General features: G+C 43.5%; 7 protein-coding genes across 41 annotated transcripts in view; 3 read left to right on the plus strand and 4 right to left on the minus strand.

The window, feature by feature from the left end:
* Window positions 1-9,574: 9,574 nt before the first annotated feature.
* On the minus strand, window positions 9,575-35,433 carry LOC131205740 (probable arginine--tRNA ligase, cytoplasmic). Of its 2 annotated transcripts, none has more exons than XM_058197970.1 (7): window positions 35,202-35,433; window positions 34,806-35,143; window positions 33,694-34,753; window positions 33,325-33,631; window positions 33,152-33,262; window positions 29,250-29,272; window positions 9,575-9,674 (listed from the first exon to the last, which is right to left on the minus strand). In XM_058197970.1, exons 1-5 carry the CDS (start codon window positions 35,379-35,381, stop codon window positions 33,153-33,155), a joined length of 1,995 nt encoding a protein of 664 aa, XP_058053953.1. In that variant the 5' UTR covers window positions 35,382-35,433; the 3' UTR covers window positions 9,575-9,674; window positions 29,250-29,272; window position 33,152. The 2 variants fall into 2 exon arrangements, with proteins under 2 accessions (XP_058053953.1, XP_058053954.1); XM_058197971.1 differs by lacking the exon at window positions 9,575-9,674 and adding an exon at window positions 26,180-26,196.
* On the plus strand, window positions 22,153-24,973 carry LOC131215401 (zinc finger protein 184-like). Its single transcript, XM_058209790.1, has 3 exons — window positions 22,153-22,244; window positions 23,396-23,594; window positions 23,692-24,973. The coding sequence occupies exons 1-3, from the start codon at window positions 22,153-22,155 to the stop codon at window positions 24,889-24,891; spliced, it is 1,491 nt and encodes a 496-aa protein (XP_058065773.1). The 3' UTR covers window positions 24,892-24,973.
* Window positions 35,434-35,790: 357 nt separating the features above from the next.
* Window positions 35,791-36,517, plus strand: LOC131214921 (large ribosomal subunit protein uL18m). The gene is made up of 2 exons (XM_058209265.1): window positions 35,791-36,019; window positions 36,099-36,517. Exons 1-2 carry the CDS (start codon window positions 35,850-35,852, stop codon window positions 36,445-36,447), a joined length of 519 nt encoding a protein of 172 aa, XP_058065248.1. The 5' UTR covers window positions 35,791-35,849; the 3' UTR covers window positions 36,448-36,517.
* Window positions 36,469-36,852, minus strand: LOC131214922 (cytochrome b-c1 complex subunit 9). The gene is made up of 2 exons (XM_058209266.1): window positions 36,639-36,852; window positions 36,469-36,572 (listed from the first exon to the last, which is right to left on the minus strand). Exons 1-2 carry the CDS (start codon window positions 36,768-36,770, stop codon window positions 36,534-36,536), a joined length of 171 nt encoding a protein of 56 aa, XP_058065249.1. The 5' UTR covers window positions 36,771-36,852; the 3' UTR covers window positions 36,469-36,533.
* Window positions 36,853-37,097: 245 nt separating this feature from the next.
* Window positions 37,098-37,862, plus strand: LOC131206682 (small ribosomal subunit protein uS8A). The gene is made up of 2 exons (XM_058199343.1): window positions 37,098-37,216; window positions 37,328-37,862. Exon 2 carries the CDS (start codon window positions 37,362-37,364, stop codon window positions 37,752-37,754), a length of 393 nt encoding a protein of 130 aa, XP_058055326.1. The 5' UTR covers window positions 37,098-37,216; window positions 37,328-37,361; the 3' UTR covers window positions 37,755-37,862.
* A 252-nt stretch (window positions 37,863-38,114) lies between these two features.
* Window positions 38,115-40,017, minus strand: LOC131214754 (ATP-dependent RNA helicase abstrakt). Its single transcript, XM_058209089.1, has one exon. The coding sequence runs from the start codon at window positions 39,979-39,981 to the stop codon at window positions 38,137-38,139; it is 1,845 nt and encodes a 614-aa protein (XP_058065072.1). The 5' UTR covers window positions 39,982-40,017; the 3' UTR covers window positions 38,115-38,136.
* Window positions 40,018-50,901: 10,884 nt separating this feature from the next.
* Window positions 50,902-61,196, minus strand: part of LOC131206638 (sodium channel protein para) — a 30,483-nt gene continuing 20,188 nt past the window's right edge. For 9 of the 34 annotated variants that reach the window (XM_058199290.1, XM_058199280.1, XM_058199275.1 and 6 more), the window contains 13 exons: window positions 59,950-60,137; window positions 59,664-59,871; window positions 58,041-58,252; window positions 57,752-57,893; window positions 57,407-57,672; window positions 57,150-57,323; window positions 55,112-55,234; window positions 53,927-54,049; window positions 53,667-53,861; window positions 52,738-52,983; window positions 52,386-52,656; window positions 52,006-52,310; window positions 50,902-51,936 (listed from right to left, as the gene is read on the minus strand). In XM_058199290.1, coding sequence (XP_058055273.1) covers window positions 50,902-51,936; window positions 52,006-52,310; window positions 52,386-52,656; window positions 52,738-52,983; window positions 53,667-53,861; window positions 53,927-54,049; window positions 55,112-55,234; window positions 57,150-57,323; window positions 57,407-57,672; window positions 57,752-57,893; window positions 58,041-58,252; window positions 59,664-59,871; window positions 59,950-60,137 — 3,488 coding nt within the window. Of the gene's footprint in view, window positions 51,937-52,005; window positions 52,311-52,385; window positions 52,657-52,737; window positions 52,984-53,666; window positions 53,862-53,926; window positions 54,050-55,111; window positions 55,235-56,630; window positions 56,754-57,149; window positions 57,324-57,406; window positions 57,673-57,751; window positions 57,894-58,040; window positions 58,253-59,624; window positions 59,872-59,949; window positions 60,138-61,196 lie in introns of those variants that run through there. The other 25 variants (XM_058199286.1, XM_058199273.1, XM_058199263.1 and 22 more) reach the window with 9 other exon arrangements.

The raw sequence follows: 61,196 nt of genomic DNA on the forward strand, positions 1-61,196 counted from the left end.
CATGGTTGAAATGGTTTCAAATCGGCAAAACGGTCAACCGACGGCCGCTCTGGGGCATTTACATACACGTTTGGGGGAGTTTGTGCCTCGGGGCAAATTTGCCACGGCAAAGCCAAGGAAGCAGCGGGAATTTCGGATCGTCGAATCCTTACACCGAACCCCACACCAGGGGTGTTAATTCTCGAACCCGCCTCGTTTTTTTCTCGTTCGTTGAAGTACATGTTTTTTAATGCCAGCGTGGTCGACCTAGAACACGGAACACGGAAGTGGCTCTGTACCGGGAAATCTCCGTGGCAAATCGGCAACGGAACGGTCTCCCTGATGTACATTTACGGAAAATATAGAATTGGCTGGGTCTTGAAGTCTCACTGCCAGCGCTGCGTCAATGCGGTAGGTAATTTTGTTTCGATATATTGTGTTTCAAATTTAAATTTACATACCAAAGTGGTGCGTTGATAAATTGTGCGTATATATTATTCCGTCAGAAAGCCAGGTTTTTTTTGTTGTGTGTTTCTTGTGTCCCTCTTTTTCAAAGCATTAGGCACAATCGAAACCTGGGACCTGTTCATAAAATAAGGCACATGAACGGCATCGTTTTAAAAATGACGTTTCGATGGTTGCTAAGATTTTAAAAAAATAACTTGAGTTAAGTTATGTTAGTTATGTTAGCAGTTAGCAATAAATGCTCTAAAATTATACCAAATTTTTATTTCATCCTTATTTTGATGGCAAAAATAAACAACGAATAACTAATAGCTAATGCAAAATAATAATTAATGTCTAAATAATTGATCACTATTATGTTAACATGATGCCATTGGTGTTTCTGCTGCTGCTGGTGAATAATTTGTCCTTGTCAATGTTAGCGTTCATTGCAAACCCTTCCTTAAAAGGACAAGGTATTGAGTTAAGCAACAGTTTGTTGTTCCCTTCTTGCTTCATTCTTATTGAATGCTTGCTGAATGAATTTCTGTAGACCCAAACACCAAGGGGTTACAGAACAATAATTTTTTGAGTCTTTTGTTGTGAAAAGAAGAGAATTGTTCCTCCATTATTCAACATTTCTCAACGTTGTTTTGAATGCGTCATGAACATGAATAAGTAAATTACTGGTTCATCATTCTCCCCTTTCTTTGTTTTGCGCATGGCACTAACACGGTAAATTGGCAATGAATTAAACTAAATGCTTCAGGCGTATGCATGTTTCGTGGAAGCTTTAAATTAAAAGAGTCTTTCGATAATTCCCACAGGTACTATTAAGCAACCTCAAGTAGTTTTGTATTTAAAGACCAGGCATCAGGCATTAAGTATCATAATTAGCTATTAATTGCGTATAACAAACACATATGGTCCGATTTGATCAGAAGAAACCTTCAAGCGGATTCTAAAAGTGTTTTTTACTCTGAACAGTGGATTGATGGCCGAGGGTATTTAATTAGTAATTTTTTATGAAATGACGAAATGGCCCAACAGGGTCAACATATTATTTTCTGTGCTGCAAACAATTCAGCTTAGCTTAGTTTTATCTGTTGAAAAATGGGAAGGTACTGCAAAAAATCGTCCTCCATAAAGGGATGTCACTTACTCCAAGTATTGCTGTTTTACGGATCTTAGATCTTGTGTTTTCGGGCGAGTTTAAACGTTCTGGTGTGCACGGTGCATGCATTATCCTTGTTTATGGCCACCGTAATGCTGTATCGAAACATTTGAAGCACCAGGGATAAGCATCTATTAGCGCGTGCCCATAATGGTTGTCTTTTGTGGCTAGCTTCAGTGCCATGCTCGGAATTGGCATTTCCGCTATTGGAAATCATCTTTCGACCACTCGATTCGATTATCTCTCCCAATCTATGCAACTGATATCCCTTTATTGTGAAAAAGGATCACGACGGAACGAAAGGCGCGTCCCGGAAAAGGGCCGTGAAGGGTTCAAAATGGCTGGTACTAGCTTTTTCCGAAAATCTTCAAGACGTCGTTTGTCGGGAAAAAATGAAAATGAGAGGAATCACCGTAATCCACACATCTTTCGAGCGAGCGCCTATACTGGGGCCGCCATGGTCGGCCATTGTTTCGTTCCACAAAACAACGACAGCTGGCCCAACGCGGGGCCCTTTCTCCGATAACGGCACAGAATCGAATTTGATCAGCAATCAACGGCAATGCGGAAGTGCTTATCTTACCGTCGGACTTTTCATCCCAACGTGGCTTGTGGAAAACCCTTGACCGATGTCATTTTTCCAAATGGTGCAGCATAACACCGAAATGCCCTTTCGGGTCACGTTGGGTCAGTGGCATTATGGCAACCTAATGAATTATTTATTTCACTTATATTGACACGGCCCGGGCGCGCTACTTGTCCAATTCGGAACAATTTTCGTCAAATCAATACAATTGAAATAACATTTGTATTCCGTGCAATTGTGTCCCATGCATTTCATCGCCCTCGACCCCCGCAAACCTACAACAATCGACGCGTTTCCGAGCGTCAAAATTAAGCTGTGGACCGTCCCACTGAAACCCGCCACGTCGCCAGAGGGGACTGCTTAAATATTAGCAACACGACCGGACTACCGGAGTGACCCCCGGGGGAATTACGCAGAAGCGAAGGAAAATTGTAGAATCTTTTGCGACCATTCTAGTGCTAATAAGGTTTCGGTACGATTTGAGCAACAAGCCTTTCGGATCCATTCCGTATGTTCGTTGGCCGATAGGCCGAGAAACATGTTCTCAGCAGTGTCGGAGTAGTCGGAGTTTACTTCTATAAATTGAATTGGAGCCCTACACACTTGAATTGAATTAAAGCCTACACACTTCAAACAAAGACAGTCTTCTTAAAAATGGTCTACAAATTAATGCTGTGAAAATATCAAAATCTTGGGTGACATAAGAATAGTTCAGCCGATACACACAGAAACACGGCCGACACTATCGTTGGCTTTCATCAAATAGAAAAGCCCTTTTTTTGCGCGAAACCATAAATCAGAATTACAACATAATAAAAAGCATTTTTCCATAATGGACAAAAGTCATTCGCACAATTGAACTGCGCAAAGAAAGCGCATTCCGGACGAGCATCGCCTTAATCCGCTTTCGGGCGCCACACTTGAAAGAATTTATGAGTTTAATCCGTGCTTTAATATGCTTAAAATAGCGCTCTTACCCTTCATGTAGAAAATTCTTTGGTTGCCCCTTTCTGTTTTGAGGGGCGGTTTCGAGACTTAGGCCAGAATTGCTCATAGGCATTCTTCCAACCGGACTGGACCGACAGCTTCCAGTACTCGCACGAAACGTGGTACCAATTTTTATGGCCATGCCGATGTGTGGATATTTCATTTCTCGAATTATATCATGTTTGTAAACGTTTCCATCTGCGTTAGTATTGAGCTGCACCGCCAAATTATAGTAATTTCGTGGCGAAGCATAAAGAAGCGCTTAGTAACCTTTCGAGAGCACTTTTTTCCGAAGTTGTAGTATCCGATTTTGACATTTGTCAGCTGTCAAAATGAAAATGTATTGCTAATCCAAACACCTCACCAACGTGAAAATCGATAACATTCCACATTCAGGACACGTCCTTCGCGAATCATCCCTGGCGAAAGCCACAACAGCTGCCCGGAATGTTAAAGGCAGTCGGAGTTTGAGCAAAACTGAATGGTAGCTGTTGTGTATATCATCATCATCGCTTATGAAACTTTTCGGCTATAGTGAGGAAATGAGTTGAAACCCTTAGTATTGTCTTGCTTGTATCAGCCTTGCTTTTACGGTTTTAAATGTCCGCTTGGCAGTTGTCGTTGAAATATGTTACCCGTTCGTGCAAAAAGATGTTCCCAGATCCTAGGCGTCATCGTCTACAACAAATCTTCCGCTGTGACTCACGTGACTCTCCAAACCAGTTAGAGAACCCAGCCGACTCAATAACGTCCGTCACTTTTGCGTGACAATATTCTGCAACACTCATAACGGCGCCACCAGGCTCCGAGGGTCTGGCACGTGAGTGAAGCCGGTCGTCTTCCTTTTTAGAACACGGAACGATACGACGGTCAGTCCACTAGCCACTAGCCAGTGAGAAGATCGAACAGATGAAGATTTGAGCAATTGGATGGGCCTCGATTCCAATGCATTTTCGGAATATTGTCAAGAAAAGATTGGCTTACCCATCGAACAACGTGTCACATTCGGAAGCAAAGTGGAGCGAAGGCACTCGGTGTCAGATAATCTGACGAGCAACACCGAAACACACTGCAGGCAGAGAAGAAAACGAAAAAGTGTCTTGGAAATTATTATTATTAGTTCTAGTCGTGTTGAGTGCGCTTCGGAACGCTGGGCGGAAAACGGTTTTTAATAAGATTATATAAATTCATGGAATATCCGCGACCCCCTCTCCGGGTCGCGTTCGTCATTATTGGCAGCGATTGACACCGTTCCGTGCAGATCAAGCTTGCTGGGCCTCTCTTCGCCCCAAAACACGCACCGGGCGCACTCCCAATGAATATGCAAATTAGTCGCTGGCTGTGCGCTCAAGGGCAGGTATGCTTTTACTCTAAAACATCATGCTCAAGATGGGCTTCCGAAAATGTTCAAGATTTATGAATACATTTACATCGATTTCCGTCCTTCGGAAGTCACTTCATTTCACAGTCGCTACTTATCGGCATGTAGCGATGTATGACGACGCGTGCCATGCTGCCAGGTTTGTCGGGCGCAATCTTAATGCTTTTATCGTGTCTTCAACCTTGCAACTTTGCGGATATTTTAAATTACACCTTACGCATCCAGTGAGGCCCTGCCGGGATTAGCATATTTGCCCTAAATTCGTACAATGTAATTGCATTGAAACCTACTTTCTAGCCCGAAACACAATACGGGAAACTCTGGTTGTAGCAAAATTGGCATAGATCAATATACGGCCTTGAACATAACGAGGTTCTGGGCGGTGTGTAATAACTCAAACGCAGCGCAATTAATAGTTTCAAAGATTTTATCACACTCTAATTTAGGACGCCTCCCGCCGATGCCGACTTTTATCCCCAAGGAGTGCGACTTCTTGGGCAATCACTTTTATATTCCACTTCGCCAGCCAGAAAACTCTTTCTTGGCCAGCCACTGTCCCGGGCGCACAGACTCTCAATGGCACCGGAAGGCTTCCGGAGCTCGTTCACCGGGTGTCTCCAACCCTCCGGGTCGGGCCGGGGTGTAATCCGAAGCAATGTATCAAACATCTTTCGGCATGAAAAATGACTCCGGCGAAGATAAATAAAAATTTACATATTTCTGTCCTCAATTTCGCCGGCCGCCAGGATGTTGATAAACGGAAGACGACCGAACGGAGTGTCTCCATTACCTGCGGCAGCGAGGTTTCGGAGGCAATGGGACAAAACAAATTCATACTAATCTCACCCAAGGCATCCCTTGCGTATCACGGGATAAAGTGGCTTCCGCTGAGTCTGAGTTAATAGACATATGCATAGGAACGGGATCGGCCGAAAGGGATGAGCGGATAACTGGAAGCAAACATCGTACCGCATCAAACACTACAACAAGTTACTTGAAAGAGCATTAAATTGAAGAGATTACAATCAATCACAGAGCAAATATTTACACCAAAAATCGCTATCAGCTGATTGATGGTGGTACCCATTTACGGTACCTTATCCTATCCGTTCGCATACCTTTTTACCAAATACTTGTTCGTGTTCAACGCAACCATCCGCGGCCCAGTGGTTGGAAAGGACACAGACGCTCACCCAATTGCCCGCGGCTCGAAATTTACTACTTCCCCACCGTTTAACTCGAAACAGAAGACACACGGTAGTTTTGGGCATAAAAAATCACACTCTCTAGTGTTCAATTTGCGTGCGGGGACCACGGTGTTTTCCCATGGCCAAAAACTCACTTCAAGGGTCACCTACCTCCGGGTGCCGGGGGACGGAAGTGAACAGCTCGCTGGACTCCTACTAAACGGCAAACGACAATAAAACGGTAGGAAGTCCTCGACGACGCCCGCAATAATTCCGGAAAAACCACCCCGGGGTTGACCGGGAAGCAAATACCCTAAATTGACCATACCATCCCTCAAATCGTGCGCCCGCCGTCCCGACGTTTGTCACAGGCCCGGCGCCCACAAGAGCAGGCTCGACGATGTTGATAGAACCGGTCCACCTCTCTGGGCTGGACGAACTAAATGTCCGTGACTCCGTGGCGCTCCCGGAAACCCACCGGGGAATTTGGTCAACGGTCAGCCGGCGATGGGTCGGCGCAAGGTAAGGGATTAATAAATGCTAAGCCAAACCCCCGAAGGTAAATAAAACAAACCATAAATGTTTATGTATGATCTATTGGAACGAAATCAATGATTGGTGCTCATGCGGAAAATGCTGCCAAATGGTCGGACGCACTAGCTGAACGTGGAACGCTAAGAAAATTCGGTCGAATCACCCGAAGATGCGGTGTCGTCGTAAATATTAATAAAGCCCTTAACGAAGTGTATTGTTCGTTGGCGTGTGTTGAAGAGAGCTGGTGCCGAACCGATTGGTTCACATTTTGGGCCAGCTACGATTCGTATAACTACGGGTTTTCCACTGCTAACCCGTAGTTGTAAGCTGGCGAATCGTATCACTGCCAAATACTTTTACTCGTACACAAATTAGTAGTACTCTACGGAACGCTCCCCGACAATTGGTTTGAATTTAGTTCAGTTTGGTGTCTGTTTTCTGATACTACCAAATACCAACCAAATAGCTTCAAGTCCTTCTATATGTTCAACTATTGAGACTAAATTTTAAAAATAAAGGGTTCAAAAAGGTGATTATTTACTAATTAAATGTATGTTTTAAGATGTTTCATTTTATGTATAGGTACAGAATTATCACATTAACATGACCTTGGGATTCCATAAATATTTGACAAAAGTGTGGCAGTAAACGACAAAATAATCAAAGTATACGCAAATGAAGGACATTTTAATCGACACAAAACTTCTGGCCACGAGAAATTGACTCCAACACGAAAAGATAAATTTGTGATAAACATCTGAATAACAATTCTTTGTCTCTTAGTGAAAAAAACAGACACCTGAAATAGAGCAATAACAGCCCCCTTGAGTGAATATCATTCGGCGGAGACAGCGTAATGTAGGCAAATCTGGCCATGTTTTCGAAATATGTCCGTCCCTGCTGGGGAAAGGAATACCTTTCTACCATCAGAATATTTTAGCACCTACTTCATTCTTCACACTAAGATTAAATTACACTCAAAAGGAAGTGAACCTTTGTCGTATGAGCCACAAGGTGTTGAGTGGAATGTGTTGAGTTGAAAGCCTACGTTTACTTGTTGAAAGATGTGATCATTCCTCAAGAAAAATGTAATATTAATCAAGATTTCACCCATACAACATGATGATACCCCAATCAGCAAGGAACATGTAGTAGTGCATGACAAAACAAGTGGATTTGAAGTTTTGCAGCAGGGTTTTTGAATGTCTAAAATTTTAAATTTTATTAAATTAAATTTTTGAGTGTCTAAATATTTGCAGCCGTAATATTGATTTTGTATTAATTATCACCAAACGTAAAAACAATCTAGCAAATGCTTAGCACTAACTTTTGAATAACAAAAAGTAAGTTTTCTTCTAGTATTGAATGATACGTTTGAATGATACGTGTGGCTCACAAAACTTTGTTTTGTGAGCCACAATTGGTTTATTTTTCAGAGCAAGCATAATGCTATTAAGGTGTTTATTTTTTTTAATGAATCGAAACTGTTGCAATAGAAATGAAAAGGAAAAGCTATCAATAAATTTCTTATAGAATATTGAAACGAGGCATTTTCGCCTCATGAAACACAAAAGGAACGAAACTTGTCATGGAACAATTCAACCAAAAAAAAAAATCAAAAAAATGTTGAGGGGATGAAAAAGGGAAAATTATAGATACTATAATCTACTTGCAACAGTAATTTGTATTGTAGTAAAAGTAATGAAGTAAGTGTAATTGCAGTGTTACAAAAACTATGGCAATTTTGTTTAAATAGGTAGTTGAATAGGAGCTTCATTTGGATGGGTGTTTCAACACTGGTTTTGAAATGCTTAACAACTGCAACATTGTCTGTGCGAAGTGAGTTTATTGTTATTTCAATCGACCATATTTGAATAATAAGCAATAAAGACAGCCCTGAACCCGTTCGAGGAGACCGAGCCTAGAATCCCTCGGCGAGTCCTGCGATTTCCTTCACCATCTCAGCTATAATAAATGTGATTCGATTAGACTAAAATTAGTAAGCCAGTCAACGGCAAACGGTCCCAGCCTATTAGCTAAACACAGACGTAATTGTCTTACCTGCTATATTTAATCAACTCAACCGTTGTTCTCTCGCCTTCTGCTCGCTCGACAGTGCTCAACCCCGGAAGGATCCGCCTTCTCTAATCAGATACTGATACGTTTATTTATGCAAAAACTCGGTTAATTAATCATCTGTAAATGTACGGCAATTATGGTGCGCGCTGTGCTCTGCCCGTGCCCCGTCCTACGACCCTTCAGTCTGCTGGTCGGATAGGGCTTTGCCTTCGCTTCCGCGCTAGCCAGGGATCCGTTAGCGGCACCCTCGGCAATCGGGTGGCCACCGGAGCGTTGTGTATTTAGCCGTCAGCGCGATCAGCGAAGTATGCCTTTCGCCCGAGCCGAGGGTGGTCTGGTGGTGACAAAACATGTCTTCAAAGGGCACGGCTCTAGATTAGGTTATCAGTGTGAAACGATACTTCGTGGTTTTCTTTCTCGATAATAATTAAATATGTCTATTGTCTCACATCAAACCCAACTAATCACCGTACAAATACAAGCTGGTATGCATATGCATAATATTTTATCACAAATTTTGCATATTTTTTGTAACTTCCGATTGTTAGACACTTTCAATTAGTATAAGAGTACATTTGTGGATCCTTTATGCTGCACATTCTAAAAATGAAAGTAATGTCGCCACATGAGCACAATTTTAGTTTCAGCATCCGAGTCATATCGCCAACATTGAAAAACACAGACCTTTGCGTCTCAATAGTTATCGCATGGTACAAAATAAAACAACTCTATTCATCGCTTCAACTTTTGTCCAAAAACTGCCCAATGCTTCTTTTCTAAGTACATCCTTCTGAGAAAAGTCCAGGAAAAGGTGGCTCGCCGTTAATCAACTACGAGAGCTCTATACGCGAAGCGGCTTATCGAAAGAAGGCAAGCCACAAAAACAGAAGGTGTGGAGTGTAAAAAAAACGATACACAAATCAAGACCGTGAAATATGAACAACGTAGTTCGCAGTCAACAACCACCGGTCCGGTCCCATCTGATCCGACGACTGCGTGTTTACCTTTTCCCTCATATTTGTGACATTTTTATGATTTTGTCGGAAAAAAGATGCTGATCTGAGAGCAGTCGGCGGCGGCCATTCTTCAGGGGCCGGTTTGGAGGTAATTTATGTGCCGCACGATAAGGCGCAGGAAGCGAACGCGAAGACGCTGGCCGGGACGGGCAAAGGCAGGGCTACCTTACTACCGGATGATCGGGCGACCGCTGATAACGTCTGCTGTGGCGCTGCACTTTTATGATTAAATTATACGATGTATTCATTTACCTTTGGAAGGCTACCGCATAATCCGGGTTCTCAGGTCTTCATTTTTAAAACGTACCTGCGGAAAGGCGTAAATTTGATTACAACATACTCCGGGATCAGCGGGGCTACATTCACTTTCAGAACGTTATGTTGTGTTTTCATGAGACGGTTTAGTTGGCACGAGTCATATTTAAAATCATAAAAACGGAAGAAAAGTAAAAGTCCACGCAAAATGTGTTCCGATTTTGCGTAACGAGTGGTTCTGGCGGAAAAGTAATTAATGGCGAATCGTTTAAACGGATTAATTGCCTGCAGGAATGAATAACAATCATTGTTTTTAAATGTAATGCAATTGGCAATGCTGAGTTAAATGTTATTCTTTTGAGTACTACGGATTGTAATATTTTGATGATCAAACAATCCATCCAAAAACTAAAAAAGCAAATGGATATTTTTAAAATACTGTCCACCGGTAGCTACTTTTGTATTTCTTCATCTTCACTTTTAATGGATGTCCTTCTTTGTTAGGCAATTGGTCATCGATGTGGAAAGATAGTCGCTAGAAACAGCTAGTTTTGGGTAAAAACACGCGTAGTGCAAGAAATTACAAGGTAATATAATTTATTACACTACGCGTTTTGTTTTACAAAATGTAACGGCACACTGTATCTGCATGCCAAGCCATTGTTTCGTTAGTTTAGAACAGTTTACAGTCGGCCACTCCAAACTAATCCCACCAAATGCACGGTCATTGTCTATCGGGATGAACATACGGTTTTACCGTCGAATTTGAGATATAGAGGCGTTCTTACTTTGAACTTTAAGTTTGTCGCATTAGACTGCTGAGTTTGTCGCAATTTGCTAAGTCCCCTTCCAATATGGGAGTTTTAAAAACCCAACATAAATACAATTGAATCTTACTATTCAAGAATATTCAAAGTGTCCTTCGGGTGGTTTAAATTGTCCGGCATGATCGCCATGTCCTTTAGCTAGCAGTCGGAATGTATCATATCTGACAAATATCAGCACAGTGGCAATTTTTGGCTCCAAAGGTGACATCCTGAGATGAAAAAGGCATCTTGTGCGCACTTCAGCGACACGATTCACACGTTTGAATGATTCAGTTCATAGTCCGTTCGTAGTTCAAATTCCCGTAGAATATCAGCATTTTACTGATTGAGGCTCGGCACGTCATCTTGGCACGATCTTAATAGTTGAAAATTTAAAATTTAAACTTCCTATCACTTTCATCACAGAGCTGTAGAATTTGCTTCCTTACACATTCTGCCCAACTGGAGAGCCATCTTGACACACCGTATTGGCTTCCGCAGAAAGGCTAATTATTAAGGGAAAAGGATGATTATCAATTTTAAATTCAGATCAATAAGAAGAATAAGAAAATATCAATATTTTAACTAGTTTTCAATGGGTTAAAATTTCACGTATAAACTTATGAAAATCGCAGTGAAGAAAGTTTTGTTGGAACCAAACTCTTCGGGTATTTGTTCAAGTTTTGTTGGAACCACACTCATCGGGTATTTGTTCAATCAAGATTAAAGTTTCGAGCAATAAACGAAAACAGTTAAATGAAAAGTTCAAATAAAATGATTTTTAAAGGGCGGAGTCTCTAAACTTCTTATTGCAGGTTTTACTTAAAACGAGGATAATTATTGAATACTATTAGACTGATTTTGTTTCTATTACAAGAAAGGACTGTACTTCTCAAATATACGTAGAAGCATTTACTATTTGCGCATAGAACGATAAACTTTTTTTTTAATTTAGTAAAGATTCAGAAAACAATACATTATTCAATTAATTGTTCTACAGTCTCATATTGTGCACAAAACAACAACAAACTGTCTTTGATGAAAGAAAATTATTTGAAACGTCTGGCAGCAACCAGCAGATATAAGTGACCTCAGCGCGAGACTGTCATTTGTTTGATTGGAAGTAACTTAATTTAACTTTGTAAGTTATTATAAAACAACGAAAATATATATTGGCCCCTTTGTAGTGTTTTCCAGATCAACGACTATTCGCTGAGATCGTAAGTCGATTGGTAGCTTGAAATGAATGACTAAAGCTTCCACCTAAAGAAGAGTGTTCCTGTATGCACTCCACATTGAAACCGCACTAAATATACATTACACAGAAATTGTAAAACAACTGAAAAGCCCATTCGAAAATACGGCTCTGTATTGGCCCTGAAGTGTTTTTAAAAACGACTGTTCATTTAATCCTACTTATTGTTTTTTAACTTCCGATTGTTAGATAATCCCTGTGAAGAAGACGGTCCAGTGTAACACAATTTAAACTAAAATCTAACGCCAGCGAATGTGCAGTGGAATAAACAAATTGTGGCTCGTCGGTATGTAAAGTAAATCTGATGTCAATGCGAACCGGTTCCGCCAGTCGCAGTGCTGCTCGCTGATTGGCTGCCGCCCGACGGTTCGTCCTGCCGCCCGGTTCATCCTGCTGCGCTCCCATTGGCTGTCCGGGCCGCGAGTGCAACGGCAGACTCTAAGTACCGGTAATGCACCACCACGTGATGTTCAGGGTTCCCTCAGGGGATAATTGGGGGCCCAAATTCCGGCACTTGCAATACACTTGTACCTGGGAAACCGGCCTGGGTGTAGGGGCCGAGAACTGTAAGTTGTATATATTTCAGCCTTTGACCGGTTTGGCTGCCGGTACCGTATTTGCTGTGAAGTGGATGCACCAAACAATCAAAAAGAAAGCGCCGCACATGCGCCTTCTTCGGCGAACGCTGACGTGCCTCCCATGACGAGTCTGTCCTGCTTCAACCAAAGGATGGTCAAAGCAAGCGCTCCTTATCTCTCACTCGCTCTCGCTCCATTCTCTCTCTCTGTTTCTCTTCCGCGAGTTTGTATCTCTCTATCCCGCCCGCTCGCGGTCTGTGCGTGAATCTGGGCTTGTGTCTGTCCGTCTCCATCGCTCCTTAGCTGCTTCCGGCCGCAGGATACGTGCGAGATCCACGAGAAATGTGGTGCTGTACCGGGACACCGGTGGCATGTGCTGCATAACCAATGAAGATCAGTTTTGCGTTGGTCGTCGGTTCATGTGGACGTGTCTGTTTCTCGCGCGCTCCCGGTCTCCGATGAAGACTGCTGTGGAGAGCTACTCTGATCACTAAGAAAGGATTCAGGTGAAATTTTAATGCAAGTGGCGAACTACGAGTGCGTCTTTAGTGGATGGGTCGCTTGATAGGAAGTGACACTAGTGGTTTTTGCTTGGGAAGGATCGACACGTTAAAAAAACAGTGTAAAGGCTAATAGTGATCACTGGCAACTATCAACACACTGTGAAGTGAAATATCCAATACCCAAGAGTGAAGTAAAATACCCAGACTCGGAGCTGTGGAGTTGGATAGTTCGGATTGCGAATTTTTCGATCTTCAGTGTCCTACAATGGAATCGTGAGTATTTTAGTGTTCGGTTTCAGTGATCTGCCACCTTTCCCATTATGCGTTCGGGAGCCGAAGAAGAAATTATGCTTAATAAGTTGTAATTGTGATTGAATATCATAAATATTTGTTATCATGGTGGATAAAATTAAGGAACATTTACAGTAAACATAAACAAACTGCGAGATCAGTGCTGAAAAACGGTCGCCTGCGTCCTAATTATGCAAAAAATGCAGACTCCGCGCAGCATCGTCATCGCAGATCGTTTACCGTATCGAGTTGCGCATCGCCGGCTCCCGAGGCCGGGTTTGCTCTATGCTGTGCACATAATTGATTTCACAAAATCAATCAAATGATATCAAATGTTGATGATCACACCGCTTCCCGGGTGGAAGAATCCGCCGCGATCGGCGACGGCGACGATACGATGACAAGAAAATCGCCAGCCGGAAACCCAGTTTGGTTGCTGCGTTTTTGCTCGCCGCTCGCCAGGTCCACAGGTCCAGGGCTTCAAAATCGTCCTCCCCGTGGCGACGACGTACTGTTCAGATTGCAACGAGCGTTTAACAACAAATAAAAAAAAAAGACAAAAACACATGTCACCGCTGCAGAGGACGGTGCTGCAGTTTTCCACATTCCGCAACACGGGCCGCAGCTATTAAGCCAGCCAGACGCGGATGCCGGACAAAAAGCCGGAATTTAAAATCGAGTACTACACACATAAGGAAATAAATTAACGTTTTCGTTCGATAGCAGCGCGGCCTATCGGCCAGCGATAGGCTTTTTGTGCGAAATTCCGTCCCGATCGTCGCGCGATGCGCTTGCCACAAGATGCACCGATGCAATACCGGGACATGAAGTAATTTCTCATCATCGACGAATTTACTTTTAATGATTCGTGCCGCTTGGGGGCTGACCTGGGGCCGATGCAGGCTGAGCTGATGTCCTCGATCAGTTTTTGTTCTGACATGCTCTTTCTTTCGCGTCCTCTACCACATGAAAGTTAAGATATAAAACTTTATCACATTGCACGTGACGATTTTTTTAACTCACTATGATTGAATATTGATTATTAAGTTATTGAATCATTCGTTAATATTTGATAAATGAGACCCTAATTCAAACACTAGATATGATTTAATCGAAATTAAGTCATACATAATGAAAACAAATGAGCATAATATAATTTACCATCATGATGAAACTAATTATGATAAATGTTTAGGACTCTACAAAACGCAATACGAATTTTTTGAACCGATAGAATTCATTTTGCTAAATTAACAAATTACGTTCCTTTTTTGTGTAGAATAGAACGGCAGATTGTTGTACACAACTTCGAAAAAGTCCTCATTCTCTCTACTTTCAACAGGGTTTAAAATTTTGACTAGCTGTGCCATAGTTCTATAAATTTATAAATAGATTCATCATCCTACTATTGCCCATCAGTAACTAAATATCCATTGTGTTTTTGAAATTTATCAAATAATTGATTGGGAATAACTTTTAATAAAGCTCAAAGTTACATTACACAAAAAAAACTTAATTTTACCTCGTTTGCATTCGATTTGATTGTTCTGTTCACCTTCGCTCGATAACTTTTAGCTTCTATGCTTCTCAAATAATAAATCAAAGTTAGTTTTGTTTAACTACCTCCAAATGAATCTTTATAAATTAGGTTTTTTTATTTTATTCTCAACTCTTATTTTGAAATTAGTCAGCTCGTATAATATTGAGCGTAATATATACAATGAGCGAAAACAAACCGGCAATATTGTGAGAATCAAACTTACAAAGACCTTTGTGGTCAGTTTGAACTTGCAGCTTTTGAAGCCCTTCTGAACCGGTTGGGACCAGCAAAAGGAAGCCCATCGCGTTGTGATCGATCTTCAAAGAAAATATAGTTGGCTTTTTTTTTAACTACAGCTATGTTGAATTTGAAATAAAGGCAGCTTCCATTAATGGGTAGATTGAGTCAATCGGAGCCTTGCATCCGTGGCCACGTGATGCCCGAGTAATCCGGGTGTCCAACGGATGGGTTGCACCAAACGAACCTTGGCACAGTCCCCAACAGCGAAACGAAGATCGAACGTCCCTTGTCATATCGACTTGTTCCGCCTAATTGTGATAGATTCGCCCGGCCGAAATGCTAATATAATGCTGCCCCTGACAGATCTCATAATCATGCGGGAGCGAGTCGCGGAAAATGTTTTCCTCAACCTCCGGCACCAAACCGCCAGCCAGCACCGCAATTTCGCCCAATTTTCGATCATCTCCTGATTGCTACCTCCGTGACATTCAACGCATCGATGCTACAGTTTGTGTGGTGCTGATGCTGCCAATGCCACGGCCACAGCGTGGTAACGAGGAAAACACCCCTCGGCATCGGGGAAAATCAAACCCCAGGCCCGGCACGGCCACCGGGCAACTTTTTCCCCATCATCAACGGTTTACCACGGACATTAACAAATTCTTCGACCTCCGAGCGGCACGGCCACGGCAATCGATTCATCGTTCGGTGCTGCTCATCGTACGCCGGCATGCCACACTCGCCTTGCCTTCGACTGTGTTGTCGTCGGCGCCCTAACCGCCCCCAAAAGCAGACCAAGAATGAGACTCATTTTCATAAATGCTCAATTTGTGTAATACGACTCCCGTAATTACGTTATGAGCGCACTGCACAAGCCATTTCTCGCCACATCTCTCCTTACTATGCTGGCCCAGGATGGCGGGTTAGCGGGTGGTGCGACCCCCCACACGCAGCAGGGGCGTTGCTGGCGCCGCGCTGGTTGATCCCAGTAGTGCCGTTTAATTCGCCGTACATAAAACCGTTTAAACCACCACCGGGGTGCTAGCGACACCTTGATTCATTTGTTGCATTTGCCCTCGGCTCATTCCGCTCGGCGCCCGCGGACAACCCCTCGTGAGCCAATTTCCCGAAATTACTCGCAATGTTTTTCCGCGCCCAACCCGTACCGGCGCGGGCGTGACATATCTGGTCACCAACATGCACGCACCAACACGATGCACGTTTGCTGTGTGGTGCTGGCCATATCGACAAAATATGTTGCTTAGTAGTAGAATAATTAGGCAGGAAAGCAATGGTTGCATTTAGTCTAATCTGTGTAATAAAAGCAGGCGTCGAAGTTGGTTAAGTTAACATTCTGTCGGGCCAATATTCCCCACATATAGACCTATTGAAAGAGTGTAGATTTTTGCCGCGAATTTTGAATGAACGGTTTCAATATCTTCTCCACAGTGTTTCGAATGTTAATTGCTCGTAAAATGAACTGCGATGGTAAAAAGAATAGTCTTTCATCGAAACATATCAGGTCTGCAAAATAATTCGTTCCGTTTTACAATAGATGGCATTTTTCACTAAATATCACAATTTTTTTTTCTATGAAATACGAAGGTCACTATTTATATTTCGGGAATTGGCAACACTGATGTCATGTGAGTTCATCTGATGGTTCCATCGTAAAGTTTGACATTTTTGACGACATACGTACTCAGAACATTTTGTCATACGGACGCTATTTGTTTATTTTATATTTAGTTGAAAGTTTCGTCTCGGCAAAAAATGGAACTGAATCGTGAACATTTTCGAGCGATGATTTTTTACGACTTTCGACGTGGATTATTACAACAAGAGTGCGTCAATCAACTTAATTTGACTTTTGGCGATGAAGCTCCATCAAAAACCACTGTGTATCGCTGGTATAGTGAATTCAATCGTGGTCGTAGTTCGCTGTCCGACGAGTTTCGTGAAGGTCGTCCAAAAGCGACTGTAGTGCCAGAAAACATCGATGCTGTGCACGAAATGATTAAGCAAGATCGTCATGTAACCTATTGTGAGATTGAGGCATCCCTAAGCATTAGTTCCACCAGCATATATGCGATTTTACATGAACACTTAGCTGTGCGAAAATTATGTTCACGTTGGATCCCACATAATTTGACAATCGCTCAAAAAAAGGCTCGTGTCGATTGGTGCAAAGAAATGCTTCAGAAATACAATCGCGGTGCTTCAAAAGACGTTTATAAAATCGTGACAAGTGACGAATCATGGATATATTCGTATGAGCCCGAAAGTAAGCAGCAGTCGACTGTATGGGTGTTCCAAGATGAACCAAATCCAACAAAAGTTGTTCGCACACGAAGCACTTCAAAGAAAATGGTGGCCTGTTTCTTCGGAAAAACTGGTCATATTGCAACAGTGTCTCTAGAGGATCGTAGAACAGTAAATTCTGAGTGGTACACAACCATCTGTTTGCCAGAAATCTTCGGTGAAATAAGGAAAACAAACAAGAGACGTCGGATTGTTCTTCATCATGACAATGCCAGCTCTCACACATCGGCTCAAACAAGAGACTATTGAGCACTCTGAGCACTCAAAACATCGAATTGATGGGTCATCCGCCGTACAGCCCTGATTTGGCACCCAATGATTTCTTTTTGTTCCCATCCGTGAAGAATAAACTGTGTGGTCAGCGATTTTTATCGCCCGAAGAAGCTCTTGAAGCGTTCAAAAATCATGTTTTGGAGATACTTCATTCGGAATGGAATAAATGCTGTGAAAATTGGTTTAAGCGCATGCAAAAGTGTATCGATCATCGTGGCGAGTACTTTGAAAAACAATAAAAATATATTCGCAGCTTCACTATTTGTTTTTGTTCCTATTCCCGAAATATAAATAGTGACCCTCGTATGTGTTTAACAGCTACTCACATTAGGCATCTAACGCAGTACAAACTGTTGGGAAAAGTGTAAACAAAACCTATTTTAAACATCTGAAAATGTCGAGTTTTGTTCCTGGTAAGGTGTTTTAGCGTGGAGTACTTCGTCATTACTGCTTGCACGGCAGAAAAAAAGGGTTCTTGTATCGAATCGTCGCTGGTGATGAAAAGGGGAGTTATTACAAGAATCCTAAAGGTAAAAAACGCTGGATACAGTTTGGTGAACCATGTCCAACGCAACCAAAGCGAAATATTCATTGCGCAATGGTTATGCTGTGCATATGGTGGGATGTGAAAGGTGTGTTTGACTGTGAGCTTTTGAAACCTAATTAACACATCGCAAAGCGGGTAAAAACCTATCTCGAAAATGTCAGATGGGACCTGTTAACCCCTCTTTCGGACTAGTATTTGTTCCGTTACATGAGTAATGATTTGACAGCACATCGGGTCACTTCTTATGAAAGTATTGAAAAAAGTGTCTCTGATTGGATCGCCTCTAAAGACCAGGAATTCTATGGACACGGAATCGAGGAATTGTCTGACACATGGCAGAAAGTAGTAGCTACCGACGGACAATACTTTCATTAAGGTAGTCATACGTTTTGTTGTTGTAGTTAGGTCACAAATCTCGTTTAAAAATGGCACGAATTAGTTTGCAGACCCAATAAAAAAGGAGGCCCGAAGGACAATGTGATATTTTCGGTGACGGGCGCTGCTTGACCTCGTGGGTTTCGGCTGATGTTGGCATATTGTTTCACGAATTGAGCTAAAGGTACTAATTTGTTTTGCAGTACGCACTCCCTAGTGAACTCTTAATGTAGCCGTAAGATGACGTTATAAATGTCTGGATTACTATAATATTTTATTAAATTATTGTCAACCCATTTCTGGTAGTAGTGTTGAGTGCAAAATTAGTATGTATAGTTCAACGTTAACAATACATCAATATTGGATAAATTTTATTTGTTTGAATTTGGATTACACAATAACAATTATGTGTCTAAAAGATATGCATTGTTCTCTTGTCCGTTCGCAACCCCCAATATCAGCGTGGGATTGATCGTAGTGAAGGCATGATTCGGTAAAAAAATCGAACAAACAAACGAATCAATTCAAAATTTACTGATGATTCGATCAAAATGATGCTATTGTACCTTCTCACTGTGAAAAAGCCCGAGCATCTATCGTTTCGAAACATGTTTTTATAGAATTTTTTTATTAATTAACGCATGCTCAACATAAACATTACTTTATGTAAAAATTTAGACGTAATATTAACTGATTTTTGAATATGATGTTCATGTTGTCTTTTGTAAAATCGTGGAGAGATTGCTTTAAATTGTACATGAAAAAGGCAGTTAAGAGAAGGCAAGAGGAATACTTAGAGAGCAATAGAGAGCAGTAGCATTTCATTCCAAGGCGTTTCGTCGCACCAAATCTCTGCATGTATTAAATAAACACAATGCCGCAGCTCATAATGATAAGCGGCAGATCCTATTTGTCAGCCCTTTGATACACACTTGACACAAAACAAAAGTATGCAAATTCCTGCTGTTCCGCTTCCTTGTGCAAGGCCGTTGCGTGTGCCCTACGAACCCCAACCGAACCCTTGGGCCGTTAATCCAATGAACCGATTCGGTGGGCTAAAAAAACATTGCAAAAATATGCTAATTTTAAATCCAATCGTACGGCCGGCTCCAGATGCGAAGAAACCGGGTACCCAACGCATTCAATTACTCTCCACTGGCAAACTAGAGCCACGACCGCGTGGCCCCATGTTGGGTAAAGTTAAGCAAAAATTTCTCTACCACGGTCCATAAATTTGTCCTTCGCTAACGAGTTGACGTTGCGAAACATCTTGTCCTCGGCGCAGCGGCCCGCCGATTGATTTGTGCGCACATTAGACGCATGCAAATCATTGGCACTAAATCGATTCCACATAGAGTACCGCGATACTGACGGTACTTCACAGGAATTTAAAACCGAATAAAGCAACTCCTTGTGTCGGCGGTGAGAACGAACTGCGTCACCCTCTTCCGAGGCATTTGTCTTAGGACCGTCCGTGAAGCGCACCCTCTCTCGGCCACACGCATCTGTACAGCTGGCATCTGTTTACGATTGAGGCGCACTGCAGCAGCCGGCGCAGGACTCCGGGAGCGCGACAGACAACGTCGCGCCGGGCGCGAATGGGTACCATAAAAAGTGAGCATTGCCATTCCCCGCGAAATTATTGCCCAACTTTTGCAATGAGGAGAAGACAAAAAAATCGTCGTTTTGACGACGCCGAAAAAAAAACACAGTAGCTTAAAAGAAAAATTGCCTTGCGCCCCTAATGTTGTTGCCACCCCGCAGGACGATTGCTGTCGTGTGCGGGGCGCGTAAGCCGGGTCGGCTTGTTAACTGGCGCAGGTCGTCGTAAAGGGCGTTGTTAACAAGTGTGTGTAGCGGCACTTGGCCCACTGGTGTGTGCGGGTGTTTGGGGCCGCGAAAGGATCATTTCTGTCCCACGGATCACGCTGGGACTTCGCCCGACGGAATGGTGGACAAAAACGTGGCGAATTGAAGGCTTTTCTTTTTTTGGAATGTTTCCAAAAGCATTCCAAGTTCCAGTTTGAATCGAAACGAGCGCTTAAATGCATTCACAATTTTTCTACAGATGAACCGTATAAAATGTCCTTATGCTTAATTGTTGTACGCTATGCTTTTGCAATCTTGTAAATCGAATAATATTCTATGTTATTTATTATTTTAATTATCTTTTTTTTTATTCAATGCTTTTTTAAAAATTTTACTAAATAGGAAAGGAAAGCATCTGAGCACTTTGAGTTGAAGCAACCGTGAAATTTACCACAGTTTTGTCCACTGTGCACGGCGGTGACATCGCCGAATGTCCGCAGGAGAAAGCGACTCCCGGAATGCACAAAAAGTGAACAGTAAAACGGGGGCACACGGGGGCATAGTAATGTAACCAGGATGAACCGAATGCAAATAAAGTTGCCCCCGGATCCGAAGGCATTTAGGCGGCGCTAGTGGATCCTGTCAATCATAGACCTTGGGCGGCGTAGTTCTTCTTCCCAGAGAATACATCGATTGATTTCCGATTGTAGCTCTGACTGGCGGCCGCTCCGGGGGAATAGGTGCCCACCTTTAATCTACTTGATTTCGGGTCACGTGCCGCAGCAGCCACTGAAGCTGTGCCCGGGAGCTGCAAGGAAAGTACGCCCGGCGAAAAAAAGGGAAATGCCAATTTGAATGCATTATACATATTCCGGCGTAGAATTCAAAGGGCCAGCCCATCGGTAATGCGTCCTCTTAACCTTTTCTTCCGTTTTTTTCCGTGTCCTGTGGGGAGCAATAGCGCCCGAAACATATTCTGATCGGATTAGACACCAGTTATTACAACCTGATGCTGATTTCTTTGAAACTCTGCAGAGCGTGGGATGCGGCAAAAAAAAGCAATAGCTTCAGGAATCCCTACTCGGGCGTTACACTCCATTCGGAATGCAGACAGCGAAACGGGTGCCGTTACCTCTTCGCGGATTCTTGGCTCTTTCGGCTGCTCGGCCGAGTGTGTCTCTGGCCGGAGCGGGTGTCTCTAATCTAATTTACATTTTTACAGCCTCACGCCCGCACGCGAAGTTGGCCGCGGGGAGGGTTTAATGAAAATGCGTAAATTTTTAAAGTCGGCCGCGGTCGATTCGTTTGCTTTTGCGGGACGCTCCCACGTCGGCCACCGTTGCCCGCTGGTCGATTAATTAATCGCGCACTGGCGACGCAATGCACGCACCGGGGAAGAAGTGTTGCCATTCAACACTTGCCGAGCATAAAAAACCAAACAGCAAAAGTATGCTACTCCAGGAACTCCTGGAGCACTATGCTGGAGGCCGTCCTGCTTGGACCGTTTTTTTTTTTGGTGTCGCCTCGTTCTCGGTGCCGGCCCCTCGAAGAACCGACAGAATTTGGCCGGTATTTGAGCAAAACAAATTACAGCCCGACAGCCCTTCGCCCGGGATCGGCCGGGGGTGTCATTTGGTGTCCCCGGAGAAGATGAAGATTATGGTACGCGCTCGGATCTTACGGTCGCCGTCTTGGCGGACGGGACCCCGGCGCCGTGTCCAGCGTGCCGTGTTGCCCACTGTCATACAGCGCCTGTAATGCCATATTGACAGCCGTAAATTATGTCTCGTTCGTACAGGAACGCACAAACGACACTCCTGACGACCATAAATCATCTGTGGAACAGAATCGTGGACGGAAAAACCGGGCACCCCGGGTGGACGGAACGAATGGGTGGAACTATCGGCGATATGAGGCAGGCTCCCAGCCCGGCGATGGGTTGGCGATAGTTAATTATCCGACCGATTGGGATAAGCGACGATGGGCGCAATATGTGTCGCGTTTTTCCCCTCACCATCAACCGGCTCATAACTAACGTGTTGCTGATGGCCGGGAACATTTTTTATACCAATGGCTATGACGGGTAAATGGCGAAAGGTAGCGAAAAGTGAAAATCGGAAGCACCAGACTTTTTGACGGCGCTGCAGCAGCCCAAACTGCGCTGCTCTCCGACGTGAATTTTTGGATCTGGCCACCTCGGCACGTCGGACGTTACAGCTTGTTCAGTTGAGCATAGCAGCTCCATGTGTTGGATGGAAAATGTTTTAACACGGCCAACACTAGCTCTAATCCGCCCACTTACTAATCTAATCGCTCTGTATCTGTTTAAACGATTAATTGCTGACACTATTGTTATAATTTTTTTCTCGTTTTGGCGTGCGCTTTTGGGCTACGCTGTGTACCGTCTGGTTGCGGGTGTTATCCTTGTGTTAGAAGGTACATATTAAATTGTTGAAAAAGTGCAAAAAAGGGTTTGCTTCAGACAGCTGACATTCAATGTGCAACAATCCATAGCTTAAGTTAAAAAAAACATGAGTACTTTTGAGAACAGTACGTGTAATGTTCAAAGCAAAACATGCGGACTTTTTTAACCAATAGATTTGTTGCTATTTTGCCCTTTCAAGTTCCAACTGTTGATCTGGAATGGAAAAATACGTCGTTGGTGTGCTGGGCAGAAGGCAGCCTGTCGAAACAACAAACGCATTTTGCAGTTCACTGAGGGAAAACATCCAAAATTGAGTTCAAACGCGTAGTGTAGTGTTACATTTGGCTGGAAAATCATGTCTAAGTTGCTGAGCTTGGCCACCTAACAGAGTGTAGCCTGTTAGGCCAAATGGCCAAAGGACTCTGAATCTGAGTGACCAAAGGACTGAAAACATCTATCCGAATCATTTGATGCATGCTACGAAATGAACTTAAGGTCATGTCTCGAGTTAATGAGAAAGTTTTCAATTGAGCCATTCATAGACTCTCAAAATGATCATCTAAAGTATGAGCTTCCAAAAAACAACAAGAAATCAGAAGTAAATTTACATCACACGCAATGGTTTGGTTGCAATAAGCTGGCTAAACTGTGAGAGATTTGGGGATTTTTAAAATAAGGACTGAACACTGGATGTCAGTACGGACGCACTGAAGTACCTTTTATCCATGGAAAATAAACATTTCCACCAACTTTAACCGTTTATATCGACAAAATTTACCTAATTCTTTTCCATGTCCGCTCTCCCACAGCCTTCTGATCATGTACGATCCTCACACGGTCGAGTATGAACCTAGTGTGCCTTCGCTGGACTATGTGACCGCTGCGATCAGCGAGCTGGAGCACGATAAACATCCGCCGATGAAACCGACGGACTTGGCTCAGACAAACCTAATGGATTCCCTGCTCAGGGATGACCCGCTGCCCTTGAATGGGGGTTCCGAGCAACAGGTAAGAGCTTCGCCGTTTGATTGTAGCTCTGTAATTACGAAAGCCGAGCACCGAAAGGGTAATCCCCGTTTTGCTTTCCTGTTCGCTTTGTCCCCAGTTCCACAGCGAGCTGGTGGCGGCGCAAGTCGATAGGTCCGCGAGCGACGAAGCGTTCGATTACGATCTGAAACCGTCGGAGTACGTCCCAATCAGCAATGAGATCATTCTGGAGGAAACGTCGTCCAGCATCGACGAGGGGATCGGTTTGAGTAACCCCGAAGACTCCGGCGACGACCAGACGGCGGGTACGGGGACCCTGAGCTCTAGCGGGGTGCCACCGGTGGGACGTCAGCCTCCCTCTGTCACACGAGTGACGCGGCTCAAGGAGGAGAAACGGTATCACTGTGAGATTTGCAAGGAACACTTTCCGATGAAGAAACACCTTCGGACGCACCAGAGCAAAGACCATCCCGGGGAGCACTGCAACAAGTGTGGCATCTGTCAGAAAACGTTCAAGTTGCGCTCGAACCTGCGCCAGCACCTTCGGATCCACACCGGGGAGCGGCCGTTCCGGTGCGAGATCTGCAGCAAGACCTTCGTCCAGGGCAGCGCGCTCACTGTGCACCGGGAGCTCCACAAGGAGCACCGGGACTACGAGTGTGCGACGTGTCACAAAGCGTTCAAGTCGAAGTTCGCGTTCAAGAAGCACGAGAAAGTGCACACCGGCGAGCGGCCGTTCGGGTGCGAGGTGTGCGGCAAGTCCTTCACCCAGAGCTGCAACCTGAAGGCCCACCAGAAGCTGCACACCGGGAACCACGCGTACCAGTGTGGGACCTGTGCGAAGACGTTCCGATTCAAGTCGCACTTCCAGGACCACCTGATGACGCACACCAAAGAGAAGAAGTACTCCTGTGCCGAGTGTGGGCGCACGTTTGCATATAAAAACTCCTACCAAAGACACTTTCTCATCCACCGGGACGAGAACCGGCACCAGTGCACGGTGTGTGGCAAGCAGTTCGGCAAACTGAGCCACCTGACTTTCCACCGCAAGTCGCACGGATCCGGTGCGGCGGAAGTCACCTTGTCGGCCGGCCGTCCCGTCGGCGGTGACTTCACCTTCGACCGAAGTCTGCCCGTCCACCACCGGCGGGTAGCGGCACCGAGCGCGGACGACCCGGGTCGATTCAAGTGCGTTATCTGCAGCAAGTCCTTCCGGGAGGAGAAGGAACTGCGCACCCACTTCAAGCTGCACGAGGCCGACGACTGCCCCTTCCAGTGTGGCATGTGTGGGATCCTTAATCTAAATCACAGCGAGTAGGTGTCCCTGTTTTGAGGACCGTCGGCGAGGGAGCCAATTTGGCGTTAGATAACGACTAATTCTGTGATATCGCAATGTGTGTATGCATGAAATATAGGAGTCTTTTGCGCTCTCGGCTTTACAGCTCGGGAGGCCCGAATCCCGGAAAGGATAAGATCAGTGTTTTAATTACCGTCCCAAAACGACGCCACCGCCGTACAAATGGAGAAGCTGCGTTCCGGGCGGCGATGCCGGAGTGTCGGAGAAAACGGTTTGCGAACGCGTAACTAATATAAACGTCGCCTTTAACCTTACAACCCGCCTTACGCCGGGAGCGCCGGTGGTACCTGATTGTTGATGTCTTTCGGGAACTACCACGTGCGGGGGTGTTCGGTCATAGGCACTCAAAGTTTCGGCTGCAGCCGCCGCGACCAAGCCGAGCCTAATTGAAAGAAACAAGTATTTTGAAACACGTTCCGGGTCCCGCAAGACAATGTGTGGTCTGCGTCTTGGACGACGGTCCAGTTCTTTGTGGCACATAGTCCCAACGGGAGGATCCGCAAAGGGTTGCCCGTATAATAAAACTATTACCGGTCGGTCCCCCCCCAAAACGCGTAATGGATGACACGTAAGTAATAAACGGAAGCAGATGACTCGTGTGTTCCCGGGAAAAAGGTACGGCTTGGGCTGATGTTGAAGATGCTCCTGAGATTAGATGGTTCATACCCGGCTGGAAACGGGGAACCTTTTAAACTAATAATTTTGCCGACAACAAACTGAGGAGCAGCACAGGGTCACTGAAATCGGATGGTCTTTCTGTGACTGGGCCACCAAACGGTACGAAACATTGATTTAAACTACATTTCCCAACGACAAGTTAGGGTAAGTAGCGTTGATATGAGTGTGCTTTTAGTGTCAAAATTCCTGTCTTGAGTTATCAACGTGATGGAAGATAGAAATCGATTGTCTAATCACACTGCGCCTCAAATGTAACCAAAATCACCACTGAGGTCACCACTGAGGTAATCGTCGGGCATAGTAGGCGCTGCTAGTTTAGCTTCACCATAAGACGACTAATCGACGGGTTTGTACGGTTAGTTCCGGTAGAGAACGAATTTCTTAACATCTATACATGTAGCTTACTGTCATATCATGCCTGACGGTGGTGAGTATTTTCTAAAAATAAATAAAATAAAAGCTTCATACCTCAGTACTCTGTACGCTATGTGAATGCTGGGGCCTAGGCACTGCGCCCAAAATTGTTGACGCGGATCACGTCCTCCGACAAATCTACGGAAGCACGTTTTCGCTCGAGACAGAGACAGACTGAGAAAGAGAGAGAAACATTTCCAGTTACGCCGAAAGTATAATGATGGTAAAAGAGAAAACGAAATTAAACTACTCAAATGATATGTTTGCGTCGGGCGTCCGCAAATACTTTGCGTGAAGTAACGTTGTGAAAATGTCCCTTTAGAGTACTGTTTAGGTGAAACGATTCTTTTATAAATAAGAAGAATGCGTTTTGTGTTGTTTCAAGACGGTGAATTTTATGAAGATCATTGGTTAAAGAAATATCGAAAATATCTTTCAATAAGAGGCTCCAACTAGTTCTTGGTTTGTCATGCTAAAACGGAAGGTTCCACGATTCCAAGGAACCTTCGCGAAACAAGGAAATGAAAAAAAGTTACAACATGCATGCATTTGTTTGCTGATTTGTTGGCAATAAACAGTCATCATCAAGTGTAATCAAGCAGGAAGGCAAAACGTTCGAAATCGAATCAGAAATGAGAACAATTTATGCGAATGTCTCATTCAACATTTTAGCAACACTAAAGTATTTTAGTATTTTAGCAACACTAAAATGTGCATTCAGTTGCTGTTGCTGAGTTATAGAACGAGTGTATTTTGATTGTTTAAAAAAGTCATCTTCTCTTTGTCTGCTTTGTAGAAGTAACCATATTTAAATGGCAAATCAACTGACAAACCGGACGGGCTAAACCCACCGAAACGCTCGCCGCTAAATAGACAATGGTAATGATGGATTTAAATCCGAGAATATAAAATAATAACATATTTTGTTTCGTAACTTATCGCAAAGCCGACTCTAATGACACGCTATCCGTTTGTCATTCGCGTTTTTCGATTTTTTAAACATAATAATGGAGTGCACGCAGGTTTGTAGTAAATAATTTGAAGCATCCCAACAATTTGCGATGATTATTGATTCGATTTGGTTCGCCCGGACGGGCTGGCCGGCAGGATCACATTTGAAAATAATTTGACGTGTCATTATGGACATTGCCTGCCAACGGATCGAGCCGCCGTGATCGACGATGTTGCGCACAGTAATCTTGGCCAGTACCGACGAACGGGCGGTAACATTCAGCTTGAGCTCGGCGCAGCATTTTGTGGCGAGGTTTTGACTTTCATACGTCATGCCAACATTTTGGACTCGACCCCGTCCGGCACCGCAAGTCCCTGACGGTGGTCACGCCTGTGCCAGCCAAGCGCGGCCATGCGTGGTTTCATCGATTCTCGCTTCATCGTACCCCGCAAGGACTCCATCACCTCCATTACACCTACTGACCGGTGCCGCCATCAAAACTTGATTATGTCTTATTGTTCTGCTCGGTACGTGTGACTTGAATTCATTATCAGTGCGCGCCGGCCGCGCAGGGTCGCCACACACTTCAGACTCGGGCTCATCGACGAACTTTGGCGACGTGACGTGTATGGGCTGGCCGCTTGGTCCGCAGCGCACTACCACGGCTACTAATGCCAGCGACTAGCGGCAATCTGACGCATCCGTCGCCGTCGTCGTTGTTGGAAAGATACCAGCCCGACCAACGGTACTGCAGAGAGCAGCGGGTTTATGGTGGGCAGCCATTACATTTGCCTAGTACCTTTCCCTCTGCCCCGAACGGCGCGCGAGTACGTGACGTCTCATATTTTGGCCGTTCCCGTACGTGCCCGGAGTGAGCAAAATCCTAGCATCCTTAGCCTTCAAACCCATTACCGACCTCTGCGTGGCTGGTGTGCCATCGGCCACCGCCAGCGCCAGCGCCATCTCGAATGCGCGTTGATTTAAATTCCCGATCGATTTTCAATACATAAAAAGGTTGTACATAGAAATGGCGAAAAAAAGTAAATGGCCAAAAGCCACGCCACAGCCAGCGCCACAGAGTGGGAGCCGAAGATTATCCCGTGGAACTTCTTGCACGTTAAAGACCAAAAAAAGGTACCAATCAATCAATTTCCGGAAAACCACGAAACGAGAACAGCTTAGCGATTACATGCGGTAGTCTCAGAAGTCTCAAAGTTCACAGCGTAAGCCTCCGCCAACGACAGAGTTTTGGTTGTCCTACGGTCCGATCGGTGTGTCAAAGAAAACATTGTCTCATCTGCCGCCGTCTTGCGGCATTGTGGTAAAATATATTATTAATTACACCTGGTTGCCGCCTATCTGCGGCGGTGGTGACTGCTTTAGGGCCAACTGCAGTAACACCGCGGCCCCAGACGACTTGGAAACCGTAAAGCCGTTGCAAGTACCGCACACGCCAAACAGCAGTAGAAACGACCGTAAAAAGATCATGAATGAAACATGGCTTGTAGCTCATAAAAGCATTATTCTTCCATCAGAGAAAATCGTTTTATCATTTCCTTCTTTCTCGCTGCCTCTCTTGCACTGTCGGGCTCGAGTAGAGAGTAAAGAAAATTAGGAGTGTAGCTGAATGTTATTGTCACCGGCCATAACCTTCCCGAAGGAGCGGGAATATGTTCGTTGCCAAGACACGCTTTCCTGGTGACCACGAGCGCGCTATGAAAAATTCATCCGTACTTCAATCATACAAAAAGTCTGCAGAAAACCTTCTAATCTCGGATCGACGTGGTCGTGCTGAAGAATGCATGGCAGTTAAGCATATTTTAACCCCGGGGCAGGGTTACCACTATCGCGTGGGACAAACAGTGTATCAGTAAAGTGAAGCTACACATGTCTTCTTGCCGATGCCTGAGAAAACATCTGCAAAACGTGAGTTGGTATATCCCAAAACATTTCATTCGAAGGTGACTCAAGATAGTGTTTGCATAGTGGCCAGTTCGTTCACAGCTTTCTTTTATTAGTAGTTTGTTTGTAGGCGGTACAGAAACTATTCCTCAACAGAAAACTATTCCAATGTCAGTTCTCTGTTTTGTTCTAAATGGGTTCCTAGTTTTCCATCACTTGTGAGATAGAGAGGGTCCCAACTATACATTTGCTATCTGAAGCATCCATCATTTTGAAAAAATTAAAAACTATCACGTGTTTGTGTAATGGTGTTTAATGAAAATATTGTTTATCTGCCAATAAATTAATATAAAAATTTTTGTCAGAAACGTACCTTTTCCTTACTTTGTAGATGGCCTGAAAATAAAATGAAAAGAAATTTAAGTTAACGGATAAAAGTTTCTGTATAAATCGTTCAATGAGAGAGTGATGCAGAGTCTTCCGTGCTATATTCGGGAATGTTTAGAGTTTGTAGCTTCGCCGCTTCGACATTCCTGCCGTTATCTGCAAATGGCATTCCGGTCATAGTATTTTATACATGTGCGGCATTTCTTCTATGTGTCCTAATTACTACCTCAATACTTGCCATATGATGTAGACGTTCAGATGTAATGCCATCGAAGAATCTAATAAACACCATTGGACCAAACTCAAACGGCGCGCGCGTAAAATGCCTGCCATTAGTTGCATTATTTATTAGCTGTCCTGCACCGGAAGATTCAATCTTGCGCCTTCTACTTTACTAACCTCATTCGTATTTATTTGCCCACTGTCGGCTTACCGAGGTCATTTGGCGAGGTTTTATTGAGACGCGCACCCTCTAGCCGGAAGCACCAAGAACATACGAACACAACCAATACCGCAATCATACGTCAATCAAACTACTGTTTCTTTACGTTCCGGTACTATTTGGCATAGCCTGCCTAGTCAAATCTAATCAATCCTTTGTGTGATTGTTAAATTCAGGCGCAAGGTACATTGGCCTTGTAAAAGCGCAGAATTTAAAGTTTTTACGATAAGCAGATTATATAAAAGAATTATAACACACTCACATGAAGTGAAGTTATAAAAAAGTTTGTAAATTTTAATGTGAAGAGTGCCACCTTCAAGTGAAAACCGACCTTCGTTCTGTCCATTGGCAATATGTTACCGGTGCAAGAGCCTACTTATTTTCATACATATACCATCTCCTTAGGTAGTGTTCGATTTGAAATAGACTCAGAATTCCTTATAATGTGTTCTCAATAAATCTGTATTAGAAGCATTAATAGCTATTTGTACCCTCTTGTGCCGGTCCATTATCGAGTAAGGGGAAACCCTTGAAAGCGATGTCGATTCAGCACCATCTTTTTCCTGCCCAGCCTGGTGACAATAAATTCAAATTAGAATTTGCATAAAAAATAAGGACGCTAGTAAACGGTGTGTAATGAAATTCCGGCCTGAAAAAATTTAACTTTTATTGTTACGATCTCCCAAGAAGACGGTAGGTCCCTTTAAAGAAGGTAGAAACATATTCCAGGATCCTGGCCACTGGAAAATTGCGTTCCTTTGCAGGTTTGCGCCTAAGTGTAAATGAGATTTTTTTTCGTATTTGTTTCGTATCTAGTATTGCAAAGTTGAGAAGAGCAGAGTCTTGTTTTTCCGATATGTTACCCAAAAATAGGCAAAACTATTTATTTTCTTTTATTTGCTCATATGGTTGAGTAACCAATAAAAATGGCTCATTTTCCTATTTTCATAAACGAATTTTATAGAAATAATCAGATTGTTGATAAGTCATTTGTTTTTGAAGAACTATGAGAACTATTGGTTTTCGATAAAAACCCACCCTCCCCATACAGTCCTCTCCGATTGGCCTTGAAGTGTTTGCCCCACTTCCGACGAAGCACTCGTTTGAGATGCTCGAAACACTTTATGCTACTGATGCTACTTTAAAAGCTTCTTTTAAGATTTATAACTGGAAAAGCCATTCTGATCGACTTTTTGAACAATTCATGACTGAAGCGTGCTTTGTTGAACAATGCTGAGTTATGTTGAAATGTCGAAAATCGGCCACATGAATGTTTGTCCAGAGCTCCAGTGCTGCTGCTAGTTTTTTTATATTTGTTCATCCGTTGTTACGCCGTGGCCCATAAATACGATAGGATGCATGAGTCTATACGACAGCCTTAACAACTCTAGCCACAAATTTCAAAACTTTGGTCTGCTATTAATATTCACGTATTTTGAATGGTTTGTCATAGATAAGTTCCAAGAGTAAGGTTTTCTTGGCGTTACAGTTCTACTACAAATCCATCTCCGTTTCATCTACATCCAAGCACAATCGATTCTGGTCTCCGGTGTTACTGGTAGACTGTCCTACAAACCGATTAGTTACGGGTTCGATTCTTTTAGTCCCTTCACTTGAGCATCTATATAAAGGCGAACGTGACAATCACATGGAATGATTCGTTGCCGTGGTCGTTTTAACAGCTAAACATTGTTTTCATTGATGGCAAGAAGTGGAAAATTGTAGTCCAACTTATTGTTTATTAGCTACGATTTCGTGCTGAACAGCAAATCGTATTGTATGCAATTTAGAATCAACGAATTTTATTATATCAAAAGAACAGATTCCATTCGTTATGTCCTATTTCGGACCGTATTTGGTATTCTAAAAGCAATTTGCCTTTGAATCTCTCTAGACTACTAGGGATTTCGATAAATAAATGGAACTTCATTAATTCGTACGGTGTTTACACACACGGACATGCTGACATACAAAAAGATGATTTCTATTCATCCGACATCGATGAAAGTAACCTCCGACCCTTCTCAGTTGAGTCTATTTTCCCCCAGCTATCAATGTTCGTTAAGCTTGTAACGTAATTGCAGTTCATTTGTGGTTGATTAATTAGGCGAGTTTGTGAATAAATAAAAATATCACAATCAGATTACCACGGTGATTCGTTCTGATTAGAAGACAAATAGCTTCAAATTGTTAATAAATAGATACAGAAGTTTTGCAGCTCCGGAAACGAATTGATTTTAAAGTGGAAAACATGCCAAAAACGGAATGCTGCAATCTTAAATAACGACACATATAAAATCTTACGAAAATCAACAAAATATGGTTTCTTTTGAAAATGATAATCGCAGCAATGCATTGAAATTTTTAACGTAGCACAAACAAAATATATTATTCGTAAAAGATTTATAAAAAAAAGATTTTGAAGAAGGCTGACACGTGGACTGAGATTGAAAAAATTGCATGCTTATTAAATAATGTTTGATTTATTGTGATTTAATTGAAAATAATATTTTTTTAAACGATCTTTTTAAATCTACGTTAAGTTGTGGTGAATGGCTTCCATTGTTGGCGTGCATGTGACAACTTCTGCACGATTCAACTTTACACAACAACAGCAGAAAGTAATCGTATATTTCGATAAAATCTGCCAATCAAAACATTATCGAACAACAACACTTTCTAGTTTCGGATTATTGATGGTTTTTCGGTTTAGATATGCATTTTTACATATTCAAATACAAAATCATATAAACAAGTCGAACAGTGCCAGAAAACATGCCAATTCGTAAGTAATATCTCTATCCTTCCAAAACTAATATTTGTTTTAAAATATTAACCAACGATTTCAACGACCCATAAAGTACACCAAATCGACCACATAATGTTGTAGATTCTGGTTAACTAAGGTACAATTCCACACTGAACAAAATTCTGAAATGAAAGTTAGAGCATGCCAGATTACGCCATACCGTGATGGCATTAAAATCCAGCAATGTGCCCAATGTTGTACCATCTACGGACAGCGAAATCTGATTGCACTGTCTATTCGAATCGAATGGAGCTCACTTTTCTATTCTTTTCAAATCATCAAACTTGATTTACTTCATTTGGATGTTTGAGCTTAAATTCCAGATTTCATGTTTAGTGTACATGAAATCTGGAATTTAAGCTCAAAACTAAGCAACAATTTTGTTGACCGCAAGATCTATTAACCACCCTTTGTAAGATATACTTTTCATCACAACAACAATTTTCTTCGAGTAGCCCCAAGGGAAACCATACACTAGATGTGTAACTATAATATTCGGATGTAGCATCTTCAAACACAATGAATTTAAATTCTTCTGCAAAGATATTTTTATATTCATTCTTTGTTCATCGCAACGGTTGATATTTTAGAAGTTTTTTTTATGAATCAACTCAAAGCATATGAGAGTGACACCAACCTTAAATTTTGCTGATCGGTTTCAGGCCCAAAATGTCGAAGCATTTTCCTAGGGTTCTAGCGGTCGCCTCACACAGCAAAACCCTTGAAGTGTATACTTCAACAATTTTACCTGGAAACGAAACAGATCACGGAAAATTACTATATGAAAATCAATGTAAACCATTAACTTACCTTCTTTGTTCTTTTTAATGCAGTAGCAACTGTCGTAAAATTCACTAAATGTGGTGCAAATCTCATAAGCGAATTCGCAAAGGTGATGCAAGGATAGATTTTTGGTTATGAGCAACATCACATCAGTGAAACGCAAGAGGGCCTTGGCAAGCTTCCATTCCTTTTCATGATCCAGCTTTACAGTCGCAGTATCTATAACTTTTTGAATGTTACTCTCAAAATCACCACCACAGTTACGAGCAATCGACCTGATGCGCGTATAGGCATAAAGCAGATAAACAGCGGTATTGCCTTTGTCCTCCAGCATCTGCAAAAACAGTACAAATAGCTTTTGTATTACAGTATATTACGTCCTGATATGCCGTTTACCTTGTCGAAAGAAAATACGTATTCGTTGTTACGGTTGTGTGACAAGTCGGCGTATTTGATGCAGCCGTACGCGACAGATTCTTGGGCATCTCGAAGTTCCTCTGGTGTGAGAACGAGATTTCGTTCCTTTTCAAGCAACTTATTCATCGAACGTTTTAAACCTTCGTCTAGCAGCTCAGCCAGCTTAACGGTATCGCCAGACCGGGTTTTGAACTTTTTACCATCTTCTCCCAACACGACACCAAAGCCTACGTGATCCACACGCTTGTGTGCATCTAATATTTTAGCTCGTTTAGCACAAGAAAATATCGTCTGGAAGTGGGTTGCCTGACCCGCATCTGTTACGTAAATGAGCCAATCGGCCTTTTCCTCGTGCAAACGCTGTTTGATGGCAGCCATATCGGATGTATCGTAGGTGAATCCACCGTCGGATTTGACCACCGTCAGTGGAATGCCGGTGCGATCTTCACTCCACATGATAAGCCTTCCGTCGTCCTCCTCCAGAAACCCTCCTGCCTTAAGTTCATCGACGATGCTTTGCATGCGACTTTGGTAGAACGATTCTCCCCGCTCAATTAGCGTCACATCCAGTCGGTTATAGATGGTTTGGAACTCCTTGCGTGACACGTCGCAGATCAGATTCCAAGCCTTCAAGTAGCTAGGTTCTCCACTTTGAAGCTTTACCACGCATTCGTAGGCACGTTTCTTGAACACAGCGTCGCTATCGAACCGTACCTTCGACTGTTTGTAAAAGGCTTGCAAATCACCGATTGGAGGAGATACAGTTTGAAAGTTTGGAAATTGATCCTGCAGATGGGCGATCAGCATACCAAACTGCGTGCCCCAATCACCAATGTGATTAATACGGAGCACATCGTGTCCGAGAAACTCTAGAAAACGGCAAATTGAATCGCCTATAATCGTGGATCGTAGGTGGCCAACGTGCATCTCCTTTGCCACATTCGGCGATGAAAAGTCCACAATAACACGTTTTCTTTCCAGGAGCGGGAACCGAATGCCATCCTTCAAAAGACTCATTACTTGTTGCTCTATGTATTGCCTAAAAATGTTCCAATGAGGATTCGTTGATTATAACTTTGTGTGCTACTTACTTCGAAATAAACACGTTGACGAAACCTGCCGGAGAGACTTCGACCTTTTCGATCAGCGCCACGGGACTGGGCAAAGCATCTTTGATATTCTGCGCCACGTCTCGGGGTGTTGCCTTTATGGATTGTTGTTTTAGCTGCTGCACGATATGCATCGCGCTATTGAATTGATAGTCACCAAACTTGGGCACATTACAATTAGTAATGACGGTGGTTACAGTTACGCTTGGATAGGCCTTCCGGATGGCTACAGTGAAAAGACCCTGAAGCTGCTCAATGATGGAATTTCCTTGGGGCAAGGTTGAAGATCCTCCCCCTTGAGTACATATTTTTTCGCACGCCTAAAGTGTGTTCAAAATTAGACTTTACTCTTGTTGGAACGAGCAAGCTTCTACTTACAGCTTCCAAAACCGCTAGACGATGTTGCAATTTCATGTTTTCTTCCATCATCTTTTTCAACTCCGGATTGTCCTCCTCTAACCCGATTCCTTTGCGAGCGTCCTCTATTTCGGAGCGAAGAATGCAAACTTCCTTTTCCATAGCCCGTACTTGATTACTTGCACTGTTAAAATCAGACATCGCAAAACCGGCTGGATCAATCAATTTGAGTGCAAGATCGAACGAATGCGTGTTACTCCAAAAAAAAGCCGGCGTGTCGCAATGAAACGTGACAGTTCAATGTTATGAATTTTGACAATCTGACATCCTCGCCGAAGCTGTGAATAATTGGATCTCTTTGGCGGATAGAATCAGAATAAACTCCGCTGCGGTTAAATTCAATTGTTGCGTTTCGTGTACAATGTGTAGATTGCAGATTCAAAAATTTTGATTATTAAAATGTATCTGTTTAAATTTACCAATATTATAACTATCAAAGAATGAAAATGAATGAGAAGCTATTTTTTACAAACTGTGCAGTCAAAAAAGATTCTTGACAGCTTCTAGTTTAGACTCCATCGTTCGCGACTGCAATAAGTGTGGCATTCAACAATAACATTATAAGTGAGGATCTCAGAAAAGCAGTTCGCGATAATATTGCTTCTAACAATGGCATCAAGTTCGAAAAGAGTTTTCCACAAAGTTCAGCAGTTAAGTCGAGCCTTGGACGGGTCCTCGTTCATGACAAATAGAAACCCTCGTAATCTCGAGCGATTAAGAATTGCCCGCAAAATAGATGGTTACCATTTGGAGAAGCCGGTTCGAAGCTTTTGGCATAGGTAATGCTGTTTTGAGTGAGGCGATAATACAATACATAAGACATAATACAAAGGTTGTTTTTCTCAATACCCAATCCAGGTTGGAGTTGAGTGCTAGCAATAAATATGTTACGGCACGGGTAGTTCATTTTCAAAACGGAACCGTAATTGAATGCAGTACCACAGAGTGGGCTTTGAAGCGACAATTGTACAAAGAAAATGACTTCTCGGCTTACATAAATTTGGCCCGTGTTTTTGCTGCGCGTTGTCTAGATGCTGGGATGACGGAGATGCGCTGCGACATAAAACCGACCGAAGGAGGAAAAGTGGAAAAGTTCCTGCAAACGGTAAAAGTTGCTGGCATTGAACTTCAGGAACCGGAGCGGCTACGGGCTGCATATTCTTGGGACATGCACCGCCCCGAGAAACCGTGGGAAGTCACAGAATAGAAACACGATGCATCCTTGATGTACGCTTTTAGTGAGCTACATTTTATTAGTAATAAACTGTAACCAATCTATTTCATCAGGTTGTTTTACTGTTCGTACTTCGACTTAATGTCATCCCATAGTTTCTGCAATGGAAAAGGGAAATTATATAACAAACGGTCTCGTTGCTGTTGAACGGGACGGTAACTTACGCCTTTGTTATGAGAAGTAAACACAGCATCAGAGATCATGTCGAAGCCTCGTTCGAAGAAAAACACTGCTCCCGCGATGCCGACCAGATACGTGGAAGTACGCTTCAGCAGCAAATTGTTAAGCAGCTTCATATTGGGAAATTTGCGCGAACGATGTTTGCACAAGTTTGTCTCTGGCAATCGTAGCACTGAAAATCCACAAAACGTCAAATATTATTCTCTAAGCAGAAAGGATCTGTCAGCGATGGAATGACAGCCAGTGATTGTTTTCGTCATGTTCTTCCGCTTGAAGTTACACCACAGAACACCTATTATTCCTATTTCCTTCCTGTTGAGCTATTGATCGAATTTAAGGAAAATTTGGAGACTGATTTAATGCCTAATAGGCGATACTCAGTTTTAGTCGACCTGTATGTTTTTCAAATTTACGATATTAAATCAATGGTTGACAGTTCGGCATACGCGTCCTGTCAGGGCATCTGTCAAAATGTCTAAAGCACATGCTCTTTTTTAGCTTTCTTCGGAAAAGAAAGGGTGCTTTGCTGGTGGAAATCTCGTAGTTTTCGCAGTTTCTTGAGGTATTGTCATTTCAAAAGATTCCTCTATCGCCGGATAGAGTTTCCGGACGGAATGCCCATGTTATTGCACGTGAAGTTTACGAACATCTTTTCATTCGTGGCTCTTTGCAGGCACAGCAACATTGAAGACTAACCGGAGCTAACGATGGTTCGCATCAGTGTCCTAGCAGATGCATTGAAATGCATCAACAACGCCGAAAAACGTGGCAAGCGCCAGGTTTTGATTCGGCCCAACTCGAAGGTCGTCATCAAGTTTTTAACAGTGATGATGAAGCATGGATACATTGGCGAATTTGAGATAGTCGACGATCACCGCAGTGGAAAGGTGGTTGTGAACCTTACCGGCCGCCTGAACAAAGCTGGCATTATCTCTCCGCGTTTCGATGTGAAGCTCAATGATATTGAAAGATGGACCAACGATTTGTTACCCTCTCGTCAGTTCGGGTACGTCGTGCTCACTACCAGCGGCGGTATAATGGATCACGAGGAAGCTCGACGGAAGCATTTGGGAGGAAAGATATTGGGATACTTCTTCTGAAACTCCTGAAGCAAGTTTTCAAACATTGGATTTGTTTGAGAAGTTGATGAAGATTTCTACCTAATAAAGCACAAAGGTGTGTTGAAAAAAGTTAAGCTTTTGGTTTTTGTTTTGAGAGAGTTAACATTTTTCAGTTCAGCTCAAGGTGGGGCATATTTTAGAACAGAGAATAATGTTGCCTGCATGCATAAAGTGGACGAAATTACGCTACGAAAAAAGTCCAGTGAAGAGATAGGATTGGCTCCAGTTTCAGTTTCCCTGTTCTTCGATCAGTGCGTAACGAACAGTTCCAAGTCTTAAGTCGAAACAAAGATTTAAGAGAATACAATATTGTTTTATTTTCATAAAATTCGTCAAATTTATGTACACACAACGGCAACCCTTAATAATCGGCAGCCGTGTTGGACAAATAGTCCCTGCGCCCAATGTTAGACGCTTGCTTGCTCTGTATCGCTTCCAGCTTGGGACACTCCGTGATGCGATGTCCTAAACCGCCACAATAACTACACCCATCTCCAAGGTCGGCATATTTCTCCGTCTCCGAACAAAGTTCTCCAAGGAACGGAGGCACTTTTTGCTTGGCTTCAATTAGCAAATGTTTCAAATCGAGCAACACGTACTGCTCGGTTGCTTTGTTGATGAATGTTGTCGCTAAGCCTTTTGCTCCAGACCGGCCGGTACGACCGATTCGATGCACATAATTCTCTATATCGTCGGGCATGTCATAATTGATCACATGTTGCACGTCGGGAAAATCTAATCCCTTCGATGCAACATCGGTGGCCACCAAAACGTCCTTCTCCTGGTTCCGGAAAGCTTCCACGGAACGATACCGTTCCTCTTGATCTTTCCCGCCGTGAATAGCCACTGCTTCAACCCCCTTCAACAGCAGATACTCATGAATCGCATCGACGTCCTGCTTTTTCTCAGCAAAAATGAGCACAGGGGGCGATGTTTTCTGTAGACACTCCAGCAAATATACGACCTTTGCCTCTTGTTTTACGTACTCTACGTCTTGGGTAACATTCATCGAAGCGGCACCGGCGCGGCCTACGTTGATGGTTACCGGTTTCACCAGAGCAGACTTGGCGAAGTTTTGTATCTTTTTTGGCATCGTGGCCGAGAAAAGAAGCGTCTGGCGTTGGCCTTTGAAGTAGGAAAATATCGTGCGCACGTCTTCCTCGAAGCCCATATCGATCATGCGATCGGCCTCGTCCATGCACAAATAACGGCACACGTCCAGGTTGACCAGTTTCTTATCCAACATATCCATCAACCGTCCCGGTGTTGCTACCATAATGTGTACTCCTTGCTGAATGATTGCTATAGCGTCGGTCACTGGAACACCTCCGATTGCCAAAACCGTACGGATTTCTGGCATCTCCGCTTCCTGCAAATGCCGAGCGTAGTACTGTATGATGTCGTGAGTCTGTTTCGCCAATTCTCTCGAGGGACAAATAATCAGCCCATACGGTCCTTCGCGGCTAATGAACGGAAGTCTCAATTCTTGCTCTAGACAAAACATAATGATTGGTAACACAAATACCAGCGTCTTGCCGGATCCGGTGAATGCTATACCAATCAGATCGCGCCCGGCCAACACTGCCGGTATGCCTTGCACCTGGATAGGAGAAGGTTTTTTGATGTTTCGTTTTGCCATCGCCGCCAGAATCGTCTTAGGAAGCTTCATTTCCCGGAACGTACACAACGGTGGGGGCACATTTTCACCGTCGGTCAGAATGCGTAGGTCCTCGCGAATTTTTTCGTGCCGTGATTCCGGTTTTGCCAGAATGTACCGCGGTGGCGTCCAGCTGGTTTTTATGGGATCTTCGTACTGGATGCCCTTGGCCAACTCAGCCACACCCATCAGAGCCTTTTTTTCCGCTACGCTTTCAAGGATTTTCTCTTCCTCCTTGAGTTGCTTCTCGACCGCGCTGATTTTCTTTGCCTCCGCGATTTTCTTCAGCTCCGTATGCTGATCCAACAAGCTGATGTTAAACTTTCGGCCCCATGACTCCTCAGCTCCTTCCTCGTCGTGCTCGTTTTCACTGGATGATTTGCCTACATTCGATGCTTCGGCTGTTAGCTGAACGATGCGACCAAGCTTGAGGAGCTGTTGTTTTCTCCTCTCTTTCACCGGCACGTAAGGTTCGAATTTATCATTGTCCTCGTCGTTTTCACTGCTATCCGGTTCCTTTCGAAGTTTTTTAGGCGGAGGATTTGCCATTTTCTCAATCTCGTAGAAAATCGTTGCTCTGCAAAACAATTTTTACTATTTGTTTAGATTTCGTTCGTACAGTGTATGGCCTGATATGCTGTACATTTCTACATCCCAACGGCCGTCAGATTCTCTACACATGTTTGTTGACGATTTGTTCTAAACCGATCCCAAAACTCTACAAAACTATCCAAAACTGCCGGGCTACACTATGCGCAAATAAACGTTTTTGGCATTTCAGATAAATGCCAAACTGTTTACGCCACGGCCAAAACATATACGTTTTGACAGAAGCGCAACCAGTTTGGCATTAACCAGAAATGCCAAAAACATTACGTTACGCTTCGTCTGTCCCCGCAGTATGGGTGGTGTGGAAGGGTCAAACTTTCCTATTCACTGTCCGGTGTCACAAAACTACGCTGTGGACAATTTCAGGCGGATTGGTTCAATAGTTTTACAGAAAAATTTATATCAATATAAAATATGAAAAAATCCACAACTCGAAAAATCCGGTTGAACAACCAGTTACCTGTATGCAACATTTAGTTTCCAAAAGTTTTGTGCAATATTGTAATATTGTATGAAAAATTTGTTTCCTAAAACTTGTATATAATGTTGCATGCAATGTTGTGTAGAACTTGTACACGGATCATGCACCGGAAAATTGCACCACAATATTTGCCAAGCACTGAAAGTACTGAAATATTGCAAAAAAATAATGTTGGATCGTATCATGCAATACTATTACGCATTACGCAGCAATCAAAACACCGGGTTTTAAAGCAGTCAAGTTCTATATTTTATCATTTATTTTATTTGTACAAACTTCAACATTTTTTATTCTTTTACAATAATCATAATTAATAATAAATCTATACCTTCGTTTTAATTTCATCGCTCTTGTGTTGCTTGATCCGACATATTCTTAAGTTGTTCATTTATTGGTTTGCCTAAACTTATTTATCTCAATGGTCTGCACACTTACAACTTATGCTTTATTTATATCTTTTCGGTGTTGTGTGAGAATGTGTGTTACTTTTGATTTGAGGAAATTTCGCCCTTAGCTCTGATTTGCCCTTTTCTGTTTGATTGAACCAAAATAAGACGAAGACTTCAGAGAAAGCCAAAAAATCTAATAAAAGCCGTAAATGCGTTCAAGTTCACTAAATGATCGCTCTCTCGAATAACGGTTGTAATATTTTACGCTAGATATTTCAGTGTTTGTGAAATAAATCGTGATAATGAGCTATAAACTAGTTAACAAGTTTTTGTTTTACTAAAGACGAGAAAAAGGCTTAGCAGAGCTATCAGAGGGCATGCTTCCATCGTGGGCGTATGGGACAAACGAACGGTAGTAAAGTCGGTTTCTTCGATGACTCTGTAAACAAAGCTTACTAGATAATTGGTAACATTATGCTCAATGTTTTCTCTGGATGCTTAGGTTTGTTTGAGGCTTAAAGTTATGCTCTTGAATTTCACCGAATGGATCGAATGGCGCTGGCTCTATCATTCCGCTGCAAAAAGGGTGCCGCTCGAAATAAGAATGTAAACGATTTTATGTAAATTTTTTCTTACAACCACCTTTGTTGCCTTTCGTTCCGTGTTATGTTAATTTACGCCTGCTCATAAAGAAGTGTTGCTTTAGTTTTGTTATTCTCTCTCTCTAATTGAGGACTACCAACGTGTTCGTTGTGTTGGCGCTTTGATTTTTTTAAATAGTTATGCTTTCCTAGTTGATGCCTAAGCTGCTTCTTAGTGTTAGCTATATATCATTCTCGGACTTGTTACGCACGCACGGCTATTAAAAGCATTTTGCAATACCGTTTAGGAAAACTTATGGATTGAGTCCTGCGCAGGTAATGTTTTTTTTTTATCTATACCATTAGGTGCTATTGCTGCTGGGCAATTGCAGCACGCAGCCAGCTTGCAGAGCTTCCTAATATCATCATTAACGGGAGTCGATGTTAGTTCCTATTCATAGAATATTCTTTCTTGCCGCTAATTGTCACAGCATTCTTGTTGTAGCAAAATCGTTCACTTGGTTTTCGGTTTTGGAATCATCACACCAAAAGCCCGTGGGCTTTGCTTTGTGGGTTGGCTTTACCGTGCTTTGCGACACACATTTCATTAATCGTTCCGGAAACAAGAGTCTAAACAGAAAATTCGCATTAGCAAATCCTGACGCAAGTATATGTGCGCATTGTTTTTAATTCGTATGCTGTGTTTCTTCTCATAAGCGTTCCTGTGGTCAGCTTTTCTCTGTTCGCCTGTAGGATAGACAGCATAACCGAGGAGAAAAAATGAAGACCACGTGGTACACAAAAGCTCTGATAATTTCACAAAACGTCCAATTTGCTTGCACTTAGCGTGCCAAAAATTTGCAGAATGTTTGCGTGTGTATGTGTGTGTTTGTTTGTGTGTGGTCGTTCGTTTCCCACTTCCTATTTGAAGAAAGAGTTACAGAGTTGTTGGTAACGTGGAACGAAAGCGTGTTGAGCCCACGGAGCACAAGTAAAACCTACCAATGCGGTCCAATAACTTTGCTCCAAAACCGTAATTAATCGCGCTACCCGTTCCAGGTCCGCTTTCGCTACTGAATTCGCAACATATTCTTGGTTGTGTGATGCACGGATTGCGGATTGCACAACGTCGTTTCGGTTTGGGTAATTTTTTTTGTGTATTGTGTTTTGTTGTTTTTTAATAAAAATCACATTGCAATAAATAGCGAGATATATGCAATGCGTATCGAGCATTACATGATGTGCTGATGTTCTAGTTTTTTTTTATTGTGTGCCATACCGTAACCGATGCCATTCCGTCGAGCCGCCCCCTCCTGACCAATCGATCAGTCGAGAGTTTTTCTTTTTTGCCCACTTTGCTGCCCACATGTTTTGCTGCATGTTCTTTTCTTTTTACTGTATGTATCTTTTTGTTTGTTTTGATTTGCGCTTAATCGATAGTGCATCAATTATTTTCTTTTTACCTATCATTTATACATTATTTTCATAAGTTTTTAGCTATACACTTACAAAGTAAGCCAAGCATAAACGATTACGCAATACCCAAGTAAAATAATACTTTACATTTTCCGACCTTGACTGTAAATGGTATTGTGCCCACGTGTTAAATGAGAACAAATGAAGGCGAGAACGTGTGATGGCGAAAGGTGAACAAAATCCCTATCGTCTCGTTACCTTCGCAATGCCGGGCGAATGCCGGCCAGTGACATTTTGCCGGTAAACTCTATCCTACGAGGCGCCCGCCAGAAAGCGATCGTGTTGCTGAATCCTGTTGGGAAGAGGCAGGATTTTGCAACGGAAAAGCTTCGTGAACATTTTTCTACTAACGTTGGATCACCGTGAAAGTGGGAGTCGGGTTCGGGTTGTTGGTCCAGTGTAAGTTGGCTAGAGTACCATCAGTGTAGGTGTAGTAGTAGGGTGTGGCCTGATCGAACGAAAGATATGAAGTTGCTTTTCACTGCGATATGTTTAGAAGTGGGGAAAGTACTATCCTTTTAAACATCTCCAGTCAAAAAATATCTTTAGGAGAAATGCTACACTCCGTGTGTAATCTCTTTGGCCTTTTCCTTAATCGTTTCCTGTTGCACTCAGGGGGTGAAAAATAATTCACGAAACATTCTGCACACGACGGCCAGCGGGAACCACGGCAATCAAAATGTCGATGAACGTGATTTACTATTTGGGATCTCTTTGTTTCACAGGATAAAATATAAACACTTTCTTCCAGCGCTCCTGTCGATTTGCAATGATGCCACAAGCTCACGTGGTACAATGGTCGTTGTGCGTTTTGTTGTTTGTGATTTGCTAAACGAAATATGCCAACGGAACAACAATCTCTGTGTGGTGAGTCGATTAGTCACACACTTTAAAGCTGTATATATTTCAAATGTTTAAATGCATACAAGTGTGTGCACGAGACAAACGGATGACAAACCTTTAGTGGTAGTGGGTTAATTTTGTCCTCACTGGGAACGAACGCCTAGTGATAATCTTAAGAAACTGTAGGTGAATGTGAGATGTCGTGTCGTGATACGTGTCGAGAGTCAAACCATGTTTTTTAATGCACAGAGTAGAATATTATCGGAACGATCCGTTCGATTCAGTAGATTACTGTTTGGCCATCAGCTGGGGAAGTAGCTGTGTCAACGCCGGTTTTCTGTTTTTCACGTCAATACCGTGTCCTCTACATACTTTTTATACTATCCTGCACGCATCCTGTGTGACAACATGGGAAAAGAAACAAAACAATAGTCTTGGAATCGTTGAACAGACTACAAAATGTGGATTGTGGATTGGAGAGCTTGTGTCACAGTCACAGAGTAGCGAAAAGAATCACCCGGCCCCGGTCACACCCGGGTTACAAGTTTCTGTAAGTGGTGGGGGCCGTCGTAACGTAAAACGATTTAGTGCCGACTCTGCTGGGTGGTGAGCGAGTCGGATGAAACTGAAACGGTTGCACATTTTAAAGTAACACTCATTCTAACCTTAACAACCAAGCGCTTCTCAACGAGACCTAACGCGTTTCCTTGACCCGGGCATTTTTTGTAGCACTATGTTTCAAATCATACTCGATCGGTCTTTTTACCACTATCTCAAAGACTGTTCTGCTTCTCACTACTTTTTATTGCATGTTTGAATGTTCATATGTGGGTTTTTGTCTTTCTTCAAGTCGCTACCGCAATCGACTACTATTGCCAGCAGCACTACCAGCTGCGGTGAAAGTAATGCTCCCTGCGTGTGTTTACCACAGGGGTTCCAGTCCACAATCCTGTGTGTTGCTGGTGTGTTGTGTAACAGTAGTGGGTTCCTTGTTCATTAAATGTTCGCTTGAAGTGGCGTTCATCTCTTGATTGTACATTTTGTTTTTTTATCTCTCTCTCTCTCTCTCTCTCTCTCTCTCTCTCTCTCTCTCTCTCTCTGCTTCAGCACGTTACCTCGGAGAAACTCAACGTGCAAAAGGATACTGCCCTGATGTACCGGAAAAAGGGGGAACAATCAATTCAGCAGCAGCCGGGCGAATGCTGTGTGGAGGGGTATGGGTCTGCGAGAAACCAACATTGCATTGCATCGAACAAAATGGCGTTGCTTATCAGCAGCACGAAAGCACCTATTAAGTAGCGCAGTCACTAGACTCGGGCGAACAGGCGATTGTGCGCGATGGTCTAAGGTGGCAAAGGTCTTTGCAGCTGTTGGCATGCGTTCTTATTACTTTAAAATTGTATTTTAAATTATCGCGTACTCTTACCGGCTCTACTTATTTAAATATTGATTTTACGAACCATTGGCTTTGCTTAGCTTAATATAATAACATTACCCCTCTTGCTAGTGTCTATCTCTCTGTCGCGCGCGGGTTATCGTTTAAACTTCGAAGCCTTGCTCGTGTCGCTGTGCTGTGTATGAGTACGTGCTTACTCTTTAGCTTTGTGAGTTTCGCTTTTATACTTTAATATTTTCTTGCTTCCGTTCTATCTTTCTCTCTTTCTCTCTTTCCCTCTACCCTTCTTCCCGTCTTACCCCCAAGGTTAGCCGCGTGTGTTATGTTCTGTTACTTGCACAATTAGTTTTGAAAAAGGCACTGAAATTGTTGTTTACTTTTGGACATTTTTCGAGAGGCGCCTCTCGCATTTTTTTAATACATGTAACTGTGAGTGAGCACTATTTTCTAGTAATCTTGCAGCGTTAGCTTTTTTTCTACTACTTCTTTTTTATGTTTTTTTTTCTTTCGTCTTCTGCGGAATGCAATATTACTAGTATTGCTGTTAAATGCTATCCACTGCTTTGCCTTGTTTGAGCCTGAGAGAAGCATAGTCAAAATGTACGGTTAAATTTCGCTCGTTACAAGCCAAAATGTGTATAACGGTGTGTAGCTTAAAGGAGGGGGGTTTGCGATGGTGTGGCACGGTGTTTCGTGAGTCCAGTTCCACTCACCGCGGTCCTGCTTCACCTGCCGGAAAGCGGAGCCGGTGTTGGTGGTGAAAATGAAACAATTCTTTGGCATGATGCGAAAGGTTAACATTCGTGTGGTTTTCTTCTTCCTCTCTATATGACAGACTAAGATCGTGGACCGGAACGTGTATGCTGGAGGTTGCTTTCACTTGTTTCGTTTGTCGGTTCTATGGTTCACAGGTTAATGTTTCCGTTTCCTTAACGATAATGCGCCTGATTTTTGGCATGGCAGACCTCTAGCGGGACGACCTCGCCCTCCAAATCAATACATTTAGCGAGCACTAGCCACAGCTATAGGTACAGTAAATTACAAATGGGCAGCAAGCAATTGATAGCCAGAAATGGTGAACTTTCTAAACGTAACGTAGCTGACTGCGCCATTCATACCACGCACCGGGCACTTCTGCTCGAGTAAGATTGGGTTGTGCATCGTATGCTACTAATATTACTCCCTAGTACACGTGTTACACGTCTGAAGTTCTGTTTATTGTATGAGATTATCTTCACCGCTTCAAGCGAACATTTGCGTGTTTCGTTCTCCCCAGGGCTTGGCGTCACGGAACGAGCTGGTCTCTGATAACTGTCACCGGGATGTGCACGATTGGACTGGTCCGCGGAGCATGATCCTTCCACCGATCTGCTTCATTTGTTTGTTTTTTTGACCAACCAGATAAGCTTCAGGTTGTTCTGGCCAAAGAATAGTTCATCGTGTGTCAATAAGCAATGACTCCAAAGATCGGTTGTACAGCGGACGTCTTACTGTTGGATGAGGATGCGTTTGGTGAGTGTTGCGTTGGCTTTCTGCCATTCTCTTTTATTAAAAGAGAGGCCTCCTGCACAGAATTCGGCGTCGTGCATGCTTGAGAGCATTACTTATGTTTTTTGTCAGCGTGGAGCGTGCTCGTACCCCCCTCAAAAGGTATGCCCCCGGTGGTGCCCCACCGTTGCTGCGCCACCCTAAAAATATCCTCCGGCTAAACGGCTTGGAGCTTTCGAGTTTTGAGAATATGCTGAGTGGTAGGTTTATTCTTTTTCTTAAATCTTTGGTATGTTTTTGGTTTGCGACCCATTTCGTCCATTGCGTGTTGCGTGGTTCCTCCGTACGCACCGCCTGCTCGCTGATCGACCTACTAAATGTAAACTAAGTTTACCTTCAGATGCTGCCCCACGTTTACCACGCACACGTGTTTAATATTCAATCGTTTGCTATCTAGTTACATAAATTATCCTTGTGTGTTGAGTTTGCGTGTATGTGTGTGTGTGTGTATTGTTCTCGTTCCTAACCCCATCTACATTTATATGTACGCCGTTAGCGTCAAGAGCGGTGTGGCTGATCCATTGCTGATCCCGCACGCGTAGTGCTAAACCCCGGGTTTTAAAGACATTTTCTTACTCTTCAACAACAGGTGTAGATAATTAATTACTCTATAAGCATATCCTCAAATCGGGCAGCGTGGTGCCAGCGGAAACCAAATGGGAGTGAAGCCGTGACTAAGGGTAACCGGAATTGAGGTATCATAAAAGCTGATTGTTCTAGAATGCGGTCTGGGCCATAACTAAGACTAATCGAAACAAACTGATGGCTGATTGTTACCGAAGGAGTAGCAAACGGACCCGAAAACCAAAACGGGAACGAAATCGACACTGTGAACTATGTTGGTGTTTGTGCTACGGTGAAGCATTCGGTAAGATGTACAGTTACAGTTAACGAATGTTTTGTAGGCAGTGATGCATACGCATATGTTGTTTCTTTTCTTTACAAACATTTATAATTTACATGTACGGGATTTCTTACGCTGGTGTGTGTTTTTGTGTGTGTATGGTGACTAATAGCTAATGTGTTCAACAAAGATTCAGACCGTTCGTGTAATACATTGGATGGCTGGCCGTCAGTAGAGGAACCGATCGCCAGCGCCCTTCTCATTATTTCAATGTGGTATGTGGTGAGTTAAATTAAAAGCTTTCTCACAGATCGTGATACGTGTTTTATTCCTCTATTCTGTTGTACCCCCCCCCCCCCCCACAAATTTGTGAGATCTGTGACCGTATTACCCTAGTTCAGCTGCGTTTTTCTTGTAAGTCGGCTCAACACAAACACCGCGGGCCACATTTTTGCGCTCATATCACAAAAGCATTTTTTAAAAAGCAAATTTCAGTGTCCAGCGCCACGAGCGCTTGCTTAAATTAAATTTTGTCAGCATTGCACAATGTTCGCGTTGCCGTGGCAACCCGGTGCATGTGCGGGCATGGCAATGAGTCCTGCCGCAACAAAACTGAGCCCCGGTCGGCTCGACCAGGCCTGGTACCAAAAACCATGTGTGGCACATTGTTAATTTTTCACTAAACATGAAACAAACTAACTCCCGTCCGGTTCGCTCATTAGTGCGTGTTTTTTTTCTTCTTTTCAATTGTTTACCCCACACCGTGGTTCACTAGATTGTGTTCCGTCCTTTTTTTTTTTCTTCGTTTAGATTCGGTTACTTTTAAAAGCGTTACTAAGTTGTATAAGTGTATACTGGAGAGTCTCTCTCCAAGTGAATACGTGTGTGTGGTGTGTCTGCTGTGTGTGTGTGTGTGTGTTTAGTGTTCATAATTGTATATTCAATTGTTGTTTTTTAGTATGCGTTACGGTATAAATTTAATATTTTAAAGGCTCGCCCCGACCCCTCGCATTTGATTTTCTCCCTTTGCGTTTGCATGTCAATGCAACTGATTATGCGTTTGTCACATTGATTACCAACGTTGCGTTGTGTGTGTCTGTGTGTATGTGTGTGTTTTACCACTCTGGTTTGTTCACTTTTTGACTTTTGGTTTTTCGGTTTCGTTTTCTTGTTTGCTTGTTGGCTTGTTTGAACTGCACGCAGAAATATATTAATAATGAAACGTTTGCCGCGCTCATTCTTGGTTGGCTCCACTAGGGGGTGGCCATTTGGATTGGTCTTTCGGAATGATGGAAAGTGGTTTCACTATGCTGTTGACCGTTTTCCTTTGCTTGAGTGCTGGTACTCGCTTTTCGTAAATCGATTTTGCAGAGCCCCCAATGACGAACGGGTTGAAGAGGCGCGTAAAGTTTACGCTTGTATGCTCTGTGGTATTTGTTCGTATCTTCTGTGCGCGTAAGTTTCGATCATGCTTCAGCGTTTTAATGCTTCATATTTCGGGTAACACTTTCCTTGCCATTTGCCCACGTTGCAGATCTCTTCCAGTGTCGGCTTCGTATGGTAGTTATCTTTGGTTTTCACTTACATGTTAAAGTGTCCTGTCGCTTCGTTTTAGAGTTATAAAGGTGCACAAACCTCATCATCACGTACTCTGCTCGCCGCTCGAATTTCAATCGAAAGCATATTTTATAGTTGATCTCTCCTGGGCAACATATGTTTGCCGGGCAGCCTTCCCTTACATGCTCGTATTTTCGTTGGAAGCGAATTTATGCTTTATGCGAAAAAGAAAAGCGATAAAACTTTGAAGATGATCTCTTATCCTGCGCATATACACGCTAGATATATATTTATATATATATATATGTACTCATTTACTGATGCACCCTGAAGGTTGGATGAATCACCGGTAACATCGGCAAAGGATTTCAATTTTTACGAGCAAGCCACTGGGATGTATTGAACTGGTTAAGGGCCAAGCAAACAGGATTGCAAAATCTCAACCTTCGTTCCACCTTCGTTCGCATTTGTTTGTTAGTAGATCAATAGTGAATAGCACCGACATTTGAGTCAGTGTACGAAGCAATCGTTAGCAACTACAATTGCTGTCTTACGTTGTAATTATATTTTCTTATGGGAAACAAAAAAACGGCTGAGTGCTAGGATTTGAGGATGATACAGTATGGCAGAGCTGCCGTTTTTTTCGTCTGCAGAAATTTTTGCGCTGTGAGAGAGGTGGTTCCATCGAAACCCTCCGAAAACCATGCCGGTGCAAGTTGTAGGCACACTCAAGAGTAAAATTACGAACGTGCTTCAAGGTTGGGCTTCAAAGTTTTTTTTGAAACGATAAACACATGGTTTCGTTATGATTTCTTTGTTAGTAGGAACGTCTAGTTGTAATTTTAGTACAACGTTCCTTTCCTTCAACACAACGAGGCATGTATGGGCCTCTTTGTTAAAACTTTGATGAGAAGCCAACAGAAACATGTTTCTCCACAAACAATCCTATATTATTAATATGGAACGTACATTGGATGCATCCCAAAGCAATATCCTTAAAAAAGCAGAAGTAGGTTGACCGTTAGAGCATGGATAAGGTACGGTGAGTTTCATCTCATCTCATAAATTCACTGTTGCTGGTTGCAATTGTAAGCTATTTTGAACACTCCGCCATATACACAAACGTTGCATAGTATAGTGCGTGATGTTGTGCATGATGTCGGGTGGAAACAAGTGGCAAAAATACCCTACAAACAATGCAAACGCGCTGCGGTACAACTTCCACAAGGAGAACCCGTTTTGATTTTGTTTTGCGAAGCAGAAAAACGTTTGCCAAAGGCTGTACTCACACATCAAGCGTTCAAAGATCTGTTCCTGGTTCGATTGGCACAACCGTAACGCCGCACGATTGTACGCCGGTAGTTTGGTTCTCCGGTTTGTGCTTACTTTTAGTGTACTAACACGTCGCCTTCGTAGACCTTCTTCACAGGACACTCTGACAGTTGATCGGTTTGTATGCTCTGTTGATTTGTTTCATTGTTGTCTTCTGTTGATTTACGAACAAGCCACGCCGCGTGGGCCATCACCGCACTTCGTTGCCCCCTGGCGTTCCATCGGTGTGACCGGAAGTGGCTTCATTCGTTGGTTGGCTGAGAGGAAGCTTGCTTATGTTGCGCGCGCGCGTGTGTGTATAAGTGTGTGTTTGTCTGTTTGTGTGGCTGTTGTTCTTGCAGCAATCATTTTCATCAATATTATTTCTGTCGTGCTTCGGAATCTGAATCCGAGAGAGGGGGGCGAGGCCTGGCTCAGACATCCGCCGTCCGCGATGTTATGCTGGGCGACCGTGAGTGTATGACCACGCGATGACCGTTCTTGGTCACGAATCCGTCACTCTCGACGAGGACGGCCGTCTGCCGGCCCTGCGGATCGCCGGTACCGTCGGGCGAATCCTTGGGCGATAAACTATGCTCTACTGCTCCTCCTACGTTGGCGTGCGAACCGCCGAGTGTTCCTTTACTTTTGCCGCTACCGGGAGTGCCGCCTCCGCCGCCTCCGCTGCCGCCGCCGCCGCCGCCGGTGCCCGCAGCAGCACCGTGGCCACTGTCACCGTCGTCGACGTCACTACCGCCGGCCCCGTCACCGTCACCGTTATCACAGGCATCTGCATCTGCGTCGTCGCCGGACCCGGTGGTCCCGGCACCGCCGCCGCCACCACCGTGCCGCTGTTTGTAGCGCTTCCACGCGTGCTGTATCAGGTTGGCGCAGTACTCCTCCCGCTGGCGCCACAGCGTCGACGAGACCGGCTCGTACCCGACCTCATCCGGCCGCTGCTGCACCTCGCCCAGCTCGGCCGTCTCCTCGATGGGGTTGCCTTTCCGGGCGAAGAAGTCCTTCGTCAGCGCGTCCAGGATGTCGACGCAGAACATCATGTCCCCGCGGCAGATCGGAATGTCCATCGAGATGATCTTGTACCGGTTCGGCTTGTGGATCTGGAGCGGTGGCTCCAGGACGTCCAGAAAGTCCGACAGCTGGTCGTAGCGGACGTACTGTGTGCCGTCCGGGTCAAACTGTTGCCAGATTTCGTAGTACATATCGTAGTCGTCGTCCGTCAAGCCCTCCTGCACGTCTTCCGTGGCTTGCGAGTAGTTCTCGAGGATAACGGCGATGTACATGTTGATGACGATCAGGAAGCTGATGACCAGGTACGCGAGCAGATAGGTGATGCCGATCGTGGACGATCCACAGTTTCCGGGATAGCCCTTGTCGTTGTCCGGCGGAAGGCAATCTTCCTCGTTGATGATTCCGTCCAGTACACCGTCCCACCCGGCGGAGGTGGACATCTGAAAAGGGCGTTAAAAAAAACCAGAAGTTAGGTGTGTTTTTGAGACCCATGCACGCGCTACACGCACCTGAAAGAGCAAAATCATGCTCTGACCGAACGTCTTGAAGTTGTAGACATCGTCCAAGCCGCTCTTGTCCTTGACGTGCATGAAGAACGACATGCCGAAGATGGCGAAGATAAACATGACCAAGAACAGCAGCAGGCAGATGTTGAACAGTGCCGGCAGCGACATGGCCAGCGCGAACAGTAGCGTTCGGATACCCTTGGCGCCCTTGACCAACCGGAGGACACGGCCGACCTTGGCGACACGCACCACTCGCAGCAGTGTGGGGGACACAAAGTACTTCTCAATCAGATCGCTTAGCACCAAGCCTGTGAATCGGAACGAACATGACCGTGAGGAGGGAGAAGTTCAAAAGCGGGGCTCCAAGGGGGTGTCGCTCTTACCTAGAATTGATAGAATAACTACGACGAAATCGAACAGGTTCCACGGTTCGATAAAGTAGTGGTACCGGAGGGCGAAGATCTTCATCAAACACTCGCTGCTGAAGATGCAGATAAAGATCATGTTCAAGTAGTCCAGCACCGCACTGAACGTTTCCGACTGTTTGTAGTGATCGAGCGTCATCGTTAGCATGTTGAAGCCGATGAACAGCATTATGATCATGTCGAACTTTTTGTTCGTCACTATCTCGAAGACGATGGCCTGTGGTCTCCACTGTGGGTCAAAACAGAAATGTAACCCATTACATGCTCTCTCTCTCTCTTGCACAGTCCTTAGTGAGCGCATAACACCTACCCGTGGCCGGGGAATGGCTTTGAGTGGCTTCTTCGAGCCCATCTTCTTCATCGCATTGTAGTACTTCTTCTGATCCTCCGTCATGAACATCTCCAGCGATCCGCCAGCTTTCTTTTTCTGCTCGTTGAAGTTATCGATGATCACACCGATGAACAGGTTGAGCGTGAAGAACGACCCAAAGATGATGAAGAACACAAAGTACAGATACATGTAGATGTTCGTTTCCCGTATTGGTTGTTTTCCGACCTGTTTTGGAATCAAGAAGACAACGATTTGAAATTTGAAAAATCTACCTCTTCGGTCGCATTTAAAGGGATCCGTGATTTTATCATTGTAGGAACACCTTTTTACTGGAAACCAGTTGCAATCAACTACATATTGGCCTACATTATCTGTAAACACCGTTCATCGGTGTGTAGCTTCCATCGAATGGTATAACAATGAAGCACTACTGCTTTTTTTTCTAAATTTAGGATCGCTTCTTCTAGATTGCCGAAAGTACCGTATTACCCGTTTCATCAGGTTGTAATGGTTCTTGATGGACAATTTCCTTCCAGCCCTCCAACCACACAACATTAGCTTGTTGCTCGTCCATCCCGGCATTGAAATCGTTAATGGAGAGTCATGTACCTTTGCATATTTCATTGATTCAACCACCGATTTTTCCTTGTAATAGTTCATTTGCCACTCAAAAATCGAGCAAATTTGGAAAACTCTCTGCTCTTCTAAAATGATTTCAATCTGTCCCATGGTTAACGTTCAATGCATCAGTGATCTTCTGACGGCTTGCATGTCAATCAGTGGCAAAGTTCCATCAGCCAATTTTCGGTGGCTAGCCGACCAAGAGTGAAGTGCACCTTTAACATCGAACTTTTCGTAATATGCTGCTGCACACTTCCCGTTCACTTCTCGAGTCGAAGGGCACTTACATCGCGAGAGTCAATAGCATCGTTCATAATCTGTATCCATCCTTTGAACGTGGCGACCTGAAACAGGCAGAGATACGCCTTGCCCACGTGGTCGAAGTTCATCGGCGAGTTCTCCCAGGTGTAGTTCTCGGCCTTGCAAGCGTTCACGTCCGGTATTATTTCATGAGGTAATGTTGTCTTATTCTTATCCACGCACTGCAAAAGAGAGACATGGTGAGTTGGTGCTCGCAGCAGCGAATGGTTGGTTGCAGGAGTAGTACCTTGAAGTATTTGCCGGCAAACAGCTGCACTCCCATGATTGCGAAAATTAGCCAAAATATCAAACAAACCAGCAGTACGTTGAAGATGGACGGTATAGCTTGTACCAGCGCGTTGACGACGACCTGGGTGTGGGCAAGTGTTGGCAGGGCAAACAACGCAATTGCATACAAATGAAAATAGAAGTGAAAAACATTAGTATTCAGAATTGCTTGTAGTCTACGAAACAAAACCAACAAAAAATCAGTCCGTTGTAATCATGAGTTACTGTACTACACAAACTGAGATTAAGGATGGATGAGAACAAGGTTGAGCTACTGACACTACGAACGGTAGTTAATCCATCCGCGTGGCAGACGTCTCAGGCTATACATTGCACCACAACAACGACGGCCAAAACAATGAAAACCGAAACATGACTAAAGCACAAACCGTGGAGCATGCACGTGCAGAAGTTGAGGGGTGGTCTGATGGAGCATTCTGTGGGTGTGTAGAAACTACTGGATACACATACTGGTGGCAACGAAATATTGCAATAAGCTGTACAATTTCTACAACTATGCGAGCTACTTATACAAACGGAACAACATATATTAACAGTTTTTTATACACTTCTATAAACCACGTAATGGAATGGCGTAAAACCATTTTCCGTTTATGGCAACTAGTCGTGTGTTTCGAGTAAGTCCTAAAATTCTGAATGAATGAAGGTTACACTGTGTTTTGCTACAGTATTGAAACAAGAGTAAATCGCTAAAAAATAGTACACGAGATAGTAATTGATATGCAAATGGTTGCGAGCGTTTATCCAACATCAATGTATGGTTCTATAAGGCGAAAACAAAACTGCTACAAGTAAATGATCGTACTACGCGTTTTATTCGCCCTGTTTCGAGACTGTTTTATAAATTGTACTCTACGTCCGGTTAAGATTTCATACAATGAACCAAAAACAGTATCCGTACGATGATAAAATAGCGTGAAGGAATCTAAAAGAACGAATGTAACACTCAAATTGTTGTGAGATGTATTTGGCTTAGTTGTTGTTGATAATGCTTAAATGTAATCGATTGGGTTCGAATATGACGCGAGTATGTGGAATGGCGAGATATTGCTGGGCAGTTGCTCTGATTTCGTTGATGAGTCGAATGTAAAAGAAAAAGGCTGCAAAGTTTGGTGTTACGTACCCTCATTCCCTGCATACGGGACATGGCACGGAGCGGTCTCAGGGCTCTAAGAGTTCGCATGGTTTTGAACGCTTGAATACCACCAGCCCCACAAAGCGAGGCAACGAAGTTTATTAAAGACACCTAAAGAAGAGCATGGCGAACCGTTTAATCATCGAAGAATAGTCTCTAACACTCGGTAACCCTTTGTTGTCTCCATATGGTGTACTACTACGCTCTGTACGTGGTTGTGAGTGTGTACACAAAAACAATAGAATAATATTTGTAATCCTTTCGAAACCAAACGCTACTCCATGGAACTGTAGGAAAAGTGTTTTCTGGCGCCTCAGGGATGTGTTTAATGCGTGTTCAATTGGGTAAAAGATGGCGACACCGGTTGTTTGCTTCTCTTGCTGCGTTACTCTGTACGAATGGCAAAGACTCCGCTTGTCATGCAGAACTTGAGCCCGTGGTTAGTCTGACCGTTCTCGCAGAACTCAATAAATAAATAAATCAAACGTTGTAGCTGAAGGACCCGAAAGCACACAGCTTTTGTAAGTAACCGAAGCAAAACGGAACGATAAATAAAAAACAATACACCGATACACATTGAAACATTTGAAGCGATTTGACCCGAAAGCGATAAGTACACCGAGCCGAACCTACAATCCTCCCACGAAAGTAGATTGTTTTATGTACAAACTGGTGAAGAATTCGGAATTGTTAGACTTTTCGTGGGTAGCAGTAAAAACTTTCAATAACATTCCTTTTTTAAGTTAAATCAGCAATAATGCTAGTTAGCAAATAGTTTGTAGAAAAATGCAGGTCTATCAAAACAGCTCTTTATCATAATGTTGAGCGCGTAGCACATTTAGGAGAAAAATGTGTGGATCAAAAGAGGCTTGACTGATGTAAAATAAAAATACGCAACTGGGACGCATTTAAAAATTACTGAACGCAACAACCCACGAATTCACAAAAACAAACAGTATCTTTCACCATTGGTAGTATTCTCTACACTTATGCCCGGCAATGGCGTGTGAGAAGATGAAAAAAAAATTGTCAGATGCGCGGCTTCAAACACAACGGCTCAAACAGTAACAAACAGTTGAAATAGTAACAAACTTAATCTAATTATCTTCGAAGGATCAACCCAACCAACCGAAGGAAGAAAGAAAAAAAACGATTACGATACAAACGTTTCAACCAAACACACTTTTGAGCACGACACGTCTATACAGGTACATAGAGAAGACTGTTACACGAAGACCGTTACAGCGGCAAACTGTGACAGTTACATAGAGAGAAAGAGCTAGACAACAGAAACGTATCCAGCGAGGATTCGAGGAGCCTTGAGAAGTACAAGAGAGCGATATATATATGTATATATATAGATTTATAGAAAGAGAGATAGAGAGAGAGAAACAGAAAGAGTTTCCACAACTAGTTTCCTATACAGCATGGGAAAACCACGAAGGCCCAGAGGCGCCGTCGACAAAGACCACACACGCGCAAGTGAACCAAGACACTTGGTACTTACTCTCATACCCTCCCATCTTGATACGGCACGGAGCGGGCGCAAGGCGCGAAGCGTACGCATCGAACGGAACGCGGGAATGTCGGCCGCCCCGACCATGATGGCGGCCAAGTTTATCAGCGATAGCTAAAGGAAAGTTTGTCGAACAGAAGAAAAAGAAAACTAGTGAACGAAATTCAAATCCAAATCCAACCTAACACGTTACACTTTGAACGAACCGTTCTTTGAACACAAATTGGGGAACCCTTTCGCGACCCTCACGATATCGGATATCGCAGAACGAAAACCTGTCATAATTACGGTATGTGTTCAGTCGCTAGAATCATAACTCCAAACTACCGGTAAGGTGTGGGTAGAGTAGCTATCGCATACTAAGTATGTTAGTATATCGTGTTGTGTTACCATCGATATGGTATGGAAACTTTGGGTGGGAAGTGTGAAGTTTAGTAAGGCAATAGCAATATGGAGATAACAGTATTTCCTCGGCCCGTCGTAACGTCGGCACATTGAGCTGGTACTTACCATTACAATAATAAAATCGAGCCAACACCAAGCGTTTGTAAAGTATACTTTGAAGCCTAGGGCCAACCATTTGATTAACATCTCTAAAAAAAATATCACCGTGAAGATTCTGTCCATGTAGTACAGTATGTCTTGAAGAATTGGTCGATGTGGAAGATGTACATCTTCCAGTGCCTGTAGGAGAGCAGAAGAAGTCATATGAGCATAGCACGTTGCTTCACTGAGTGAAGATCATGGAACGTTCGAAAAAAGGGTACCAAAGCTAAGCTGCTCAACAGAATCATCGTGATGACAGCAGTCTCGAAGTACTTGTTCTCGATAAGCTGGAACGTTTTGAGGCGCAAGTTTCCCCAACCCTGCCAGAACGGCGCATCATCATCGCCGGCGAGAACGGGGAACTTTTTGTAGCAGTTATCGGGGCAGCAGTCGGCTGGCGAGTCCTCGATCACCTCATCCTCCTCGGCGTGGATAATCAACTCCCCATCTAGTGGACCTTCCTCGCCTTCACCTTCATCATCGAGTTCTGGTGACACGTGAAACAGTTACGAATCAGTAGGTGTGAAACGTATAATAAGCCCGCACCTGACTTGTGAGACACACACCTTCGTCAATTCCTAGATCCTCCTTGCTGGCGTCCCGCTTCTCTTCGCCCTCCATCGTTTCGGCGCTGCCTTTGTGGCTTTCGTCCTTGAATGGGCGATTCTTGTGGCTGCCATATGACTTAATGCTGGCAGTATCGTCATCCTGGAACGAGAACACGTGTTAGCTGATTTGCTGTTCTTATGCTCCAATTCACCTACGTCCCGTTAATGTCTTGGTGCGGTTTACGAACCACAGAAATGCGAAGCTTGACATGTACCAAATCACCGGTGCGGAGAGCAATGTACATACCTTCGAGTTGTTCATCAGCTGTTTGTTCTTCTTGCCCTTGTTTTTCAGGTCTCCGTGAATTGTGAACTCCATACCGTCTCCGATCGCCACCTCCAGCTGGTTGTGCTCTTTGACGCCTTTTTTCAGCAATCCATCGGCCAGTATGTCGTCAGGAGTAAGTTCCAGCTCATTTTCACAATGCTCTGCAGATATACATGGACATACCCCTTTGCCTATCGTGTGTGTTTTTTTTTTTTTCGTTTGTATTGTATTGTTGTGTTGATATTATTTTTATTGTGTGACATTCCACGCCCATTCCATACACATCGTCGGATGCAGAGATGCAGATTGTGGCAATCACGTGACGTGTGTAAGGGCGAAATCATTTCAGAGCGACCATGGTTTAGCATGATTTTAAGCACAAGCAGAGCACCATAGTAAATGTCAAAACAGTTACGCAGCACGCAACCCAAAAGTGCCACGTACGCGATCGGGGAAAGTCATGATTAAAGGAAGAGCAGTTCAATGGCAAGATTGAGAAAAGAAGAAATGGAGATAGTCGAATTAAGGTTCCATTCTTTTCAGACTAGGCAATTTGGTGGGCAACACACAGGCACACTTGGAAACAAACACGACAACGAGTACGAGTACTGCAATCTTGGCAAACGAAACAACGTCCAATCTACTACCATTGTCTAAATGGTGTCTACTGCCATTTACTATATCGGTTTACAGGGCCCAAACCAGGTGGTAACAAACACGCACACACGCAAATGAGAACGAACACAATTTGGAACACAACAGGATGTATTTACAATGTATTGTTGCCAACACTTCGGCTTAAGTTGGGATTAACGGCCACAAGAATCGGATATGGTAATGGAGAATCCATTACCACTGCCGACAAATTCTAGTGTTTCTTTTGATGTGGTTTTCTTTTCTCTAATTCGCCATTTCAGTGAGGTTTACAATAACTTACGTATAAAAGTGCCAAAAATGGGGGCACATTCCTTTTAACAAAATTTGTCAAGCATTTCGATTACATCAAAGATGGTATTATAGTCAAGACATTATTTTGCAAATAAACAAATCAAATCAGATTTGGGTTCAAAATGGTCAAACTTACGGCACACATAAGGAAAAGTGAAACTAGTTCATCGACAAACTGGGATGACAATCAACTGGTTGAATACTGGTAAACGTTGAAAGCTCACATGTCTCGCCACACTTTCGTAGCACACGAATATAAAAACAATGTCTAACACACATTGCTAGAAACTAAAAAAATGGCAAACTATACAATAGAAGCGTAAAACAATGCATTGGGCAGAAGGATAGAATCCACTGTTGCTTGCAGGTCGGAATTGTACATTATATGTTGGCCCGTTTGTTTATTCTTTTTTTTTTAATATAAAATGGCCAGGAAGAGGACCACGAGTAGACTGGAAAAGGGTTCTACAGGTGAAGTAGTAGTACACGTTACGTTAAGTTTACGGGAAATGGTGCGGTACACCCCAACACAATCTAAAAGATCATACGAACATACGAATACAAAATCTAGCTCCGAGACATCATACTCTGCAGAAATGTCGAGTGGATAATAACCTTCTTTCCATATCCAACTGAGATGATTGTGCTGCTCACCTGCTGGCTGCACGGACGCAATTTGACTTGTTAACTTGTTTTTGACGAACTTGAGTGCATTCGCGATGTTCAGCTTGATCCAGTTCGAGAAGCGCGATATCCGGTTGAACGCCTCGGCAATCTTGTTCGTCTCATTGTCGGCCGTCGGGGCCGACAGCGAAGATGAACCGAAATTGGACAAAAGCAAAGCTAAGAAAAGATTGAGCACCTGCGAATAAGGAACAGAGTGTGGAGTTGAGATAGGTTCCACTAGCTCGTAGGAGCCGGTGCCACTCAAGATACTCACGACTAGATTTCCTATAACTACGGTTGCTAAGAAGAACGGAATGCACGACACATCGCCCACCAGCATGCAATCCCACATGGATTCGATCCATTCACCGCACAGCACCCGGAATACTATCATGAAGGAATGCATAAAGTCGGTAAAGTTCCACCGCGGCAGATCATGGTCGGGGAATCGATCGACGTTATCTACGCGCACCAGGAACAACGGTGATTGTTACACGGCAAAAGAACGAAAAAGCAATAGAAAAACATAGAAAATAAAGGGGGAGAAAGAAAGAGAGAGAAAGAGAGAGAGAGAGAAAGAGAGAGAGAAATATATATTTTAAACAAATCGAAACTCCGAGCACACAATTTCATGTACAGAATCGTTAGAGCGGCGCAATGGAAAGATGGCTAGTAAAGGCGTAGTCGAGTTACTGCTAAAGCTAGATAACGCTAGTTAGGTTAAGAATTCGTTTAAAAGCTAGTTCACTATAGCATTGCTGGCTACTTGGATTGGCTTGCAATTAGGCTCCTAGGTAGAGGTTTCAGGTCATCATTTTTATTTTTATTCAGACATCATTGACACAACTGTGGATAACTGTCGTTTTTTCAACCATCCATTCATGGTGGACAATGCATTTTTGATCTACTATTTTTGTAAGCTTTCCGAAGTTAAAGTGAGTCGCCGATAAACGAATGAACGGAAGGTGGTCGTGTGTCACTTTCTTAAAAACAAACGTTGATGACATTGTTTCCGGTAGCAACGCGATGCATTGCACTCTATTGCATATATGTTCGTTACGTGGCCAAAAACAAATCAAGCGAACTTTTTTGTTGCACATATACTCTACCTTTTCGGGCCATACAAATGAGGTGCGATGCGCTAATTCTAAAACGGGCTATTTGATTTGCAGCATAAATAAAACTCTATACATCGAGGGGGTACTACTTCTTGCGCACTGTAAGTAGCCTTTAATTACAGCTAGTGAGACTGTATTTGTCCAATGTGTTGCTACTGACACTGAGTTTCTCATGGTGGTTGTAGTTGTTTGCCCGATGTTTGCAATTGTTAACACTATTGTTACTTCCTTGCCCGTTTGTTTGCCCCGCAACACGCGACGGGTGTGAGGGCGTTCCTTTCACATTGTTAGTTTGTTGCTTAGGCATGAGGGCAGCCCGAATCGTACTTACCGACATAGTTTTTCCCGAAAAGCTGCATTCCCATCACGGCAAAGATGAAGATGATAATGCAGAGCACAAACG

The sequence above is a fragment of the Anopheles bellator genome, chromosome 1 (assembly GCF_943735745.2).
Source record: "Anopheles bellator chromosome 1, idAnoBellAS_SP24_06.2, whole genome shotgun sequence".
Classification (NCBI taxonomy): Eukaryota; Metazoa; Arthropoda; class Insecta; order Diptera; family Culicidae; genus Anopheles; species Anopheles bellator.

Coding starts and splice junctions, on each gene's coding strand:
- LOC131205740 (XM_058197970.1), bottom strand. CDS start 35,381: ATGTCTGATTTTAACAGTGCAAGTAATCAAGTACGGGCTATGGAAAAG. Junction 34,754..34,805: donor GTCAACGTGTTTATTTCGAA/GTAAGTAGCACA, acceptor GAACATTTTTAG/GCAATACATAGAGCAACAAG. Junction 33,632..33,693: donor ACGTATTTTCTTTCGACAAG/GTAAACGGCATA, acceptor CTGTTTTTGCAG/ATGCTGGAGGACAAAGGCAA.
- LOC131215401 (XM_058209790.1), top strand. CDS start 22,153: ATGTGTCGCGTTTTTCCCCTCACCATCAACCGGCTCATAACTAACGTG. Junction 22,245..23,395: donor TATACCAATGGCTATGACGG/GTAAATGGCGAA, acceptor GCTCTCCCACAG/CCTTCTGATCATGTACGATC. Junction 23,595..23,691: donor ATGGGGGTTCCGAGCAACAG/GTAAGAGCTTCG, acceptor CTTTGTCCCCAG/TTCCACAGCGAGCTGGTGGC.
- LOC131206682 (XM_058199343.1), top strand. CDS start 37,362: ATGGTTCGCATCAGTGTCCTAGCAGATGCATTGAAATGCATCAACAAC.
- LOC131214922 (XM_058209266.1), bottom strand. CDS start 36,770: ATGAAGCTGCTTAACAATTTGCTGCTGAAGCGTACTTCCACGTATCTG. Junction 36,573..36,638: donor TTACTTCTCATAACAAAGGC/GTAAGTTACCGT, acceptor TTTCCATTGCAG/AAACTATGGGATGACATTAA.
- LOC131214754 (XM_058209089.1), bottom strand. CDS start 39,981: ATGGCAAATCCTCCGCCTAAAAAACTTCGAAAGGAACCGGATAGCAGT.
- LOC131214921 (XM_058209265.1), top strand. CDS start 35,850: ATGGCATCAAGTTCGAAAAGAGTTTTCCACAAAGTTCAGCAGTTAAGT. Junction 36,020..36,098: donor GTTCGAAGCTTTTGGCATAG/GTAATGCTGTTT, acceptor TACCCAATCCAG/GTTGGAGTTGAGTGCTAGCA.